This window comes from Sciurus vulgaris (assembly GCF_902686455.1).
Source record: "Sciurus vulgaris genome assembly, chromosome: 12".
In the NCBI taxonomy this organism is placed as follows: Eukaryota; Metazoa; Chordata; class Mammalia; order Rodentia; family Sciuridae; genus Sciurus; species Sciurus vulgaris.
This window is the reverse complement of record NC_136473.1, coordinates 79,897,964-79,969,229: the sequence shown is the minus strand read 5'-3', so window position 1 is coordinate 79,969,229 and position 71,266 is coordinate 79,897,964. Positions and strand designations below refer to the sequence as shown.

The window sequence follows — 71,266 nt, the reverse complement described above, 5'->3', positions numbered from 1 at the left end:
CCTCGCTAAGTTGCTGAGGCTGGCTTTGAACTTGCAATCCTCCTGCCTCAGCCTCTCAAGCTGCTGGGATTACAGGCATGGGACATCACACCCAGCTAGTGTCAATTTTTTGTCTCAAACCCCAGAAGACCTGAAGGAATAAAACTAGCTTTCTGACTCCTAAAGGCCCTAGTTTAGGCCTCTGCAGACATTGAGACTTGTAAAATGAAAGGGGACATACTCAGTCTTCATTCAACCCAGTCAGGCTGTCCCACAGCAAAGCCGTCTGGTCTCCATGTGGTACAGCACGTTCATTTCATACATATATACTCCACCTCCTCCTGCCTCCGTCTCATCTTCACCTTCATGACATACTATGCACTGTGAAAGGGCCTCCCCTTTACGCCTTTGGAGGAAGTATCATTCAGTGGTCCCAAAGCCATTTATTCTTATAGTTATGTTCCCCTTGGGAACCTGCTTGTCTTCCTGAAATCAAACTTTGGCTGGGTCTTCTCAATCCATCAAACATGGCTTGCTTTTTTTTCTCCTTTGCTTTCCCGTGGTACTGGAGTACTTGGAATTGCTCTACTACTGAGCTACTTCCCCAGCACTTTTCTAACATTTTGAGACAGGGTCTTTCTAAGTTACCCAGGCTGGCCTCGAACGGGAGATCCTTCTGCCTCAGCCACTGGAATAGCTAGGAGTATAGGCCTGTGCCACCATGCACAGCTCAGACACATTTTTTAAAATATGTATATACATTTATATATATATATATTTTTTTTAGTTGTTGATGGACCTTTATTTTATTAATTCATTTACATGCAGTGCTGAGAATCGAACCCAGTGTCTCACACACGCAAGGCAAGCACTCTACCACTGAGCCACAACTTCAGCCCCCAAACATATTTTTATAGTCTTAAATCTTAGTGGGTTTAGAGTTCCTGTGGGATGAGTCAGTTTCTGAATAAATCTGTGACTATAGAAAGATAGAGGGGATTCCACTAAAACCTACCAACTCCTGGACATGAAGGTGCACACCTGCAATCCCGGTGGCTCAGGAGGCTGAGGCAGGAGAATTGAAAGTTCAAAGCCAACCTCAGCAATTTAGTAAGGTCTTAAGCAACTTAGCAAGATCCTGTCTCAAAATAAAAAATAAAAAGGGCTGGGGATGTGGCTCAGTGGCTAAGCACCCCTGGGTTCAATTCTGGTACCTAAAATAAAATTTAAAATAAATAAATAAATTTAATCTAATTAAACCTACCAACTGGGCCCCGTGAGCAAATAGGTACTTTTCCACATGAGGTCAAGGTCCTATCCAGACAAAAACATCCTTCCAGGCCTGTAAAATACTTAGTAGGTGCTTTATACTTAGTGAGACCTTGTCTCAAAATAAAAAAATTAAAAGACTTGGATGTAGCTCAGTGGTGGAATACCGTGGGTTCAATCCCAGTTCCAAGAGGGGGTGTGACTAGCATGCCACCGTACAAATGACAGCCATCATTGACGGTTTCTGCCCTAGAAACTCATCCTTCACCCTAAACTCATTTCCCTTCAGGCTTTCCTACTCATTCCAGGGCCACAGCCCTACTCTTCACACCCAAATTTTTCCTAACTGCTGACTATTTGATATTAAGTAATACTTCTAGGAGGTCATTGTTTTGGTCTGAGCTCTGGCTCTGGTACTAGGCCCCAGTAGAAAAGAGTTGCTTGTACAGATGCCATGTCATCAGACTGAACTTAGAAACAGGCCAGGTTTCAAAATAACATCCCAACAGGGCCCAATCAACCTGAGAGGGCATGATGAGGAAGTCCCCTCTGTTTTAACCCTGTAAGAAAAGTAATTCCAAAATTGTTACTGGAATCCTCGGCCAGAGGCCTGACTCCAGGGATCCCAACAAATCAGGTCCAGCCACACCCTCAAAAAAAAAAAAAAAAAAAAAAAAAAAAGGAAAAGTAACCAAGAGCAAGAAAGGAGCTTTAAACAGTGTAGCCAGCCAGGACGACAAGGGGACCCACATCCTTAGCCCTGTCTTTGAGGGGCTGACAAGGACTTTGAGGTTTTATATAGAAAAGGGAATGAGGGCAAAGGTTGGGGGCTGTATAGCTGGAGGATATGACTGTGGCAAAACAGGTGATCTTGGTCAGGCATGGTCTGGTCCATCATTATCTCAGCATTGGTCACATGGGGACTTGACTGTGATAAGAAAGTTGATGTTTCCTGGGGGTAATTTTGGTGCATCAGAAGATTTTAGCTGATCAAAGCTGTTGTTCCTGGAATCCACGGTGACTCAGAGCAAAGGAGACAGACGCAAAATGGAGACAGACATGCAAGTTTTTTATCCTGTTTTTAGTTATTCACTGGACAATTGCAGGCCCAAGTGAAGAGTATAAGTTCTTGTTATAATGCTCCCCCAATCCCTGCCTTTGGTACATTCCTCAATCTTTCCTGCTCCTTAGCATTAAACTCAGAGCCTTGACCTTGCTAGGTACTGAGCTATATCCTTAGTCCATTTTTTAAAAATTATTTAATTAATTAATTTAGTTCTCCCAAAGTTGCCAAGCTGTCCTCGAACTTGTGATCCTCTGCCTCCTCCTCCAGAGTCTCTGGGATTACAGGTGTGCACCACAGTGCCCAGCTCATTCCTCAGTCTTAAGGGAATTAGGGTAACCACCAATCTGGTTTTGCAGGTTTCTTGACTCAGTGGTAAAATAGTCTTTAAATGATGGCTTAAGTATACAAGTGAAAAGAGTCAGATACTTAAGTCCAAAAGTGGAAGTATTAAAATTGTAAAGCGAAATTTAAAAGGGAGCCAAAGTCAGAAGATATCTAACCAAATAAATTGTGTAGGGGTACTCTCTCCTTTTGGGGGATGGAACCCAGAGGCATTTAACCACTGAGCCACATTCCCAGGCATTTCTTTTTCTTTTTCTTTCTTTTCTTTCTTTCTTTTTTTTTTTTTTTTTTGTATTTTATGTAGAGACAGGGTCTCACAAGATTGCTTAGGGCCTCACCAAGTTGCTGAGACTGGTTTTGAACTTGTGATCCTCCTGCCTCAGCCTCCTGAGCTGCTGGGATTACAGGTGTGCACCACCATACCTGGTGCCCTCCTTTTAAATAGCTCCATGAGTATGAACTTCTAAAACAAAAACAAAAAAAATGCTTTTATCTAAATAAATAATGAGTTCCACCTTCTATGCGGAGGCGCCTGGGAGAAGAGTTTTAGTCCCAAGCAATCACACACAAGAACCCTTTTTCCATAACTTTGGGTAGGGGTGACATAAGTGCACACTTCAAGTGCCATTTAAAAGGACTACTCACTGTCTTTCTCTGTAATTGTCTGTGCATGATTCGACTTTTCTTGAACCTTGTATTAGTACATTTGTCTTTATTCTTTTTTTTTTTTTTTTTTTTTTTTTTTTTTTGGTACTGGGGATCGAACCTAGGGCCTTGTGCTTGCAAGGCAAGCACTCTACCAACTGAGCTATCTCCCCAGCCCTAGTACATTTGTCTTTGTCTATACTTCCTTGCTCAGTGTTCAAAACCAAGTAGACAGTCCCGATGTTGTCCTACTGTTAAGGTCAATCAAGACTCCTCAGAGGTTACTTTTAGGATCTTGTGAGTACTCTCTTGGCTCATCCAGTCATTTCCTTCTACAAGTCATACCATCTGCTAGGATGGGACCAGGTCTCTCTGGCCACAAATGTTCCCTGGAAGCCTTGGGGACACTCTGTTTTCCAGGGACCCTCCTCTTTGCAGAGTGTATACTGATTGAGTTCTAGTTTCTAGGGTCCTCATGATCCCCTTGATCAGAAGATTGGGTGACTCACCAGAGTTACAGGACCCTTTTAGAGGGTCCTACCATCATCCCCTGAATCCTGGCTGACCTGAATGGGTAAGGGCCAAAGTAGTGACTGTCCTCTTATCCCTTTAATCCTCCTTTGGTTTTGGCATCTAAATCTTGATCACTGAACACCCAGAAGGCCAGTTCCTCCAGTCTTGAATTGGGAGTACTCAGTTTAATTTTCACTTTTGTAATTTTATAGTTATCCCTTCTATTGAATTAGGAGCAATATTAGTATTGAGGGTCAGTGTCATATCTTATCTGTCCTGCAAGTGATGGTTATCACCTCAAAATACCGCTCAAATCATTTGGTTAGAAGTTGTTCTTCTGCAAAATGCTAACAGGCAACAGCTATAAAGTTTTATGATACAAAACAATTTCTTGTGGTACTAGGAATTGAACCCAGAGGTGCTCTACCACTGAGCCCTTTTTATTTTTTATTTTGAAACATGGTCTCTTTAAGTTACCCAGGCTGTCTGCACACTTGTGATCCTCCTTCCTCAGCCTCCTGAGTCACTGGAATTACAAATGTGCACCACCGTATCCACTATAAAACATAATGAACAAGAGCAAAACAAATCCAGTATGTATAGTAGTTCTGGACCAAGAAACAACCTTTTTTAGAGAAGAATAGAAACTGTGGATGAGGGAAAAAAATGTTAAAAAAGTTATGGTTAGAATTTTGAGGAAAGTTTAGTAATTCACAAAACTAGTGACTTCCATTGTATGCAGCATTTTAGGATAACTATTATGATTGACTGCATTATAACAGGACCATCAGGCTCTCCTAATTATCTCTTTAAAAATTTAAATTCCATCACATTTTTAAAATAAACTTACTTTCCAATTAGAAAAAAATTTAAATTCCCATTGTAGTGCAAGGTATAACATAATTCTGTGTAACACACACACACACACACACACACACACACACACACACAACTAAAGAGTTATCAAACTGGTTCTTTTTATCCAATTATAAATTTTTTAAAAATTGTTTTGATACTGAGGATTGAACCAGGGCACTTAATCACTAAGCCACATCCCCTACCCTTTTTTATATTTTATTTAGAGACAGGTCTCACTGAGTTGCTCACGGCCTTGCTAAGTTGCAGAGACTGGCTTTGAACTTGCAAACCTTCTGCCTCAGCCTCCTGAGCTGTTGGGATTACAGGCATGCGTCACCATGCCCAGCCCACTTATGAAATATTAAGTGACATAGAGTCCCCATCTAGATTTGCTATTTTTATGTGTTTCTTTCTTGTCTCAAAAATAAATGAAATGTTTTTAAAATTAAAGTAGAGATAGTTTTCCAAGTAGAATGTACTTGTTTACAGATGTACACCCTAAGTGACCAATGCCCAATCCTTTTAATCATCAGAGTGGCACTGATTAAAATGCAAAGTGTTGAGAACATTTAATTACCTTTACTTAAAGACGAGACTCATGATGCAATTAGGAGTACACAAAGATAAGCTTTAAAAAGGTTGTCACTATTAACGATTTTAGTTTGGAGGACAGTAACTTGGTAAAGTGTTCTGCTAAGCTTTGCACTTTAGAAGGATTGCGCACGTGGGAAACACAGGTATGTTTAACGTGCAAAGAAGTCAGTAATAACTAGTATCACAGCTGCACAGAAGTCCTTTATTAACTTAGTTTTTACTTTTGAAGTGAAATTCAGAATCCAAGGCTCAGTGGATAAACATAATCATGCGACTGTGCCCTTAACGGGTCTACATAGGTTAACAGCATTTATGAAAATCAAAGGCTAGTTTTAGACCTCTTATAAATTTAGGAAATAGTGTTAATGACCACAGAGATACTAACTAGCCAGGCATGGTGGTGCATGCCTGTAATCTCAGTGACTGGGGAGGCTGAGGCAGGAAGATCTCAAGTTTTGAGGCCAGCCTAGGGTACTTAGACATCCAGTCCTATTCGCCTCAGTTGGCCATTGTTGACAGATTTTTCTAGGAAAAAAAAAATTGGGGGTCGGGTACTGGGGCTTGAATCCAGGAGCGCTGTAACACTGAACTACACAACCAGTCCTTTTAGTTTTTTTAATGTTTTAAACAGGGTCTTGCTAAGTTGCTGAGAATAGCCTCAAATGTGCCATCCTCCTGCCTCAGTCTCCCAAGTTGCTGGGATTACAAGTATGTATTACCATTGCCTGGCAATTTTTCTAGGAAATGTTTTATGTATACATAAACATGTATGGGGGGTTATTATATTTGCATTTTAGAAAGAGAAATTCTGTGGTAGATTAAAAGCGAAATTAAAGGACAATACGGACAGGCAGCAGAATCAATAATGTTAAAGGCCTAACCTAGGCAGAATCAATGGGAATAAAGAAGAAAAATGTAGATTTAAGAGATACTTAGGAGGTAAAGTGAGGGGCTGGGGATGTATCTCAGTGGCAGAATCCTTGCCTAGTACATGCAAGGCCTTAAGATTAAACCTCAGGACCAAAAGAAAAAAGAAACCAGGAGGTAATAAAGTCAAAGGTAATATAATGATTGGATAAAGTCTTGATTAATGACTCAGTAACTGGGTGGGTGGTGGGTGGTGCCATTTGCTAAGACAGAGACTTCAGGAAGTAATGTTGGAGACGAGGCGATCATTTGTTTTTCGTGTGCTGAACTTAATTAAAAGTGCCTCCGAAGCATCCAACTGGAGAATCCTGTAGGCAGCTGAACAGAGATCTGGTTCAGAGATAACATCTGAGTCACCACATATAATTAATTCATAGTTGAAACCATGGAAATGGATGAGCCAACTCAGGAAAGAATGTAGAGAGAAAAGATGTGAGCTGAGGAGGACTAAATCCCAGGCAGTGCCAACTATTAAGTGAGGGATAGAGAAAAAGGAACTTGCCAGGAAACTACGGAGCAGGCAGCCAAAGAGCTTGGAAGGAAACCAAGATAGAATGTTGTCTTTTGAACCAAGGGTGAGTTAAAAGAAAGAAATAACCAAAGAGGTCAAATGACTGTGACATTTTGGAGTCAAACGGATCTGGGTTTGAAACCTGACCTTGCCACTTACCAGTAATGACACCTGGGACAAATCACTGGAACTTTATAAGCATTTGTAAAAAGGGGTTATCAGTAACTCCTATCATATAGCATTATTATGAAGATGAAACTGAATAATGGGACTGGGGTCGTATCTCAGTGGTAGAGCGCTTGCCTAGCACATGTGAGTCTCTGGGTTCGATCCTCAGTACAATATAAAAATAAATTAAAAATATATATATATTGTGTCCATCTACAACAAATTTTTTTTTTTTAAAAATGAATAATGTTCACGAAGCTGTTAACAGTATCTGGCACATAATAAACTACCAATAAATTCCAGCTAATAATAATGAGAATAATAAATACTTAAATATTTATTAAACTTAAAACAATGGAGCCTACCAAAATAATTTCAGAAAAGTCATGAGGACATTAAATCCAGATGAAATAGATTCGGAAGTATGTAAGAGATGGAAAAATGGCCAAGGAATTTGGCCAGGAACACAAATTGAGAAATTAGGCAAGGAAGAGGGAATTGAGCATACTTTTAAATAGAGGGCAAAGTCATGTATTATTACCAGGTTTTCAGGAACAAATAGAGCAGGACAAATTAAGAATATAAAAGAAAGAGGGGCCGGGCTTGGTGGTACATGCCTAGAATTCCTACTCTGGAGTCTGAGTCAGGAAGATCACAAGTTCCAGCCAGCTTGGACGACTTTGGAAACCTCAAAATAAAAAATAGAAATAAAAAAAGGACTGGAGATGTAGCTCAGTATGCTCAAGGCCCTGGGCTTAATTTCCACTATTTAAAAAAAAGAGGAAAAGAAAATAGAGGGGGAGGTGGATAATAGACTTTGTTGACTCTATTGTGAGTCCTGCCCAACATCACCACTGATTCAGGCTTTTTATTTTACTGGGGATTGAACCCACAGCTAGGCAAATGTTCTACTACTGAGCTACATCCCGAGCTCTAAATATTCTCTTTATTTTTATTTACTTACTACTTTTTGGAACTGGGTATTTAACCCAAGGGTGCTTTGTCACTGGGCTACATCCACAGTTCTTTTTATTTGTTATTTTGAGATAGGGTCTCACTAAGTTGCTGAGGCTGATTTTGAACTTGAGATCCTCCTGTCTCATCCTCCTGCATTGCTGGGATTACAGGTGTGCACCACTGTGCCTGGCTTAAATGTTCTCTTTTGAACCTAATTTTATTTTAATTAATTTTGCATTATTTTCCTAGAAGACTATATAAAAACCTTCGCTCTCAAAGCGAAAACTTACTGAACATCCTTAATGGTTTTGTCAATTATTTATTAAAGAGATCTGGAGACTGAAATTCATTTCTAGTTTGAGGTGCTTTATAAGTATGGACAATCTGGCATCGTGTGCTTGGTCTAGATACTTTACCCACTTGTAACACCCAAAGAGCAAGCTCACACCCACCTCTGAGAATCTTGTGTGTACACACTGGGGGAGATGCCCATATGGATTCTCCCTCTGACACAGGGTTCCCCAACTAGTTCTTCCTCTTTTCAACAGTCTCAGATTTTTAATTTCTGCCCTTTTCAATGTCCCCATTATCTGATTATTTTTCTTCCCCCACTTGGAGAGACTAATGGAAACTGAAATATGAAATGTAGTTATTTCCACTAATAAGGGACTGATGGAACAAACTGCAAAAAGAGCGATATAGTGAGGGGATGGGAGTTGTTAAAAAAAAAGAAAAAGTGGTAATACCTGGTATGGCGGCACACGCCTGTAATCCCAGCAATTTGGGAGGCTGAGGCAGGAGGATGGCAAGTTCAAAGCCAGCCTTAGCAACTTAGCAAGGCCCTAGGTGACTTAGCGAGACCCTATCTCAAAAATTAAAAAAATAAAATAAAAAGGGCTGGGGATGTGGCTCAGTGGTTAAGCCCCCTGGGTTCAATCCCTAGTACCAAAAAAAAAAAAAAAAAAAAAAAAAAAATAGTGGTAAGCCTTTAAGTACTGATGACTGTTAAAAGATACTTGAGATACATTGTAAACTGAAAATAAGCAAATTGTAACATGATATGCATACTTTTATGCCTGTTTTATTTTTACAATACACATTTCTTTTCTTTTTGTGCGCTGGGGATTGAACCCAGGGCCTTAGGCATGCCAGGCAAGCACTCTGCCACTGAACTACGTTTCCCACCTCCACACTTAATTCATACTAAGATACACATCCTTTTCAATTTTCACATCTCTGATCAATGGCCTGTAAGAATTTAATGAGCAGATTTGTGTGTGTTCGTATTATTTTCTCTTGGAGGCTCACAAAAGAAGAATGCATCTCATAATAACTTGATGAAATATGATATAACTATAAACTATATATAGCATGCCAGTCAGGCCAGGACAGCAGCTCGGGATAGGCCTAGGCTATAAAACCTGCACTCTTTGGAAAGCCATCTGTTAAATCACAAAAAACCTTAGGTATTGTGGGACAGACAGAAATTGGTTACCAGGAACCTGCTTAGGTCAGGTTGACAATGGCAATCATAGTAAAACCAGTCTTGACCAGGTCTCAAGAGTATTCTATGTAAGGCAAGAATTGGAGATAGAATTCTAATGTTGTGGCTTCTCACTTTTGAAAGAAGGTAAAAGTCCAAGTGTGAGGAAACTCAGGACCCCTCTAATAGATCCCTTAGATAGCCAGGTGTGGCCTGCCTGGGACTCCCACACCAAGCTGGCAGAACAAGCACAAGAGAAAAAAAGGTGCCTGGACTGTCTGCTTTACCACCAAGTGTACCCTTTCACAGTAGCAGAACCATATCCTTTACCCAAGTAAAGGTTGGGTAAAATATTGCTTCCTAAGCAAGTTCTGCTGATCTACTAACCCAGAGGGATCTCTAGCTCCTATTACATCCATTTAATATATTTAAATATATTTGTATTTAAAAAGTTATGAAGGGTCTGGGGTTGTGGCTCAGTGGTAGAGGGCTTGCCTAGCACATATGAGGCACTAGGTTCAGTCCTCAGCACCACAGAAAAATAAACGAATAAATAAATAAAGGTACTGTGTCCATCTATGACTAAATATATATATATATATATATATATAATTATGTTTTACAAAAAAGTTAGGAAAGATATATGTTAAATCAGTGAGATTATTTCCCAGGAATGAGATTCAGATTTTTAACTTTGTTTTACATATTTCTGCGTTATTTAATTTTTTTAAAGGTCAAAACATTCAAATAGAAAATATAATAATGTTTATAATGAAAGAGCAGCAATTGCTCATGTTTTTCCTTTCCATCCCCCAACTCTTAAGAACTGAGTAATGAGCCTGATACACACCTTCAAGAAACACAAGAAGAACAACCTCCTCCAGAGCCCAATTTCACTTCTGCAAATTAAAAATAAAAGCACAAGTCAGGCACGGTTAGCACACGCCTGTAATGCCAGCGACCCGGGAGGCTGAGGCAGGAGGACTGCAAGTTCAAAGCCAGCCTTAGCAATTTAGTGAGGGCCCAAGCAACCTAGAGAGATCCTGTTTCAAAATTAAAAACAAAAGACAAACAAACAAAAAACCAGAACTCTTCGACATTACATGAGAAAAGTTTATTTCTAAATTAAATTTATACACGGTGTGAATGATTTATTCAGTAGGAAAATTTTGGTAAGAGGAAAATAAACGCTTATGATCTGGTGGACAGTTCTTTCAGCTTTCCCGATTATCTAATCTGAACTTAAAAACAAAAAACAAAAAACCTTCATCAAAAACGGCTTTAGGAGGCCCGAAACTTTCAGAAACAGCCCTTACCAAAGGTCCCCAAGGCCCAGCCCCTCCCCTCTCACGTGACCCTGTGACCAGGGGAAGCCATCTTAGGCATCGCCTCATAGAGCAAACTACAACTCCCAGAATCCCCGCGCTCTGCGTCGTGCTGGCACTTTTACTGGCCGGGCCTTAGAGCTGAGCCTGTAGCCGGGCGCCATCTTTGACGCTGGCAGTCTCGGGTTTCTGCTGGTTCTGCTGCTGTGAGGACGGCGGGCGGCTGCGGCTAAGAAAGAAGAAAGACGTGGCAGCAGGCGGGAGTCGGAGATAGTGTCATCGGTTCGGTAAAGTTTCTGTTCTCTGGTAACTAGACCCGTTTCTTGATTCCCGGGTGGCTTGGAGCCAGGGAGGTGGGGGAGAGGGCGAGGGGAGTGGCAGCGGCCTCCCCTCGCCCCCGGGTCGCGGCCTAGCCCGGGAAGTCAGAGCGGGGTTCTGCAGCGCCGCGATAACGACCACCCCCTCCCGGCCGCGGCCCTCGCCGGGGTGGGCTGGGAGCCAGGCTCCCGCTCACTTTTCCCATCCTCCCCACCCCCACCCCCGCGCCCCACCCCCACGGCGCCTGCTCCCTTCCCAACCACCCTTCCTCCCCTCCCCCACATCCGGTGCTCGCGAAACCGGGAGCGGGAGCTTCCCCGAGAGCCGACTGTTCCCGACCCTCGGAGGGCGAACTGACACTAGATTGCTTTCTTCGGGGCAACAGTTTCTCCAGTTTAGCGGACGCTCCCTGTCTAAAGCAGACCGAGTGCCGGGAGCTGGGCTGACCTACTCTCATTCCTCTCCAGGGTCCTACTACTTTGGAGATTTTTCTCAAACTCCACATACAAAGCCATTGACCTTATTCCGGGATCCTACACCCATTCCCACCCCACTTACACTCCCTCCCCCAGCCCTCAGCATCGGAGTCAAGAGCTACAGGGACACTTCCGTTCTCCTTGTAGGATTGGTGGAACCGTAATGAAGATCACCCCCTAAACTCCCATAATTGGTGCGGATTCCTATGGGGGAGGCCCATATTGTTGACATCTTCCAGGCTTTGATTCTGGACCTTGAGAAGGAGGCTGTGGAACTAGTGATAGCGATGCTTTTTAGGGTAAATGTGTGTAGGTATTGGGGAAAGGGGAGCGATCAATGGAAAAGGAATGAAAGTAGTTTAAAGCTCATGTTTCAGTTTTTACTGCTCAGATAGAGTACAACTTGTGAGTTCCTTATTTACAACCTGCAAAGCTTCTTCAGGCTTAAAACATTAACTTGGTAGAAACAGCAAATTGAAAATGCAACTTGTTTTCCTGTTTTAAAGTTTTATTCCCAAAGGGTTTTTTCCCAGCCACCCGCATTTTAAAGAGTTGTATTACTTAGAAGTGAAAGGGCCCAACTAGCATTTCCTGTTAATGACCAGTATGTGGAGTCTCATTTAGCTTTCCAGAATTGTCTTTTGGGGGTTACTTTGACAAATCACAGTCCTAAATGATGAATGTTGAATGATGCACTATGTTTTTGTTTAAATGAAATTTCCTGAAAATAATTTCAGAACTAAGGGAAAATCGTTGCTATCTTGAGACATCATAAAATACATATTTTAACAACTGAAGACATTTCAAGCAGGTATAGTTCTTGATGAATCAGAAAGAACATGAACCTGAAGTTCGAGAGATCTGGTTTTTAGCTGGTACAAACCAACTCAACGCTTTGACTGTGGGAAAGTGGGCCTCAGTTCTTTTTTCTATAATGTGAGGACACTGGACTATTTGAATTCAGAACTCAGAAAGTTGAAAGGGATCTTAAGGCCCTCTAAGAAAGAGTTTGGGAATGTTCTTCACTGCTGTAATTTTTCCTCCGAAAATAACCTGGCTTCAGATTCATTGGTCCAAAGGGAATTTGACTCCCTGTAGAAATTGGAGAAAAGGTAATGCAAGGAGAGAGGAACAGCTGTATTTCTGCTTGAGTAATAAACACACTAACCAATTCTGGTACGAATTTTGGAGACATAAAGAGAATGAGTGTATGTACTTTAAATGTACCAGTTTCCTCCCTCTCTCCTCGTAGAAGATGCAGCACTTTTAATGGTGCTGGGATTCTGGGATGTGTTTCCATTAATTCTAATGCTGCCGAAGAAGATGTGGTAGAGGGAAAGATGGTGGCAGAAGGAGTGGATAAAGAGGCAAAACTGCCTGCTAAAAAAAAAAGAAAGAAGGGTTTGCGAATTAAAGGGAAAAGGCGCCGAAAAAAATTGATCCTTGCCAAGAAATTTACTAAGGAATTGGGATCTGGGAGGCCTGTTGCAGATGCTCCAGCTTTGTTAGCTTCCAATGCCCATGAACAGGACGAAGAAAGTCTTTTTGAGAGCAATATAGAAAAACAGATCTATCTACCTAGTACCAGAGCCAAGACCTCCATTGTATGGCATTTCTTTCATGTTGATCCCCAGTACACCTGGCGGGCTATTTGTAACCTCTGTGAAAAAAGTGTCAGCAGGGGTAAGCCAGGCAGCCATCTTGGTACATCTACTCTTCAGCGACATTTGCAGGCAAGACATTCACCTCATTGGACCAGGGCCAACAAGTTTGGAGTCACTAGTGGGGAGGAGGACTTTAGCTTGGATGTATCTTTATCTCCCTCTTCTCCTGGAAGCAATGGAAGCTTTGACTATATTCCTACTGATGCATTAGATGATAATAGAATGGGTAAGAAACGTGATAAATCAGCATCTGATGCCCTAAGGGCAGAAAGAGGGAGATTTCTTATTAAAAGTAACATTGTCAAGCATGCCTTAATTCCTGGAACCAGAGCCAAGACATCTGCAGTTTGGAACTTTTTTTACACTGATCCTCAGCACATCTCAAGAGCTGTGTGTAATATATGTAAAAGAAGTGTGAGTCGGGGTAGGCCAGGTTCCCACTTAGGAACTTCAACACTTCAACGACACCTGCAGGCCACCCATCCCATCCATTGGGCCGTTGCCAACAAAGACAGTGGTGCTCTTGGAAATGGATTAGATGAGACTGAGACTGAAAGCAGTGATCTCTTGAATGATACTTTGCATGGAGAGAAGTCTACAGGCAGCCAAGATTTAACAGCTGAGGATCTTAGTGACTCTGATTCAGATGAACCTCCTGTGTTAGAGGTTGAAAATAGATCTGAGAGTCCTATTCCTGTTGTAGAGCAAGACAGTCTCTTGCATGAACAAGAGAGAGAAACAACATTTTGTGAAAATCCAGCCTCAAGTCAAATAAGTCAGGCAATTATTCAAATGATTGTGGAGGATATGCATCCTTACAACTACTTCTCAACTCCAGCTTTTCAGAGGTTCCTACAGATTGTGGCTCCTGACTACAGATTGCCATCAGAGACTTACTTTTTCACTAAGGCTGTACCTCAGTTATATGACTGTGTCAGAGAAAAGATTTTCTTAACTTTAGAGAATGTTCAAAGCCAAAAGATCCACCTGACCGTTGACATATGGACCCATGACCCATCTACTGACTATTTCATTGTGACTGTTCACTGGGTCTCTTTGGAAACTGTCTCTTCTCCCAATAATGGCAGGATCCCCAATTTCAGAAAGTGGGCAGTGCTTTGTGTTACGGGTTTGGCCAAAGACTGTTTGATAACAAACATTTTACAAGAATTAAATGACCAGATTGGTCTGTGGCTTTCTCCCAATTTCCTTATTCCTAGCTTCATTGTTTCTGACAATTCCTCTAATGTGGTACATGCAATCAAAGATGGTGGTTTTACCCACGTGCCCTGTTTCCTGCATTGTTTAAATATAGTTATTCAGGACTTTTTCTGTGAGCACAAAAGCATTGAGAATATGTTAGTGGCTGCTAGGAAAACCTGTCATCATTTTAGTCATTCAGTCAAGGCCCGTCAGATACTGCAAGAGTTCCAAAATGATCACCAGCTTCCATGGAAGAATTTGAAGCAGGATGAAACTGGCCATTGGATTTCCACCTTTTATATGTTAAAATGGCTTTTGGAGCATTGCTACTCAGTTCACCATAGCCTTGGTAGAGCCAGTGGAGTTGTGCTCACCTCCCTTCAGTGGACTCTAATGACATATGTTTGTGATATTCTTAAACCATTTGAGGAAGCCACTCAGAAAGTGAGTGTAAAGACCACAGGATTGAATCAGGTGCTACCCCTTATCCATCATCTATTCCTTTCCCTTCAGAAACTCAGAGAAGACTTTCAAGTCAGAGGTATTACTCAGGCCCTCAATCTGGTGGATAGTTTATCTCTGAAACTTGAAACTGATACCCTACTAAGTGCCATGCTCAAATCCAAACCCTGTATCTTGGCTACTTTGTTAGATCCTTGCTTTAAGAACAGTTTGGAAGACTTTTTTCCTCAAGGTGCTGATTTAGAAATTTATAAACAGATCCTTGCAGAAGAGGTTTGTAATTATATGGAATCTTCATCAGAAGCCTGTCAAATTGCAGCTTCAGAAGCATCTGGTCCCTTAGTTACAGTAGGAGTTGATTCATTTACCTCATCTATAAAAGAAGGCACCTCCAATTCAGGTTCCTTGGATAGCCCTGCCACAAACAGTGTTGCCATTGGAAGCAAAAGCTTCATGTTCCCTTCTGCAGTAGCAGTAGTGGATGAGTACTTCAAAGAGAAGTATTCAGAACTCTCAGGAGGTGATGATCCTTTGATTTATTGGCAAAGGAAACTGAGCATATGGCCAGCTTTGACCCAAGTTGCCATTCAATATCTAAGTTGCCCCATGTGTAGTTGGCAATCTGAATGTTTCTTTACTTCAAATAGCCACTTTCATCCAAAGCAGATCATGAGCCTGGACTTTGAAAATATAGAACAGCTGATGTTTCTGAAAATGAACTTGAAAAATGTTAACTATGATTATTCTACGTTGGTTCTAAGCCAGGATCCTGAGAATAAGGTTGTTCAAAGCAGTGAAAAAGAAATATTGTCTTAATTTCTTTTTCCTTTCTCCATTTAAAATGGGCAACTTTTTGCTATATTATTGTATCCTTACTGCTATAATTATTATATAGTCATACTAATTATTCTTTAAAAAACAGCTGAGCATGGTGGCTCACTCCTGTAATCCCAGCTACCTGAGATGCTGAGGCGGGAGAATTGCTTAAGCCCACAAGTTCGAGACCAGCCTGGGCAACATAGCCAGACCCCTATGTCTAAAAACAAGCAGCCACAAAACTAAACCTGGGGAAACCTGAAAACAAAAAGGTCTAGAAATTCCTCAGAGACAGTATGTTGATAAAATGAAGGTTAACTTGAAAGATTTCACTGTTGTAACTTAATGTTACACTTGGAAATTTTGAAAATGTTTATATCATTTGAGAAAAAAAAGAGATTTTTTTAACTGAAAAAAAAAAAATATAGTGCAGCATTGAAAGGCCTTAGGCTATTTCTGACTGGTAGATTGAACTAGTAATTATAATAAAATTTTTCCCCAGCATGGGAGGTTTGATTACTCTAAAACCAATGAATTGAGAAAACAACAATATCCTAAGTTGGTATTCCTTCCCTCTCCCCATTTTTCTATGTCTTTTAAAACCCTGATGCTTAGTTATAATTTGGCAAAAAAGAAAAAAAAATTGTTTTATGTTTGGGAATTTCTAATTGCCTCCTCATACTGGTCAGCTTGATAATTTCAAATTATTGGGCATGATAGAATTACCCTTTATGTTTAGGGAAAGATTAGGAAAATAATATTTTTAGTCTTTGAATTATCTTTTTTAACCTTTAAAATATTATTTAAAACTATAAAGATTATATAGGTGCTTTTGCATAGTTTATGGGTTAATAATAGTAAAAAGTTTGCAAAATGGAAGAAGATTGAACAGGATTAGATTTCAAGCCCTGTGAGCATATTTTGACAAACCCAGTTTGCCTTCTCCGAAGAATGTTTTTCTAATTTTTGGTGATCTTTTGAAAAACATAATGATCCATAATATTAACTGAAGTTGTTTTGGCCACTGTATCTTCTTAACTAAAAATAAGCAGTCAGTATTTTCATATGTTAGGAATCATTGGTGAAATAAGTGAATTAATCCCAGTGATCCTTTAAAGGTCCCTTTCCACTCAAAGTATGTTTCTATATTTGAGTGGGAGGCCAGAAAATGATGACTTTTAGTAAAAGTCTATTAAAAGTTTCAGACTGAATAACTAATGTAAGATCCCAATTTTTCCTTTTTTTCATTTTAGATTTGGGGATATTCCCTGCCCAAAAAAATCCTGGAAAATTGACTAGTATTAAGTGTGAGTAAAAGGTGTCCACTTTTTTTTTAAGTTTTGATTTTAGTTTTGTCTTGGATAGTATTTGGCAAGATTTAGCCTAGAAATTATGTAGTATTTATTATGTGAGAATCAAAATTGCTTTGTTACTGGGCTGGTTTCAAAAATTTAGAAAACTCATTTCTGTACATCAAAATATTTTTTTAAATTCTTAAATGGTAAACGTACCATTGTGAAATGAAATTTCAACTCCAAAAATTTACCCTTTTACTAACTGGAGTAAATGGATAATTACAATCTTTAAAAGCTATAGCCATCAGTAGTAAAGAATTTGGTTCTAGGCTGCATAAGCAAGCCTTTGCAAGGCCAGTGTTGAATATCATGCCAGTGATGCTGGTGTTGATATAAAAGGAAAAAAAAAAATCTTCCCTTGGATAAAAGCTTTCTGTGTTTTGACAGTTCCAGTTCAGAATGGCTATAATGCTGCTCTGCCTTCTACAGCTTGCTGCACCACTCTATAGTTACTCTATAACTATACGTTTCTATCTTTTTTGGTTAAACACTCCTTGATGATGATGATGATGATAGAGATACATCATATTATACACATTGATATGTGTATAAAGATTTCCTTTCATCTTTATTTTGTGGGCTGGGCAAAATTTAGTGTAACATTAGCTTCATGGTACTTTGGTATGTAAGTTCACTATTTTTATAATGTACTCAAATCTAAAGTCTTTTATAGTGTATTTTAAAAAGGGAAATTTACCCAGATGTTTTATTTCTACACATTTGTGTGTGTGTGTGTGTTTGTATGTATGTGTATAAGCCAGTTAGTATTTGTGTATATTATATACATAAAACACTTTATATTTTTACATACAAGTATGCTTTTATTATACAGATAATAAAGATGGGGGAAGGTTTCTGTTTTTTTCTTAATAGGTGAAGAAATCTTGAAGACCAGAAATTGGATCTTATTGAATTTTGGTGTTTTTTCTTTTCTTTTTCCTTTTTTCTTTTTCTTTTTTTTTTTTTTTTTCTTTTTTTTCTTTTTTTTTCCTTTTCTTTTTAAATTATATTGTTCGGCTATGGAAGATGGATTTTTTAAAAAATCTTTGAATTTCAAGTTCATCTTTTAAATGAACTTTTTTTGTTTTTGTTTTTTCTTTTTGAGGAGATAACTAATGCTAGCTGTCTCCAGGCTGGCAAAGGTTATTCGAATGGACTTAATCTTCCAGTAGTTGGGAGATGTTTTAAAAACACATCCTGTGTTTCAATTGTGGCTGAGAGGTTTCCTTGGCAATGTGAGGAGGAAAATTCTTTCTGCCTCATTATTATTAATTCATGGATTGAGTGTTGGTTCGACCTACAGGCGTAATAGATTGGAACTCAGTGAAGACACAGACGTTCCTGTTGAGAGCAACCAGCTAATGTAAGTGGGGAAATGGGTCTTTTCTCATTAAAGGAGTAAAAATTTTTGTAATTTAAGGCACAGTTTTCCTGGACTAGTAAGAAATTAAAAGGCCATTGTCCAGACATTTTTTTTCTTGTAATTATTCACAAGTTTTTTAGTTTTTGGATGGAAATATCTGTTTGTTCTTTCATCTTTTTTTTTTTTTTTTTTTTAATGGTGCGCATTGTAAAAAAGGTAAAATGTAGTACAGCTAAGGTGAAATCCTCTCCTAATTCCATTTCCTTGAAGGAAAACATTATCACAACGTGGTTCCTTGCCCGTACACATGACTCTGCCTCATCTTTTTAATGACATTGTAGTGTTCCATTGTATGGATGTGCCATAACTTAATGTATCCCTCATTGATAAACATTTGAGGTTTTGCCAATACAAACAAAAATAGCCCTGTATCTAATAATGTTCTTATGCACACACCTACATGAACTTGTTTTCCTAGAACAAGTTCTTGGATGCAAATTTATAGATGTGTTATATATTATTCTTACAAGAGGGTGTAGAAATTCACTGAACAATTATTGAGGTCTTAATTTGCAAAAGTTTCGATGTTTCCCTTTTTATAAAGATACTAATCTTTGGCCATATTGCCAATAGATCTTTTATTATATAAATGCTTTTCGCTTTTATTAATGTAATTGTTATGGTTTTTATTTTTGGTATCTTAGAAAAGGGTTTTTTTTTTTTCACTCTGAGCTTACAAAAACATTTTTTTTCCTAGTACTTAGGTGAATATGTATTTTATTTTAAAAATGGTATGAATTGTAGTTATGACATTGCCACTCTTCCTCCCACAATCAAGAGGGACATTATCAAATACAGCTTACTTTTTTTTACTAAGTTATGAATTCCAGAATCTTAGTATAAAGCTCTAATTGGTAAGCCAACACCTCTTTGCTATCCCTGATTGTATTCCCCTGGGACTTCTGCATTATGAAGTAGTTTTTTTTATTTTTGTTTTTGTTTTTTTTTTCAAATGGCGGCCATTTTTGTTGTTGATCTCAAATGCCACTTATTTTTATAAATCACATTCACTTATAACTTATGGGTGCTTTTGAATTCTATTGAACTGTACTTCCTCATTCAACATTACATTTAAATATTGTTGTATTTGCCATTTGTAATATCAGGTAGAGCAAGGCTCTTCCATTCCTTTTTAAAGTATCTTTTTTTTCCCTCACTTATTCTTCTAGATGATGTTACATTCTCAATACCAGTAATAAACTCTTCCTGGGATTTGGCATGAATTGCATTCAATGTGTGCATTATTAAGTTACTTCTTAAATTTATCCATTGTCCAGATCATCTGTGCCTTAGTCATTTCATATTTTGGGGGTTTGTTTTTGATTTAATGTGACTCTTGCATACTCTTCTACATATTTTATGGTTTTATTGTGAATGACGCAGCTGAATGATTGTTGGCATCGAGTAGGTTTACTTTTTGTATGTTTATCTTATTATTTTTAAAATTGTTGAATTTACTAGTTTGTAAGCATGTAATTTGCAGATTTTTTTATTAGTAGTATTTTTGGTCTCATCCTTCCTTGTTTTTTTTTTCCTTGCTGTACACATTAGAACCTCTGGAACAGGTTTTTTTGCGGGGAGAAGGAGGTACTGGGGACTGAACCCCAGGGTTGCTACATCCCCAGCCCTTTTATTTTTATTTCGAGACAGGGTCTCACTAAGTTGCCCAGGCTGGCTTCAGACTTGTGATCCTTCTGCCTCAGCCTCCTGAGTTGCTGGGATTATAGGAATGTGCCCTACTCTGGAAGAGTTTTGAATGATATTGGCAACAGTTGAATATCTATCTCTGCATCTGTCTTCAGTGAGTTCACCCCAGTGCTTTACCATCTGTGCATGCTGCCAGTTTGATGAATGAGTGCATTTATTCTTAGGCAGTTCCTTTTTTGTTTTTGTTTTTTGTTTTAAACCAGGAGTAGATGTTGCAGGGGCCCTTGACTACTGAGTTATATCCCCAGTCCTTTTTATCTTCTGCTTTAAGATAGGGTCTTGCTAAGTTGCCCAGGCTGACTTAAACTTGAGATCCTCCTCCCTTAGCCTCTCTCATCTCCAAGATTACAGGCATGCACCATTGTGCCCAGCTTAGCTTGCCTTTTTTTTTTTTTTTAACCCATTATTGTCTTTTTTTTTTTTTTTTTTTTCTGGTGGTGCTGGGGATTAAACCCAGGGCCTTGTGCACACGAGGCGTGCACTCTACCAACTGAGCTATATCCTCAGCCCGTCTTTTTATTAATATCATTTTAAGCCCTTTTTTTCCCCCTCTTTAACCATTTTTAGATGGACGCAATACCTTCGTTTATTTATTTTTATGTGGTGCTAAGGATCAAGTCCATTGCCTCTCATGTGCTAGGCAACTGCTCTACCACTGAGCTACAACTTTCTTTTTTTTTTGGTTCTGGGGATTGAACCCAGAGGTGCTTTACCACAGAGTCAATCCCCAGCCCGCCTGCCCACCCTCCCTTCCTTCCTTCCTTTTTTTCTTGCAGCACTAGGGATTGAACCTAGGGCCTTGCACATGCAAGCATACTACCACTAAACTACAGCCCCAGCCCCCCTTTTTAATTTTTTATATTGAGACAGGATATCACTGAGTTGCCTAGGGTGACCTCAAACTTTCAATCCTCTTGCTTCAGCCTCCTGAGTAACTGGGATCACAGGTGTGTACCTCACAAGTCACATTTTTTGCCTTTTTTGAAATCTTCCTTAGATTACCACAGAGGATGGTTTTTTTGTTGTTGTTGTTTTTTATACCCTTTATGAATTTTGTAATATTAGACCATTTTTAGTCTTGGAATCAGCCTATTAGAAGAGTAATGTTAGTCTTAATATGCTGTTGTTAATTAGCTCATGCTTTTTTGGAATTTTTCTTTTGTATCATATATCAGATGTTTGAAGCAATAGTTATAAAACTTTTTAAAGAGTGAAATAGTGCTTGTAATATGGTTTGTTTTGTTCCTTTGCACTTTTACTGAGCTCTTTTTTCTAAGTAATTCTTAAGTAATAGTACTTGCTTGAATAATTTTTTTCAAAACTGGGTAGAGTACATAGAGGATGTACTTAGTTTTTTGGTTTTGTTTGTTTTTGTTACTGGAGATTGAACTCTGTGTGGTGCTTTACCACTGAGCAACATTCACAGTCCATTTTATTTTTATTTTTATTTTTTTGAGACGGAGTCTTGCTAAGTTGATGAAAGCCCTTCTAATGTGCTCAGGCTGTCTTCAGACTTGTGATCCTTCTGCCTTGGCCTCCTTAATTGAATGAGTTATGGGCACGCGTCACCATGGCTGGGAAGGATATACTTTTTGAGACTTTGCATGTGTTAAAACTTCTTCCAAGTCTTGAGCTGTTCATGAAGTGTAGTTTGAAACGCTAAATCTAAGGTCATAATATCCTTTAGATCTTGGTTGCATAGTATTTTTGTCTTTTGGAGTTTAGAATTTCAGATGAGAAGTCTAATAATGTCAAGCCTGTTGTTCTTTCCTTTGTTAATCTGCTTTTTCCTGGAAGTTTATGTGACTTTGTCTTTCTGTTGGAATTAAAAAAAACTTAACCATATCTATGTAGAGAAAAATATCTTAAAAGTTTATTACTATGGCATTTGATAAGCCTCTTTAAGGGTTCAGGTCCATCTGGTTTAGAGAAATTTTCTGGTACTTTTTTTTTTCTTATTATCCCTACCAATTCCATTTCTTTTTTTTTTTTTTTTTAGAATTTGTTGTCTAGAAATTGAATTTCTTAAAATTCCACATCATATACCTTTTCTCTCATATTGACATACATCTTTTCCATTTTTGCTTTGGATTCTGGGAGATATTCTGCCAGTGTTCTCTTATAATTCAGTTATGTTTTTCTTTGATGTTCATTCTGCTGTCTGTACCCTCTATTAAAATATCTTTGAGGGGAAGAAGATAGAAATGTGAGTTTTCTAAGGTTTCTCTTTCCACCCTTTCCCACCCACCTCTGGTACTGATTGAACCCAAGGGTGCTTTACCATCAAGCTATACCCCAGTCCCATTTTGAGACAGGATCTCGCTAAGTTGCTGAGGCTTGCCTCAATCTTGAGATCCTCCTGCCTTGGCCTCTCCCAGTCATGGGATTACAGGCATGCATCACCATTCCTGGCTAAATTGCCATTTTTTTTATGCAATTACATATATATTTTTTCCTAATGAAAGTTATAGAAACCCAGTGTGTAAAACAGATACATGGAGGCTCTTTCCTGTTGAAACATTAGTAAGGGTGTCTACTCAAGATTCAATCTCCCCACATTCTGCTTAACTTGGAGGGAGTTTTGCAGACCTAAATTTGCAATTCATGCTATTTTGTTGCCATTTCACAGCTGCCTTTTTATTTGATTAGTTTGTAGATGGTCTTCCTGAAACTATTAACAGTTTCATAAACATGTATGTATCCTTTGGGATCCTGGTTTCAGGAGTGAAATTGGCCTGTAAGCCCTTTTTCCCTTTATAAAAAAATTATATAAAATACGTTATTATAATATATATTTTTATATATGGATTTAAATTTTTAAAATTTATTTTTTATTGTATTGTTTTTGTTTTTTTGTTTTTTGTTACAGGGGTGATCTGTCACTGAGCTACCTCCCCAGCCCTTTTTAAAATTTTGAGATAGATCTCACTAAGTTGTGTCTTACAAAGATTTTCTCCCAACCTGTGGTGTATTTTTTCATCCTCTTAACTGTTCTTTCACAGAACAGATGTTTATATTTTGATACAGGATCTTGCTAAATTGCTAAGGCTGACTTTGAACTTTTTTTTTTCCCCCTCAGTACTAGGGATTGAACTCAGGGCATTTGACCACTGATCCACATCCCCAGCCCTATTTTGTATTTTATTTAGAGACGGGGTTTCACTAGTTGCTTAGTGACTCACTATTGCCGAGGCTGGCTTTGAACTCGTGATGCTTCTGTCTCAGCCTCCCAGTCCGCGGGGATTACAGGCATGAGCCCCTGTACCCAGCCTGGCTTTGAACTTCTGGTCCTCCTGCCACAGCCTTTGAGGCACTGGGATTACTGGTGTGCATCACTGTGCCTGGCTCTTTTTTTTTTTTTTTTTTTTTTTTAATCCACCATCCCCGTATGGAAATTTTCTAAATCTTCAAGTTCTGCTTCCATTTTGTATAATAGTTCTTTCCTTAATATCTCTCTTTCCTCTTGCATGTTCTTTTCAACAGCAAGGCGAAAACATGCTGTTCCTCCACAGATTGCTTAGGCATCTCCTAGGGTAAATACCCACATTCTTTGCTTACAAGTTCTACCTTCCACCCAACAGAACACAGTTCCACCAAGTTCTTTACCATTATGTAACAAGAATCGTCTTTTCTCAAGTTTCTGATAACTTACTCCTTATTTCCAACTGAAGCCTCTTCAGAAGCACCGTTAACATAATTATTTTTACCTGTAATTTCTTCTAGGCTTCTTCTGTGAATCACCTCAGAACTCTTCCAGCCTCTACTTATGCCTGTATTCCAAAGCTGCATCCACTTTTCTAGGAATATTTTTATATCAGCATTCTCTTTTTGGTACCAAATTCTGTTAAGCTGTGTACTGTTGAACTGTGGATGTACCATAATTATTTTAAACAGACTCTAGTGTTTCAACATTAGAAATAAGATGGTGATGCACTTTCTGGGGCATTTTTACTTTGAATATTTGTCAAATAGTCTTATGTTAGGATAAATTTTAGGAATTGAATAATTGGGTCAAAGGTTTATACAGCTTAAAGCTTTTGGTACATGGTTAGTTACCTCCTAACCTACGTGTGGACTTGAAGGTTGGTTTTCATCATGATGTAGTATTCTTGGATTAGGAATTATTAGCAGGAGATAAGATTCAATTTGTTTGGATTTCAAGTGGTAGATCCATGTTTCTGAAGCTTGATCTTCTGGTATATGGATATATAGAAAACCCTTCCATATTCTCATATATGCTTTTATATATTTTGGCTTTATATAAAATCTTTCTTGGACACTTTAGTGTAAGGACCAGGGCATGGCAGGGGCTTGTGGTTAGAATGTTTGTGTTTTGTTGAATTACTGTTTTGTTGTTGTTTGGGGGAGGGAACCAGGAATTGAACTTAGTGGCACTCAATTACTGAGCCACATCCCCAGCCCCACTTTTTTGGTGTTTTATTTAGAGACAGGGTTTCACTGAATTGCTTAGCTCCCCATTGTTGCTGAGGCTGACTTTGAACATGCTTGGGATTACAAGCATGTGTCACTGCACCCGACCTGAATTATTGTTTTATGGGAATAGTCTTTAAGACTTCTTTTGCTCCTTATTTAAAATTGGTGTGCAACTCTTTAACCATCTTCGGTATATAAGCTAACTCAGATGTTTTCAAAGTTAATTGTTTCACCAATTATTCCAGCTAAATATTTTCCCACCTAGTTATAATGGTGTACTTTTGAATATAAAACAAATGCTTATGAAGCTATCTGAACTTTTTTCATTTAGATTTTTCTAAACCTAGTTTAGAAATGTGAACTTAGCAAATATCTTGTGTAAAATAACCAAGCCCCATGAATCTATGTAGATCATATATTTAGTTAGCTAAGCTTATATAATTTTTATTCTGATGTTTAAAAAAAGTTTATTCTGAAGCAGTAATAAACAGGCACCATAGATAATACAAAAGAATAAAAGGACATGGCTATCCTTAATAAAATTTTTACATTGTAGATGGGAGTGTACAATATTCACAGTCATTATGTTTGCACGCTCTGTTTAGGCATGTGTATGGTAATATAATTAGTTAAAATTTTATTTTAACAAAGTGATCTCAGAGTGATTTGGTAGAGGAATTTGGAAGAATTTACCTGAAATGCTTTAATTTATTGTCTCCTCATTTTAGGATTGTGTTTTAAAGCCGATTTCTGTGATTGAGTTGTCATTTGGAAGATTAAACCCATTTCAAAAGGACTTGGCGCTGGTCCTTGCCTTGAGGAAGCAGTGGCTTACTTCAAGAAGCCACTTCTGGGCTAAGAATTTACCCAGCATGTCTAATCAAGGAGAAGACTGCTATTTTTTTTTCTATTCTACATGTACCAAAGTAAGAATTGACATTACTATATCAGTTTTATTTACTTTCTTTAATAAAATAAGGTTTTCCATGCTTTCTAAATTGCTTTTATATTTTGTTTGCTCAACTGTTCATCTGCTATCAGTTTAGTAAAGAATTCATTTTCTTTTTTTCTTCTTTATTTTGTATATATAACTATAATTTTCCCATATTCTGTAGAAAATGAAGTGACCAGTGGCAATCATCAGTGTTCTCTTATCTATGATTAATCTATTCAGAATGCCTTTGGATTTGTGGGCACTTTAATCCAGGGCTTATTCTCTTTGATTTTATGTACTTTATATTAAATGAATGGGTGGTTATATTATACCTTTAGAAACTGTTATGGGTTGAATTTGTCCTCTTCGCCCAGATTTCTTGTTGCTAAGAATATAAAACTAACTTTCTAAACATGCTTTTGTAGCATTTTGCTTTGTCTTTGTCCAAATTTACTGTTTTTCTGCTTGATTTGTCTATAACTCTATTTAGGTAGGATCACTACTTTCAATTACTTCTTTATGACATTCTGTACCTTTGTATGGGGTTTTATTGTTCTTGTTGTTTGGTTTTTGGTACCAGGAATTGAAACTAGGGTTGCTTAACTACTGAGCCCACACCCCCAACCTTTTACAATTTTTTTTTTTTTTTTTAAGTTGTACACAGTGCCTTTATTTTTATGAGGATCAAACCTAGTGCCTCACATGTGCTAGGCAAGTGCTCCACCACTGAGCCATAACTCCAGCCCTCCCAGCCCTTTTTTAATGTTTTATTTTGAATTAGGGCCTCACCAAGTCCTCAGGGCCTTGCTAAATTACTGAGGTTGATCTTGAACTTGCAGTCCTCTTGCCTTAGCCTCCCGAATCACTGGGATTACAGGAGTGTACTACCATGCCCAGCACATTGGTGTGTTACAGTAACTTTTTCTTAAATCACCTCTGTTGTATTTAAAATGGTAAGTTTTAGGGTTGGAAGTGAAGAACAGTGGCAGAGTTTTTATCTCCTATGCATCAGGCCCTGGGTTCAGTCTGTAGCTCTAGAGGAGAAAAAAACCCACAAAGTAATAAGTTTTAAGCAAAGCTCTGATGATGTAATCTGTTTTACACATAGCAGTTTGCACAATTGCATTTTGTTTCAGCAGAGGTATGAAGAGGAGCTTAATTATATTGGTTATAGATTGATTATATTTAAATCGTTATCTGTTAACTTTGTGATTTGCTATCAAAGGCTAGAATTACACAAGTTAGGATGCATGGAATGCTTTTGAAGATGAACTGTAAGATATTTTTAGAGAGTACCTAACTCTTGTCGGTTTTTTAAAAATATTTTTTAGATGTTGATAAGCCTTTATTTATATGTGGTGCTGAGAATCGAACCCAGTGCTTCACACATGCTAGGCAAGTGCTGTACCTCTGAGCCACAACCCCAGCCCCAGTTGTCATTTTCAACCTTGTCTTCCACCTTGTCTCTCAGGTTGTCAGGTTATATGAAGGATAATGTTAAGAAATAGATTATAGGGAATTTTAAATTTGTTGCCCTTAGATTATTCTTGTCCTCCCATCTCAGTTATTTTCTGCCCTACCTATCTTTCCATACTAATTTATGTTTGTCTAGATTCTAGGAAACTTTCCTCCTGGACTCTTTACCTAGGATGTATTTCAGTTCCACATGTTTTTTTATGTTCTCTTTTTGTTAACAGGGTGACAGCTGCCCATTCCGTCACTGTGAAGCCGCACTAGGAAATGAAACTGTTTGCACATTATGGCAAGAAGGGCGCTGTTTTCGACAGGTGTGCAGGTTTCGACACATGGAAATTGATGTAAGTGTTTGATTTGCATTACCATAATATAACAAATAGTCTAGGGTCATTAGGTAGGTCAATTAAAAAAAATAAAAACAGGACTAGGGTTGTGGCTCAGTGGTAGAGCACTTGACTAGCATGTGTGGGCACTGTGTTCAATTTCAGCACCACGTAGAAATAAGTAAAATAAAGGTTCATCAAATATATAAAAAAAAAAACATGAATTCACATTGATGCTTCCAAGTTCCTCAGTATCATAGGGTTTAGTTCAGGCTTCTCCTGTTAACTCTTTTATTCGGAAGTGAGAAATGTGGTTCCCCTTATTCCTAATGCTTTTTTGATTTACTTGTTCAGTCCCTTACTGTGTAAATCAATATTTTGTCACAACCTCTTCATCCTTTCAGGCTCTGACATCACACATGAGGCTACCTCTCTACAGGGACACTTTTCTCATCTCATTTTGACTGCAGCACACAATGTTTGGCCACCTCTGTTGCGCTACTATGGGGAACCCTTCCTTACCCAGTTCAGATCCTAGTATTCTACTCTAGACTTCCAATCTCTCCAGGAGATGGTCTTTTCACACCTTTGAGCTCCAATACTTTGTGCTAGGCCACCCTCTCATGTGAGATTCTCCTTTTCCTACTTTGCACCAAGTTCTCTCGGGAAGACCCAACCTTTCTCACTCAACTGGATCTTCGATGCCCATTGCATGCTGCATGCCTGGCTATAGCCTCCTTGCCCTACGTAGGGATCATCTTTGCACAGAGTTCTTGCTCACCACTCAGATTCCAAAATTGGTCAGGCCATCCTTCCATGTGTTATCCTTCTAACCCTTTGTAGGTTCCAATTTCTTTCTCCTAGTCAGGCTTCAACATCATGCTCTGGGCCACCATCCCCTTTCCTACTCCAGATGAATGCCAGGTTCCCTCAGGCCCATGTAGTGACTTTGGACCAAATTATTAAGGTGAAATGAGAAAAGAAAAAGAGACTAAATATGTAGATTGTATACCTGTGGTCATAACAGCTACTTCATTTTGCTTCCGAACTACATTATAAACTCCCTGCCTTGCAAATAGCCAGCCAGAGGATTCACTCAGTAAGTTGAGGAAAAAGTCCTACTCTACGACTTTTGAAAAATCATGTTGTAACTTTGCTACTGCAGTATAAAGAGGCACAACTACTGTGGAAAGTTTTATCAGGGTCTCCCTGAATAATTTTCTACAATATACCCCAGCTGATTTATTACAGCAATAGAGTGAGGATACTGTGTGGGATCATAAAAGAAAGAGAGTCTGGGTGAAGCAAAGTGCAAGTTTATTTTATTTTGCTTTGTTTTTTTTGTGATGGTATGGGAATTGAACCTATTGCCTCTCACATTTTAGGCAAGCACTTTACCATTGAGCCTATATGTGGAGTCCTTTTTATTTTATTTTATTTTTTGGAGGCATGCTAAGTTGCCTAGGTTGACCTTGAACTTGTGATCCTCCTTGTCTCATCCTCCTGTGTAGCTCGGATCCAAGGCATGTGCTGCCTTGCCCAGCTAGCATGCATGTTTCTTTCTTTCTGCTTACTTCCTCCGATGTCAGTCACACAGAACATATTCCCCTGCAATAAAATGTAGCAGTGTTTTTGCTGGTTTTGCCCAGGGAGGTCCATTAGAGACTCGCTGTCCCAGGTTTTTCTTGGGGCTGGCCATTAGGGTATTAGGCCCTGTTTGTCTAACATGTACCCAAATTTCAGACTCTCAAAAGGAGAGAAGATGTTTACCATAAACCATATTATTTGCACAGACAGTCTAAGCACAGTGGTGAGCCTCACCTCTCCCCCATTATCAGTTAACTGGGGGCATTCCAAGGGCCACATTTTAGATGCCAAAGACCAACCGTGTCAACAGGCCTTTCTAGGGAAACCAGTCTCAGACCTGTTAAATTTCTGCATAGACTTAGTTGGCTGCAACTCTGAGAACTAAAATATTTTGTCTCATATGTACTCACAGAAACACAGAAAATGTGTATTGAATGGTTGATGAATGTGACTAAAATGTGACCAAAGAGTCTTAGGAACCCAACCCTGTGTTCCCTTAGGAGCATTGGTTTAGGATTCACTAATTCAGTGTCCTGTGACTTTATAGAACATAACTACTTAAATAATTCATAAGAATCAACTGTTTATACTTGGACCCTGTGAAATTAAACTATTACAAATGGTGTTGCTTTGAATATCCCCCACACTGGTGCTAGGGATGGTGCTTGCTGTAGTCAAGCAGTCTGTCACTGAGCTACACCCCAACCCTGCAGATGTTCCTTTTTCCCCCAGGTCTCCTTTATAACAGTGAGGTGACTTGGAAGGATACATACTATCCTTAGTATGTTACATGTGCCTGCCTTTGAGAAATCAGGAATGAAAAATTTTCTAAGAACCTTGAACTTAACATCATCTTCAAATAATAACTGCAGTTCATTGACTCCATTCTGTGTACTAGGTGCTTCTTTTTTTTTTTTTTTTTTTTTTTTTGTGGTGCTGGGCATTGAACTTAGGGCTATGTGCCTGCAAGGCAAGCACTCTACCGACTGAGCTATCTCCCCAGCTCTAGGTGCTTCTTATACATTATTTCATTTAATCTTTTTAAAAAACAAATACTACTATTTTGCTACTATCATTCCCATTTTATAGCTAAGGAAAGTCTCACTTTCTTTATTTAAACAACGTGTCTTTGTCTCTTACAGAAAAAACGCAGTGAAATTCCTTGTTATTGGGAAAATCAACCAATGGGATGTCAAAAATTGAACTGCGCTTTCCATCACAACAGAGGACGTTATGTTGATGGCCTGTTTCTACCTCCAAGCAAAAGTGAGATGAGTTTTTAGTTTTAAAAGAATATTTATTATTAAATGAAAGCTTACTATGCACATTACACAAAGTACTTTATATACATTTGCTTCTTTCAGTCCAGTGAGAAAGCAGTATTATTTCCACTTTGCAGATGAGAAAACTGAACCTTATTAAGGTTAAATTATTATTATTATTTTTTTTTTTTTTTTAAGGTTAAATTATTTATACATATTCGTAGAACCAAATGTTTTGTGGCATGGCAGATTAAGTTCCTATAGCTTGCTTTAGTTCTCATTCTTTTACCAGATTCATAGAAGGGTCGTATAGATTCTCAAAAGACACTTCATTCCATAGGGGATGACAAGTCTGGTCCTCTGCCTGTTTTGTAAAAACATTTAGTGGAATGCAACCTTGTCCATTCAGTTACATATTTTGTATAGCCAGTTTTATGCTGCTGCTGCAGAGTTGAATAGTTGAGACAGTGACCATATGGCCCACAAGGCCTAAAAGAGTGACTCTGGGGCTCTTTACAGAAAGTTTGCCAACCCTGCCCTAGGCTATGATCTATACTAAAATATATATTCTCCAGATATCTGGCATTTATTTCCAAAGTCTCTCTTTTTTTTTTTTTTTTTTTTTTTTTGCGGTGCTGGGGATCAAACCTAGGGCCTTGTGCTTGCAAGGCAAGCACTCAACTGACTGAGCTATCTCCCCAGCCTTCCAGAGTCTCTTAAGGAATTTCCTTCTTGAATTATTGACCATTAAAAAGCCACATCTAGGACTTTGGGTGTAGCCCAGTGGTTGAGCACTTCCCTGGCGTACACTAGGCCCTAGAGTTCAGTGCTCAGTACTGCAAAAGTGAGTGAGTAAATAAATAGCCACATCTACTGTGTGATTAAAATTTGATGACTATGTCTTTTCACCTCTAATCGGTACAAAAAATAGGCTCAGTCTTTTCTACACCTCTCTCTCTCTCTCTCGTGTGTGTGTGTGTGTGTGTGTTGTATGTATTAGGGATTGAACCCAGGAGAACTACTACTGAGCCTACGTCCCAACCCTTATTAATTTTGAGACAGAATCTCTCCAACTTGCCTAGGCAGCCTCAAACTTGCCAGCTCTTGCCTCAGCCTCACACATAACTGGGATTATAGGCATATACTATTATACCCGGCTAAAACCTTAATTTAAAAATTAAATGTTTAGAATTTGCAAACAGCTACTATACATCTAGCCTTTTGTTTTCTGAGTTCCCACTGTGTTTCAATATAGTGAAGAGTTATTGGCTGAAACTACATTTTTTTCCTCCCTTGGAATTCAAAACCCTATGTGGGAATATTAGGTAAAAAGATTAAAGGCTTATTAAGGGAAATGTATCAAACGTACCATAAAAAGCCAGAAATTGGGGCTGGGGCAATAGCTCAGCTGGTAGAGTGCTTGCCTCACAAGCACAAGGCCCTGAGTTCTATCCCCAGTACCACAAAAACAAAAACAAAAGCAAAAAAAAGGCAGAAATTTTTGTTGAATTGGAATTATGTCTTCTATTTGTAATTTGACTGTTTTTGTATATTTAGCTATATTGCCCACTATGTCTGAATCACCAGAAGAAGAAGTGAAGACTAGCCAACTCACAGTTCAGCAGAACAAATTGTCTGTCCAGTCTAATCCGTCCCCTCAGCTGAGGAGTGTTATGAAAGTAGAAAGTTCTGAAAACGTCCCCAGCCCCACACATCCACCAGTTGTGATCAATGCTGCAGATGATGATGAAGATGATGATGGTAAGTTTTAGGTTTTTCTCCAGTAAAGGCAAATAAGCAGTCAGGGTCATGTATTATTGAATTGTGTAGAATTAGGGTTAATGCTCTAGGCCTGACTTGTAAATTTGTCCCAAATGTTGACATATAGACCAGTTTTCTGAGGAGGGTGATGAAACTAAAACACCTACCCTGCAACCAACTCCTGAAGTTCATAACGGATTACGAGTAACTTCTGCTCGGAAACCTGGGGTCAATTTAAAGCAAGGTAAGAAGAGGCTATGTTGTTGATAAATCTTACAGCACTGTTTAAATGTGTCCAGACTGTTGTGATTACTTTTTCTTTCTTCCTTCCTTCCTTCCTTCCTTCCTCCTTTCCTTTCCCTTTCCCTTTCCCTTTCCTTTCCCTTTCCCTTTCTTTTTCCTTTGAATCCAGGGGCTCTTAACTACTGAGCCACATGCCAAGCCCAAGCCCTTTGTTATATTTTATTTAGAGACAGGGTCTTACTGAGTTGCTTAGGCTAAGTTGCTGGGGCTGGCTTTGAACTCGCAATCCTTCTGCCTCACCTGAGCCACTGGGATTATAGGTGTGTGACACCGTGCCCAGCTATTGTGATTACTTTTGAAATTTAGTTCAGTCACAGATCTCTCTGTTCTCTCCCCCATACTACATACACATATTTTCTCCTAATGATTCATTTAAGAAATACTTGAATGCCTGCCATGAAAAGATAAAAATTTAAAGGTAAAACAGCTCTAGTTCCTCATGTGATTTACATTTTGGTTTTTCAGGAGAATGTTTGAATTTTGGAATAAAAACTCTTGAGGAAATTAAATCAAAGAAAATGAAGGAAAAATCAAAGAAGCAAGGTGGTAAGTCACAAAAGTTTTGGCACAGTTTGGTTTTACAAGTTTTGGTTGTATGTTACTGCAGAACAAGGACTCTTTGAATCAACAGCCAATATAAGCAAATAAATTTTGAGTCTTGCAGCTTGTTTTAAGTATAACAGACTTATTTGCAACTGTTTCAGTTCCTAACTGTTCAGAGCTACACCTATATAGTTACCTTAAAGAACCTGTGCATCTTGGAAAGCGTAGCTCTAAAGAACACCATGTAAAACCCATATTAAGTGGAAAGAGGGATAAAAAGAATCATATTAAGAGAGCAAAAACATGCTGAGTGTGGTGGCACAGTCCTGTATTCTCAGCTGTTTGGGCGCTTGAGGCAGGAAGATCACAAATTTGAGGCCAGTCTTAGCAACCCAGCAAGACCCTATATGAAAATGAAAAATTAAAAGAACTGGTGCAATCCTGTAATCCCAGTTACAGGAGGAGGTCAGCCTCTACAATTTAGTGAGGACTTAAGCAACGTAGTGAGACCCTGTTTCAAAATGAAAAATAAAAAGGCTGGAGATGCGGCTCAGTGGTAGGGTACCCCTGGGTCCAATCCCCATATCATCCAAAAAAAGAAGGCAAAAAATTCATTTTGTGGTAGAAGAGTTTTTCCTTAAGAGTTGCTGGATTTTCTTCTGGAGCTTCTCAATCCAGTTGATAATGTATTTCCAACCTTAAAAGTTTTAGATAAGATGTGAAATGTAGTATATGGAGAGAGAGATGGTTGGTTCTAAGAACTGTCTTGTTAAAGCTGGTTCTATAGGAACCTTGAGTTATGTTCAATGATTTTAGATGGAAAAGGTCAAATAGATACACCTCGTGGTTAGATACTTCCGAAATTAACTTTAGAATACTGATAGCCTTACTAGTAAATGAAAATAAGTTGGGTGCTTAAATAACGCACAACTATTTTATATTTTATTTTCACATTGCACCCAAGTCTTCCCTAACCATTATTCCATTTCATTGTAACTAAACAAGTACAGCAAGGCCGATTGACGTGTATCACATGGCAGTCAGTATTGAACTTAACTAGTCATACAAACAAATTCTTTTGACTTATGATAGCTTTATTTTCCATAAATTATTTGCCATTCTTTGGCTTTCCTTATTCAGAAGGTTCTGCAGGAGTTTCCAGTCTTTTACTCCAACCTCAGCCCATTCCAGGTCCTGAAAAAGAGAATGTTCGGACTGTGGTGAGGACAGTAACTCTGTCAAGCAAACAAGGTAAGGTATAGGTAGGTCTGAGAGTTATTGGCCTTTTACTTTAATGTAGTCATTGGGATTAAAGAATCCTCAGGAGATTTTTTTTTTTTTTTAACTTTTTTAGTTGTCAATGGACCTTTATTTTATTCATTTATATGCAGTGCTGAGAATTGAACCCACTACCTCACACATGGTAGGCAAGTGCTCTACCACTGAGCCACAACCCCAGCCCTCCTTAGGAGATTCTTAACCTTTGATGGATTTGCATGAAGACTTTAGTGTATTAATCAGATATGAAGATTAAAAGAAAAATACAAAGGGAAAAAATAACAGAATGAATCAAACAACATTACTCTATGTAAATTTATGATTACACAAATGGTATGCCTTTACGCCATGTACAAACAGAGAAACAACATGTATCCCATTTGTTGACAATAAAAAAAAAAAAAGAAAAAAAAAAAAGAAAAATACATTGGACTCTACTATTTAAAAGGTTAAAAATTTTTAATTAAGCAGCCCTCACAATTATTTATATTTAATTTATACATTTTCTGTTTACCTACATTCATTCAACTAGTTTATCAGCTTCTTATCATGGGTAAAGAATTATAATAAATGCTTTGAGTTAGAGAAAAATGTAAAAAGTCTTTTCACTCAACAGTTTAAAATCTAGTGAGGATGAAATTGCAGTGTTCAGGTACATTTAAATTTATGCCAGACAACCAAAAATTAGAAGAAAGAAACCTTACATGCAGGGGTGATAAAGTTACATAGTTTATCAAAGTGCCTAAGCAAAAGTAAAGCTTGACCTTGGTCATGGTGGTGCAGTCCCAGCAACAGAAGGCTGAGGCAGAGGATCACTTATGATCCACCCTCAACAACTCAGTGATATCCTGTGTCAAAATCAATTTTTTTATAAAAAAGGGGTTGGGGGCGGGTCTGCGAATGTGGCTCAGAGGTTAAGCACCCCTGGGTTCAGTCCTTGATACCAAAAAAAAAAAGGTAAAAAGCTTGGGGCTCTGTAACCAATTGGAACATGATTTGTATTGTACTTGGTTGCTGTTATTAAAATTGTGCTCTTGGCTTTTGTTTGGACTGTGCATTTGACTGCGATAGATTTCCTTAAGTACTATTGGCTAGTACTAGAGAGATTTTATTTTTGCCATTTCAGGAGAAGAACCCTTGGTTAGATTGAGTCTTACTGAGAGACTGGGAAAACGAAAATTTTCAGTAGGTAAGATAAGTTTTGTGCAAATCTTTTGTTTTCTATTTGCTCTGTCTTTAACATGGTAACTGTCTTGAAACTCAAATCCCATTGATAACTGATTTGCTGGGCCCCTGTGTTTTTGGCTGAGAGCACTTACAAAATGACCTCATGTTTTTTATGTGTGTATTGTACCTTTTATTGAACTTAAGAGAAATTTAAAGTGTTAAAAAATTTAGATTATGGCCATGACCAACTTTGTAGAAAGTATTAGGTTTAAAAAACAGTGAAGAATACTTCTATTTCTTTGGATAAATTTAAATGAGTGATTTTTTTGTTTTGTTTTTTTGAGGAGGGTCTGGTTAATAATTTGGGTCCTTTAATTTATTGGTACTATTTTAATATTAGGGAAGTACTTTACCACATTTACTGAATCACTTTACATCTACTGTGATGCACCATCAAAAAAATTATTTTGAAAATTTTTTTAATTTCAGAAATTTCTTATTACTGTCTTATGTACTTAAAATGAATCCTTGTCTCCATTCTGTTTTCTTCCATATTTGTCTCTCTGCTGCTGTCTTCAAAACTGTTCTGAATTTAGTAGTATTTCAAGTTTTTAGACATAAAGTGTGACTTTGTCATTGATCAGTTATGCAGTTATCACCCTAGTAAATTAAAAAAAAAAAAAAACTTCCAATGATTATATCAAGCCTTATGAATGAAATAAATCTCATATTTGATGTGGATTTGTTAGGTATTAAAGTACTTTGTATACACTTTAATCTATTCCTCAGCAACCATGAGGACACTAGGCAGTATACTGACACTTAATAAATGCCAGCAAACGTTTTCTGCACTGGGCACAAACTTAGAAAGGTTTAAATAACTTGCCCAAGTTATATTCAAATGAATATATTATGGATTCAGCAGTTGGCCAGCTAAAATTTTTTTGTAATGTTTTTTTCACATTCCTGGTTCTAAACTTCAGTCTCAACAAAGGCTGTGTTCCTCCATAAGATCATTATGTTTGTGTGATCAGGTGTGTTACTTATATGGTAAATATTCATTTAGACATTTCAGTTTTTTATCCCTTCCTTATCTCTTTTTCTGGGACATTTATTCCTTCTCAAACATTGAGTTCTAAGGAAGCTAGTGAAAAAACATACCATGTCACTGCAGAAAACTTAATAGAAGTATTCATCATTGTTTCTCCTTTTTAAAAATTATTTATATATATATATGTATATATATATTTTAGTTGTTGATGAACCTTTGTTTTATTCATTTATTTATATGCAGTGCTAAGAACGAACCCAGTGCTTCCCACACACAGTGGTAGAGGCAAGCGCTCTACCACTGAGCCACAACCCCAGCCCTCATCATTATCTCTTTTTGCTTGTATTTTTTGACCTCTTAATCAAAGTTGCCCCTATTTGTAGGTGGTGAGAGTGATCCCCCGTTAAAGCGGAGCCTTGCACAGAGGCTAGGAAAGAAAGTTGAAGCTCCAGAAACTAACCTGGATAAAATACCAAAAAAAGGTAGGTACCTCTGTTATAATGCATTGTGTGTGTGTGTACTTGTGTTTGTGCACACTTGTATATGTGTGTAATTACCCTTGTTATAATGTTAACAGCTGCAGTTCATCATTCTTTTGTTCAGATAAATTATTATTTTTTGGTGTCTATTTTATTACTCATTGCTTATTCTGCTATATCATTAAGATAAAATTGAACAAAATATATACATACGCTGTAATATTTATATACGCTGTAACACCCCTCAGAAGCTTATAGTATAATGGCAGGTAGGAATACTTATATATATTGTGATAAACTGACAGAAAAGTACATGTTGCTGTGAGAACACATAGAAAGGGCACTTAATATTATCATCTGTTAGGGTAAGATTTATAGAGGAAGTGGTGTTAAAACTTAGACCAGAAACATGAGTTAGGAATTAGCCAGGTGAAGTTGAAGGGGCTGTGCTCTAGGATGAGTGAATAATCCTTGCGGAGTTGCAGAGCTAAGAATGCATGATGCGTTTAAAAAAAAAAAAAGCATGATGTGTTGAGGGAACCGAGTATATCTAAAATATGGAATTGGAGTGCTGAGGGGCATCGTGCTTAGAAAAGAAAGGGGGACCACATAGAATAGGGGTTTTGTTTTGGTTTTGTTTTTTGTGGTACTAGGGTTTAAACCTAGGGGCACTCTACCACTGAGCTCTATCCCTGACCCTTTGAGTCAGGGTCTCACTTAATTGCTGATACTGGCCTTTAACTTGGGATCCGCCTGCCTCAGCCTCCAGAATCACTGAGATTATAATTACTAGTCATCATACCTGATGATATAAAGCCTTTCGGGCTATGTTAAGAGAGTTTGGGCTTACTCTAAAATAGTAAAAATCCATCAAAAGGTCATAGACAGGGATCAAAGGGTCCAATTTTGATTTTAGAACTCTTATCCTGCCTGCAGTATGGAGAAAAAAGGGGTCAAAGTGCTGGTATGGATATGAGTTATCAAGCTGTTAACCCAGATAAAAGGAGATAGTGGCATAGATTTAGTATTCTAGAAGTTGATCTGAAGAAATATGGACGAAATTGGGAGATATTTGGGAGTTAGAATCATTTGATAGGAAGGAAAGAAGGAGTCAAAGTTTGGATTTTTTAACCCTCTTTTTAATGTACAGTGAACATGGGATTTATACTAAAGATGGGTAGACTTTTTTCCTTCTCGTTGTGTTTAAATTTTTCTTAAAGAAACTGAGCTAGGAATGTGGCTTGCCTGGGAGGCACAAGGCTCAGGGTTCAATCCCCAGCACCACAAAAAACAAAGAAAAGAAATTTCTTTGCATTTGCTTGTAACCTGTTTGGGGGGACTTTCTTATGAACTCAAAAAAATGGAAGTTACTCTTTATTTGTCATAACTAAAGGGCATGTTTCAAATTGATTTAGGGGGAAAAACTTCTGATTCCAAAAAACTTTTATGTATTATTTTGGTACTGGGTATTAAACACAGGACGTTCTACCACTGAGCTGCGTCCCCCACCCTTTTTATTTTTTATTTTATTTTTTTATTTTTTTGCGGTGCTGGGGATTGAACCCAGGGACCTATGCTTGTAAGACAAGCACTTTACCAACTGAGCTATCTCCCCAGCCCCTTATTTTTTATTTTTTGCTATTAGGTCTTGCTAACTTCCTTAGGACCTCACTAAGTTGCTGAGGGTAGCCTCAAACTTGGGATCCTTCTGCTTCAGCCTCCTGAGTTGCTGGGATCACAGGCATGGACCACCACACTTGGTGCCAAAATGAAAGTTGTACAGTAACAATCATTTCCTTGAATTCAGTAGTTTTTGCTTTTCAGGTCTAAAGAAAGTGTTTTGAAATTTTACAGAAATCTCTAGGGAATTCAGGATTTGCATAAGTATGTTCTATGGAGAAGAAAAATTTTAAGATCTTGAGGCTTTTTTTTTAATTGCATTAGAAGTGTATAGTCTAATTCATGAACTTCGAAAAAAATATTTGAACAATATAAAAAGAGTCTGTCCAACTTTTGAGTTTTGAAATTTTGTCTCTTTATAGTGCAAGTTTCCAAGTCTTTGAAGGAGCGACTAGGAATGTCAGCTGGTTCAAATAATGAGGAAGCCACAGGTACGTAAATAGCATCATAAGATGATTATGATTATACACGATTGTATGGCGTGGTGAGTACGTGCCATATAAAATAACTGGAGAAAAGGGCTACGAATGTGGCTTAGAGATACAGTGTTTGCCTAGCATGTGTGAGGCCCTGGGTTTGATTGATACCTAGCACACTGGGAGGTGGGGAGGGTCACTGCTAAAAATTCAACACCAAAATATTAATACTGGTTTTATCTGGATCTTGAGGTTGTAGGTAATTTTAATTTTTTCCCTTGTATTCTTCCTGTACAATAATTTAAAATTTTTTTTAATTGTGTGATGTAACTACATAAGATATATGTATACATGTACAATTTAAAAATAGTAAAGTGAACATTCATGTACTCAACCATTCAGCTTTGTATGTGGTATTGGAAATCAGACTCAGGGCCTCACAAATGCTGGGGCAAGTGCTGTACCACTGAGTTACACCTCCGCTTCCCCACCCTCCAGCATTGGTGGGTTTTTTTGTTTGTTTGTTTTTAACAAATTGCAAGATTTAGTGTGATGCTTTTCGTGTAAGATTTTAAACTTAACATGTGTATTTATGAATGATGTTAGCCTGTACTTTTCCCTCCCGTTACCAGATTTGAGTATTAATGTTAAGCTAGCATCATAAAAAGGGAGTCTGACATTGGACATTCTTAATTCTTTTGTGGGTAACCTACATTTATTCTCCAGAAATTTTTAGGATTTTCTTTTTTCTTTTTTTTTCTCTTCCTGCCTGATACACTGCAACTTCACTGAAGTGGACCTACACACATCTTTTTTGTTCATTCTTCACAGTATTCACTGGACTTATTGAATCTAAGAACTTGTCTTTTTAATTCTAGAAAACATTGTTCTGATTTCTTTGAGTATGGCCTCTTCATATTTCTTTTTGGTTTTCTTCTAATGGAAGCTGGGTACCATGGCACATACCTATAATCCCAGTGCCTCAAGAAGCTGAGGTAGGAGGGTCGCAAGTTCAAAGCTAGCCTCAGCAATTTAGCAAGTCCTGAGCAACTTAGTGAGACCCTGTCTCTAAAGAAAAAAAAAAAGGGACTGGGGATGTGGCTTAGTGGTTCAGCACCCCTGGGTTCAATCCCTGGTACCAAAAAATAAAAAAAGATGTTATACCTATATTCATATGCTTCCTCTGTCTCTTGTCCTTGCCTTTATACTTTACATCCCTTTTTTCCCCCTTAACTTCTATGAGCTTTGTTTGGTTCTATTTATTTATTTATTTATTTTCTTAGATGAAGAATTAACAAATTATTTTTTCTGTAAAGTGTCAAGTAGTAAATATTTTAGGCTTTGTATTGGGTTAGTTCAGTGGTAAATCATTTCTTAGCATGTGTGAGGCCCTGGGTTTAATCCCCAGCATTGCAAAAAATAAAGCAAAAATAATTTTGAGCTTTGTGGTCCACAGTTTCACAACTTTCAGCTCTGCCATTGTAGTATGAAAAAACCATATGTAAATAAATGAGACTTTGTTCTTACAAACTTAATTCACCAGCATATAGTTTGCCTGCCTTGTTTTAAATGGCTAATTTTGTGTCAGCCTCATCTAATTTTCATTATTTAGTCTTATGTTCTCTCATTTTTCCTTTTTTTCACAGCCTAATTTCAGGCTGCTCTAGGGTTTCTGATTTGAATCTAGGATTTTGTTTTTTGAGGTACTCGGGATGGAACCCAGGACTTCATGCATACTGAGCAAGTATTTCTACCACTGAGTGACATCCCCAGCCCCAAATCTATTGTTAAAAAGTTTGTATGTTATTTTGCCTTTTTGCTTATTTTATTTTATTTTTGATGATTTTATTCTGTAGTTAAAAGACTAGCTAAGTTTCTTCTGTGTTCTAAAGGTGGTTTGCCCAAGTAATCCTCTCTTCTGACTGGAAGACTTGGTTTATGTCTGGCCAAGTAGAAAAGGTATACAAAGACCCACCTGCGTGGATTGCAGGCAGGAAGGCTGGGGACCGTGCAAATTTCCACAATAAGACTTTATTTTGAGTACTAGAAAATTGAACCCAGGTGTGCTCTGACACTGAGCTACATCCCCTGGCCCTTTTTTATATTTTTTATTTTGAGACAGGGTCTCTCTTAAGTTATTAAGGCTGTCCTGGGCTTGTGATCCTCCTGCTTTAGCCTCCTGAGTTGCTGGAATTACAGACATGCAAAGATTTTCTTTACTTTCAGAGGGAAACCTTTTTCCTTTTCTTACTTTTCTTGACTCTTCTGTCTCATGCTTGTAAAAGTCTCGAATTTTCATGCCTTACTTCTCTCTAGCCCTGATGTCTTCAAAATGTGGTCTTCTTGGAGAGATTCCTTTTTTCTTTTTCTTTTCTTTTCCACTGGTGCTAGGGATTGAATCCAAGGCAAGCACTCTTCCACTGAGCTATATCCCTGACTCAGACTTCCTTTTTTAAAAAGGGTAGTTCTCAGGAAGAGGTCATGACTGACCCAGTTATCCTATTGACTTTTCTTAAATCAAATAATTTCTCTCTCCCTTTTTCCTTTTCTCTGTGTTTGTTTCTTCTGGTGGTAGAACTCAGGGCCTTAGTCAGGCTAGGCAAGTGCTCTATCACTGAACTGCATCCCAGTCCTTAAATTTCTACTTTAATGACTATCCCTGAGCCCACTGTTGCTACCCCCCTGCACCCCTCGCTGGTGCTGGGAATTAAACCCATGGCATTTGCATGCTAGGCAGGTACTTTGCCATTGAGCTACATCCCAGCACCCAACTATTGATTTTCATACTAGTTAACCCAAATTTTGCAATTTGCTTTGGTTCTGTTGGGAAGAACAGGTCTCACCTCTGCATTAACTGTTCTTTTTCCTTTTTTCTATGAATCCAGATAACTGCTTCTCTGTCTCAAATTCTTCAAGATTTATACTCTTCCAGTGGCATCCTTTTCATTTTTAGTAGGGATTTATTCTAATTTTAACATCTGTCATTTCAGCAAAATTTTGGTAGGGAAGGGAAACAGGGTCTCTGTGTCATATTCATGTTGTTACTTTAAGTGGTAATTCCAAGATAGATCTGCCATCTTGAAATGGAAAAATTTACAGCTGTTATTTAAAAAGTTAAAGAGAATTGGGCTCATGGTGGCATATGCTTCTAATCCCAGCTACTTGAGAAGCTGAGGCAGGAGAATTGCATGTTCAAAAAAGCCCCAAACTTATAATTCAGAAGTACTTTCGTGAAATTTTAGTTAAAACAGATGTCTAATGATTGCTCTGTTGTTAAAACTAGCTCTTTAGGGCTGTTTCTCCCTCTGGAGATCACCCACATTTTCCCTTGAATATGTATTCCTTCCTTTATCCCAAAAGCTTCTCACTCTCATGTTAGCCCACATTCTTCCTTGAATGTGCTTCTGTTTACTTAAATTTAACCTTCTGTGTGCCTTTGGTGAGAGGTGTAGGGAGAAGCTCTTAAGTAGCATGCCAGTTTATAGTCATTTCCCATTATTCTATCTTGTCACCTATTTGACCTTTTTATCCTTTAAATCTCACTAAAATATCACTTCTTCTGAAGTTTCCCTTGACCAGTTCCTGGGCAACAGTTGACATTCTTGTATGCAGTTATTATTACCATACTTTGTTAGTGCTGGTTTAATAATTGGTCTGTCAATCTCACTCTAAACTACATGTGGGCAGAGGTTATATTTTACTTACTATTATTTTTCTACCACAGTGTTCATTTTTGAATGAAAGAATCATTGCTATTTTTATTGATAAGATTTATAATAACAAATTTCTTCAACTAGTAAATAGTTTTCAGGTTCTTTGGGAATTAGCTTCTGAGTAGAAATACAAATCAGCAATTTTTAGCCTCCTTAGTTTTCCTTGAGGGCTACTGCCTGAAATATACATTAATAAGAATTTGTGTGTGTGTGTGTGTGTGTGTGTGTGTGTGTGGTACTGGGGATTAAACCCACAGGCACTCCACCACTGAGCCAAATCCCCAACCCCTTTTAAATATTTTAAGAGAGGGTCTAAGTTGGTGAGGCTGGCTTTGAACTTGTGATCCCCCCTACTTCAGCCTTCTGAGTTTCTGAGATGACAGGCACGCACCACTGCTGGGCTGTAATTTAAATTTGAGAGTGAAACTAATGTTACACTTTTGATCCTTTTAATTGCCTACCTAAATGATAACTTTCTGTTGAACTGTCATAATCCTAGAGTGGAGAGGTCTTAGGTCATTAAGAGATACACTCCAAGTATAATGACATGATTTTCCCTAAAACAGAGAGAGTTAATAAAGCTGGTGAGATCCACGTGAAGACATTAGAAGAAATTCTCCTTGAAAGAGCGAGTCAAAAACGTGGAGAATTGCAAACTAAACTCAAGACAGAAGGACCTTCAAAAGCTGATGATTCTATTTCAGGAACAAGAAGCTCCTCCACTATTCGAATCAAGACCTTCTCTGAGGTCCTGGCTGAAAAAAAACATCGGCAGCAGGAAACAGAGAGACAAAAAAGCAAAAAGGATGCCACTTGCATCAAGCTAAAGACTGATAGTGAAGTTAAAAAAACAGCGACTTTGCCACCTGTAGTTGTCAGCAAAGGACAATCCGAGGAACCTGTCGGTAGAACAAAGTCTGTGCACGAGGTGCACATTAAGACGCTGGAGGAAATTAAACTGGAGAAGGCGCTAAGGGTGCAGCAGAACACTGAGAGCAGCACCAGCTCCCAGCCTCACCCTGAGCCTGCCCCAGGGACAAGGCGGCTGCTTCGAATCACCAAAAGAACAGGTGTGTAGTACCACTTCCTCAAATACTGTTCCAGAAAAAACAGTGTGCCACTGGGATTGTCATAGAAGTTCTTGGAGAACTTTATTCAGATAACTTTGAAAACCACTGGATTCCATGAATTGAAGCTGTTCGTTTATAGCTGCACTGTGTAGACCTTTGATACTTTAACGTGCATTTTAAGAATTTATAAGACCAGTGGTCTTTTTACCTAGTTTTCTTATATCTTATCATTAGTCTCATTAAGAAAAGTTTAACTCTCACAGAGTTGCAGCCTAAATGGTAGAACTAATGATGTCTTTAATATGAATGTAGGTATGAAAGAAGAGAAGAAACTTCAGGAAGGAGGTGACATTGCTTCTCAGGCCAGTGCTACTAAAACTGAGGCTAATGAGGTGAGTATATTTAAGATCATTTTGCAGTTTTGTTTATAGCAAAGACTAGATGAATGGTAAAATGTTTTAGTTTCAGCTTATAATTAACATTTCACTGATACTTCAGGTGTGCTTATAATTTTCCATGAACGTTTCCTATAGTTTTCTGTATGATGGTGTTCTTTGCCCTTATAAAGTTTTTTTTAATTGGCCATTAATATTTTTTAAACTGAGGTTTTTCCGTGCTTTTGAGAATAATGCTATACATCATACAGATCTTGAGGAATTTTTCCTTTTTTTTTTGGTACTAGGTATTGAACCCAGGGGCATTTGACACTGAGCCACATCCCCAGCCCTTTTATCAGAGGTACTAAGTTTTAATTCTGTCATTTAAATTTATTTATAGGCTCCAGATGAAACTACAGGAATTGATATTACTAAAATTCCAGTTAAGAAATGTGAGACCATGAGAGAGAAGCACATGCAGAAACAGCAGGAGAGGGGAGGCTCACAAAAGGAAAAATCAGTTTTGACACCCCTCCGGGGAGATTCAACCTCTTGCAATACCCCAGTGGTGGAGAAACCAGTGCTCACTACCATGTCAGGCATCACACGGCACCTGACCAAGCGGCTTCCCACAAAGTCATCCCAGAAGGTGGAGGTAGAAACCTCAGGGATTGGGGACTCCATATTGAATGTGAAATGTGCAGCACAGACTTTGGAAAAAAGGGGTAAAGGTGAGTATGTTCTATAGTGTCTTGCTTTAGGACATCAAAATTACCAAGTCTGAGTAATTCCCTGATGACAACTGGGTTAAATTTTGTCTGTCACACAGACAAATTTCTATAATGGTCACACAGATAGATAGTAGTAATTCTGATAATACCATATAAAGACAAAGCTAGATGAATTTCATTCTTAGAATTTAAAATTGCTTTTAAAGTTTTAGCTTTGTCCAGAACTTTATGGTACATCTTTCCTCTGGTTTTGAAGACTAGACTAGTAACACATTCAAAAACCAGTGAAAGGGGTTGAATTTTCAGTGTGGGTTTATATATTTTCTTGTTATTACTAAATGAATTTTGTTATGAGTTATTTTTATGTAAAAAGATTTTTCTGTTAATATTTTCTGTCTCTTGTAGCTAAACCCAAAGTAAATGTGAAGCCATCTGTGGTTAAAGTTGTTTCATCTCCCAAATTGGCCTCAAAACGCAAGGCAGTGGAGGTGCACCCTTCTGTCATTGCAGCTGTGAAGCCACTCAGCTCCAGCAGTGTCCTGCAGGAAAGCCCAGCCAAAAAAGCAGCTGTGGTAAGTAGAAGATCCACCTTGGTGGTACTGTGTTCTGTGTGGTAGAGAAAACAAACTCCCTGTTGATGTTCTGCCTATATCTGTGTTTAACACTCCCATTTCCTGAGCATTTAGGTTGTTTAGGATGTTATTCTATTTTATATTTACAGTTTGATATTTGTGAAGTGTGAGAGGACAGAATTTTTTAAAGCCAATTTCAGGTGGCAAGATATTTTGCTTCCTTGTGCTATCAACCTTTGGATTACTGACTCTTGAATTCCCAAGTTTACAGAATGATAACCATTAGGCTGGGGCTGTACCTCATTGCTAGAGCACTGATCTAGCATATGCAATTCTCTGGGTTCCATCCCCAGCACCATGAAAAAAAGGATGGCCACGTGAGGTGGCACCTGTAATCCTAGCTCCTGCGAGACTGAAGCAGAAGGACAACAAGTTTGAGGGCTTGGGCAACTTAGCGAGACCTTATTTCAAAATAAAAAGCAATGGGTAGAGCACTTGACTAGCATGTGTGAGGCCTTGTGTTTAATCCCCAGTACTGCAAATAAATAAGTAAAGAAGAATAATAGTTAGGAATACACTCAAGTGTAAAAGCCTTGACTCTTCCACTGAATTATTACCTTACTCTTTTGTAGGCTGTTGTCCCACTCCTTTCTGAGGACAAACCAGTCACCATGCCTGAGACAGAAAAACCTAGAGACAGGTAATTCTTCTTAACCAAATTCTAGGCCACTGTTGTTTCTACTCTGTCAAGAATGACACTAATAAATAACTTGTTTTTGTAGTTTAGCCACATCTAAATAAATCTGAACTTCAAATTAATTGCAGGAAAGCATGAAATTCAGGATTGCTGTTCTCTTTTAGTGCCATTGTTTACATCTTGTTTACATTATCTAAAAGATGTTTTTCATACCTGGCTAAATTATAATCTAAATTATGAAAATGCTTGGTCCCAAATCAGTGAAATCATTCATTCTTTGTGTCCTCAGAAATAATTGTTTGCTAACTCTCTGTGTTCCTGAGACTTGGTGGGTCAGCTAACCAATGAAAACTGGCACAATTAGTTCTGATAATTCTGTTTTTCTTACAGTTTTGTGCTGCCTCCAACCCAGTCCTCTTCAGATCCCTCACCCCCAGAAGTATCTGGCCCTTCCTCATCCCAAATGGTCACGAAAACTCGCCGACTCAGCTCTGCCTCAACAGGAAAGCCCCCACTCTCTATGGAGGATGATTTTGAGAAACTAATATGGGAAATTTCAGGAGGCAAATTAGAAGCTGAAATTGACTTGGATCCTGGGAAGGATGAAGATGACCTTCTGCTTGAGCTCTCAGAAATGATTGACAGCTGAAGGTGATAGTGAGAACACTTAAAAAAAAAAAAAAAAAAAAAAAAAAAAAAAACTCACCAAAAAACTGGACTTAGTTTCATCTATTGTATCTATTTTAACATTTACCTGAGGTGATCATTTCTTTAGTCTCAAATTTGCCCCAAATCAGAAGTATACCTCTGAATTATCTGTAATGTGTCCTGGATTCTTTGGGGTCAGATTCCAGTCCCTTGATAACCATTTTTTTCACATCGTTTAGCATCCTTGAGAAAAAAGTTATTTAATACTCTTTTCTCCACAAAAAAGAGACTGAGGGAGATTCAAGTGAAAAGGGTGCAAGAGAACCTAGTGATTCCTTGAGGTGTTTGTCAGTTTTGGCTGTTTTCTCTTTTGTTGTATTCTTTCTTTTATGTATTGTCTTAATGTACTTAATATTATTTGAGTTTGGATGAAGACAGCTGCTACCATTGTGGACCAAATTTCATGCTACCACTAAACAGAAAACCCCACTCAGTCTGTGTTATATTGTATGTCTTTTTAAAGGTATTTGGAGATTCATCTAAGCTTTAAAGAGGGCTGAGCAGCTCAAGAAACCCAAAATACGGACATAACTCTTTGGACCTGATTTTGATGCTTCAGCTGCTCTGTAAGCCTCTGAAGAGCAATAGCTAATTTATTATTACTGTAATTTTTTAAAGGCTTTAAAGTGCCTCAGGGGTCCCCTGAAACTAATTTTCTACTTGGGATTCCCTGGATTCTTTATAAGAGATGGTAACATGATTAGAGAAATTCTTTTTTTGTATGAAAGTTGTCCCTTCTTCAGTACTTGCCTACTGTTGGCATTGAATTATCACAGGGACAAAAAATTGGTTAATTTTTTATTTCTAACTCTCCTAGCAAGCTCCTCTTGCCCAGTATTTATTTGGTGCCCTTTAAGCACCATAGGATTAAAAAAATGAACTCATTCAAGCTGCCAATATTTGTCTACGGACCGTAGCAGTACACTGAATTGTACTGTAGCAGGGATATTGAGATGTTCTGGGGGTGTATTGTATACCTTCCAGTTTTCTTCATTTCTGAACTGAATTTTCTTTTCTTGATGTTGGTCTCCTTCATATCACCTCAAGGTTTAGACTTGTGAAGGAACAAGAATGATGAGGATGAGAGTCTTGAAAGGAGACATATTGTACATAATCTGAAGGAGGAGAAAAGAAGGACTTGTCCATTTTGATACTTTGCTGTAGGTGGCCAGTTTTGTTTCTCAAAGGGAAATCTGAACCACCTGTCACGTTGGCTCCTAAGGAACTGCTGTTGTAAGCGGCTCATCAAGAGTTGAACTTCTTATAGCCTTGTTTGGGAATATGGAAAAGGAAGAAAGCCACAGGACTGCCCATTCAGTCTTGGGAAGATCTGGATGATTCTGCACAAGCAAAAATGACTTGAAATTTATGTATAGACACACCTCTACCAATCCATCTTCAGCTGACTGAATGTTGTATGATAGCCCTTCTCCAAAGCAAGGGTGGAATGTTCCGGTTTCACCAGGTTTTATAAACTCATTTCATTTTTGGAATCGGCTTACAGATTCCAGATCCTTTTTGTATATATGACCTTTATTCTTTTTCTTTTTTTAAAAAATAATTTTGTTTCATATTTAAAGCCCTTGTATTAGTCAATGATTCATGTTCAGCATTATTTGAACCATTTGCCATTACAGAAAGAGAAATACTTATTTGTGTTTTAAATAAAACTGGTGTAGGAAAGTCTTGATGTGAGTTAAGTAGTCTTACATCACTTCAGCCTAGCTCCGCCTTGACGAGAGGTCCCCAATGAGAAGGTTATTGACCCTTTGTAAGTGCTCCAGTTTCTGTTTGGCTTTAGAAATCTTTCACAAGAATAGATTGCCAGGCTTGCCCTTAAATGTACTATTTTAGTTGCATGTTTTTAGGTAAGAATGCATATTATTTTTATATGTGAGAATTCTTTCTGACACTGATGCTTGGTCCTTATTCAAGTAATGCCATCATTTTTATAAAAGAAGGGAGGGTTTAAAAACTATCTGGGATTCAGTGATTTAGAATTTTTAAGCATTAAGGTGAAACATTAAAAATTTAATTTAGTAAAGTCTAGGTTTTTTCAACACATGTACTAAGTTTTTAATCATAAGAATACATATAAATGTGTTGAGCAGAAAACAGATTTTTCCTAGTAGTAGTCTAAATTTATAGTCCTGGGCTGGGGATGTGGCTCAATGACTAGAGTGCCTGCCTTGTAAATGTGAGACCCTGAGTCCAATCTCCAACATTGAAAGAAAAAAAAAAAATTATCCCAACAAGTTGAATAAACTTAACAAAAAAAGCACAACAGATTGTATATATAATTTTAAGTGATGTCAGTTTTCAGTTTTAACAGAAGTGGGCCCAAATGTTGCAGTTTGGCCTTATCCAGAAATACAGTTTTATAATTCATGTATTTATCTGACCTTAATCCTAACTCCCAGTGAATGAATGGTCAGAACAGTACCCAACCAACCTTTGGAGCAACCACAGAGATAGGACTGATGTTACATAATTAAAATTTCACACAGGTTGTTTTGTATTGATCCAAGTTTGATTCTTTTCTAAAATTATGGCTGCATTTTGCCCAATTACTCTGTACTTTAAAATGTTTGAATTTGGGAGTTTAGCAACAGGACATGCATGGGCTCCATTTGTAACTGTTTAATAGGTGACACTTTTTTAAACATTATTTATTCACTTTGAATTCACATACCCATTTTGATGCAAAATCCTACATGTACTATGTGAAAAGATCACTGCTTTATTCCCCTACTGTCGTTTCAGGGTCAGTGTGTTCAGTTAATGTAAGAAAGTACAATCCTTAGGTTCCACTAGGTTTATTTTAATCTGATTTTAAGAAGCTACTTAATAAATCTTTGAAAGTTCCTACAACCCCAGTCATCTTGCTACAATCATAATTAATTTAACTCTTAAAACTGCAATTTCGGGATTTTTTTTTTTTTATTGTTTTTATTTTTTAGTACCAGGGATTGAACCCAATGGTGCTTATTAGCCACTGAGCCACGTCCCCAGCCCTGTTTTATATTTTATTTAGAGACAGGGTCTCCCGAATTGCTAAGTGCTTCACTAATCTGCTGAGGCTAGCTTTGAACTCATGATCCTCCGGTCTCAAACTCTGAAGCCACTGGAATTACAAGTATGCACCACTGAGCCCAGCTGTCATTCAGTTTTAATGTGCAAAATGATGTTAAGCAGCGTGAGCACAAAAAAAGTTGATCTTTATCATTTTCTTAACATTGCTACAACAAAATGGGCAAAAGCTAAGCAATGACTAACAGCAATCTAGGATTTAATTTTTATATTTAAAAACAATTTAGGATTCAGATTTATGGAGTGGGCCTGTTATTAAACTATTTAAATTTGGTTGGATTTAACTGCTAAAATGTTGAAGAGTCAGCCTGACAATAAGCAAAGAGCAGTGCATTAAAATGGTATTGCCCTTGTCCCTGATTTTTTCATCTTCGACTGACTGATTTGTCCTCCATGAAACAGCAGCTTATAGAGGTGGTGAGTACAGTCAAGCACCCCAAGATAGGAATTCTAGAAAAGGAATGTTGAAAAAACTCCAGTTGAGTGAATATGTAAGATAGGGAAAGCAGGTGGATTAAGAACATTCAAACGGCATGGTGATGAATACCTGTATTCCCAGCAATTTGGGAGACTGAGGCAGGAAGGTGGCAAGTTCAAGGCTGGCCTTGGCAATCTAATGGGATTGTCTCAAAAGGACTGGCAGTATAGGTCAGTGGTATAACGCCCAAGTTCAATCCCCAATACCACAACAAAAGAACACTAACAAAGGAGGAGGAAGTTTCAAAGGAAAAGAAGCAAAATGGAAAACTTACTTGATTGCTATATATGGTTTATGGGACGTCACTTGTTTTGATTTGGGAGCTCAAGGAAGGATTTAGTTTAGAAAAGCTACTAAGAATTGTTAAATATTCTGGCATTAATTGCCACAAAGTAAGTAGGACTCTCACCCTTTAACAGGCTCAAATTAGGAAGTTCTGAACTCACACCATCATTAAGCACTAGTGGTCTTTAGGGATAGATGGGTATAAGCTCCAATTCCCTGCTGTTCAAGTAGAAGTACTTAGGAAATAATTTTAAAAGTAACAGGAGTAGGCAGCAAGGTAGTGCACTCCTGTGATCCCAGCAGGGGGCTGAATCAGGAGGATTGCAAATTCAAGGCCAGCAATTAGGGAGGCCTGTCTCAAAAAGGGTTGATGGTGTAACTCAGTTGTGGAGCACTCCTGGCTCAATCCTCAGTACTACAAAAGAAAGAAACAGGGGCGAAGTAGGTGTTAACATTAAATGGATAATGCTATAGAAAAAAGTAAATTCCAGATTGGTCAGGATAGAGCTGAAGTTTGGTTAACTTAAGGGATGATTGAGCAGTATCCAACTGAGCAGGTACGATTTTTAAAGTAACCTCTGACCATTCCTTGGTGCGCTCAGAGGCCCTGCTGTGTCTCATTGTTGCTCAGTTGGTTTCCAGCTATTCCTGGCTAAGTTATAAGCTTATTTAAAAAAAAAAAAAAAAAAAAAAAAAAAAAAATATATATATATATATATATATATATATATATTTAAACTACAGAGTGAAGTCACTCTCCTTCATAAAATTCACTACCTTCCCTTTCCCTGCAAAATAAAATCAAGTTCCTCAACATATCATGTAAGGTCTTTGCCTATAGCCTCTTCTGCCATTCACAAAGCTCTACCTCGACCAGGCTTCAATTTACACACACACTGCACTTCCCTCTCTTAGTCCTCTGTCTTTGGGTTAATGCTGGCACTCTTTTCTCTAAAGCCTCTTCCTCCTTTGGTTAACTTCTACACACCCTATGTGCCCCAGGCTCTCTCCCAATACCCTTCTCTATCCAAACTGGTTTGTTGTCGATCCACAAGGCATATGCTCATTGTTTATCCCCTTGTTTTAAAATTGTTTAACTGTACATCTTGTCTTTATAGTCTCAGTACCTAATTAAGACCTGGCACATAGAAGGTGTCTTAGTCTTCTCTGACTACCATAGCAAAATGCCACAGACAGTGGCCAATCCTGTTTTGATTATACCCTTACCAACTATTTACCCTTATTCTGATCACTGAGGCTAGGGCTAGGCTGAGGCAAGCAAAAAGCTCAGGCACCATTTAAGGAGGTGTACATGTAAGTGTAACCTCTTAAACTCTGCTAAACTTTAGGCTTTCCTTAGTAAGATCTAGCCAGTTGGCTCCATTGGGTTATTTTCACATAAATCTCTAGTATATCATAAATTGCTTTTTTTTTTTTATTATGTGTTCTGATTAGTTATACATGACAGCAGAATGCATTTTGATTCCTTGTACACAAATGGAGAAGTTTTCATTTCTCTGGTTGTACACAAATAGCTTTTTTTTTTTTTGGCTGGTGCTGGGGCTTTGAACTCAGGGCCTTGTGCATGCAAGGCAAGCACTCTACCAACTGAGCTATATCCCCAGCCCCAGCTTGCTTTTTTTTTTTTTTTTTTTCCTCAATGTATATTAGATATTCATATCAGGACACAAAAGATACACAAAAAAGCTTCTTTAATCTTGATTATAGGTGCATAGTACTATACTATGATATGCAATAATTTTGTTAATCTCTATTGATAGACATTTAGGTTGTTTCCTGTCTTGGTATTTTAAACAAATGCTGTAATAATTACATTATCAACACATAAGTTTATCTGGAAGATAGAGTTTAATAATTTACATTAGCAACACTTTTTTATTTTTGTCTTATTGGAAAGAAATGGTATCTCAGTGTAGTTTAGTTTGAATTTCTCTTATGAGTGAAATTGGATATCTTTCATGTTTAAAAATCATTTGTATTTCCCTTGATATGAACAGATTGTTCATATCCATGGACAATTTCAATTTTGTAACTTTGTGTCAGATTAAAAATGGCTTCAAATTCTTTAACATAACTCCTAACAAGGGGTGGGCTATATTTTTCCAGCTCTTGAATCTGCCCTGGTGTGTTTCAGGCCTGGCCTTTAACAAGTAGCCAAGTGTGATAGTGCATGCCTGTAACTTCAATGACTCAGGAGGCTGAGGCACAAGGATCCCAAGTTCAAGGCCAACCTTAGCAATTTAGTAAGACCCTCAGCAGCTAATGAGACCTTCTCAAAAACTAATTTTTTAAAAAATGGACTGGGGATGTGGCTCAGTGGTAAAGCACCCTGGGTTCAGTTCCCAGCACCAAAAAAAAAAAAAAAAAAAAAAAAAGAGTACTGGTAGCTTCAGTCTTGATTTCTTAAGCTCTGAGTTCCCACTTGTAAGAAACCATACTACCCTGCTAAACAGACCACAGAGAAAGGGACTCAGCTAAGACCAGTCTTCCAAAGATGTGCCAAGGCTTAAGATACGTTTCAGGAGCAGAAGAATCACCGTTCTGGGAATGTGCTCAAATTCCTGGTCCACAAAATCATGAATTTATGGCAAAATGGTAGTTGCTTTAAGTTTCTAAGCTTGGGGACATTTCTTAACACAGCAACAAAGAACCAGAGCTGCATTATATTAAAGGAACTCTATATATTAGTAAAATTAGCCATGTGTATAATGTTGTTAAAACATTTTCTCAGATCTTTTAATTTTTTAAATTATGGTCACTTTTTAGCCATCTTTATCATTTTTATATAGTAATTTATCCTTCCTTCTAAAAACAGCTAGAACATAAAATTGAGAAAAAGATGTAATTTTTCAAGAACAACAGGGATGAAATATCTAGGTTTAAATTTAAATTCACAAGGTCTATAAAAGCAAATTTAAAATTTCTTAAGATTGATGGACTGGGGTTGTGGCTCAGCGGTAGAGCACTTGCCTAGCATGTGACCACATATAAATAAATAAATGTCCATCGACAACTTAAAAAATATTTAAAAAAATAAAATTTCTGAAGATTGAAAAAAACATTTATTTTTTCAGTATGGCAGTTCAAATCCAGGGCCTCTGGCATGTTAAGCAAATGTTAGGCATGTTAAGCCCTAAAATCAAACTTTACCTCAAGTCCTTAAAAACACTTCGAACAGAGCCAGATGTGGTAGCACACACCTATAATACCAGCTACTCAGGAGGCTGAGGCAGAAGTATGGAGTGTTCACTGTTAGGCTGAGCAACATAAACATGACCCTGACTCAAACAAAACAAAACTTTTTCTTTTGAACAGACATCATGTACTTTGATTAAAAAATTAATTTTCAAGTTATATTGAATAATCATAAAAATTTCAAAAGGATTTTTTAAAATTGGATAATCTGATTCTAAAGTTTATATAAAAAACAAGTAGGAAAATCCCACCTACTTTTAGTCCTAATGAGTAAGAAAACATAAAGCTAGAATATTTATAACAGTAATACTGGTCCATACACAAAAGTTAATTGGACAAAATATAAACCACATGTGCATGCACACATACACACATATACACAGACACTTGGTATATTATAAATGTTGCATTTTAGACTGGGTGAAGAACAATAGAGGTTATTTTATTTTGGAATGGTAAACAAAAACTGGGTAGCCATCTAGAAATTATAAAGATGCATCAGTCCCAGGATACACCAGGATAAATTCCAGTTTGATCAATGTTCTAAATGTAAAAACACAAAATCATTTTTTAAAAATAAGGAAATCACATAGCGCTTGCGGTGAGTTATATAATCCATTGAAGGTTTGGTTATTAAATTTCAATACACAAAAGTTTAGAAATCATAACCACACAGAAAGGAAAATGCAAGAACAAGTAGCTAAGCTTCTCTGAGATGGGACAGGGACCTCAGCGTGTTCTGCAGCATGCTATCTCTGAAGTCAGCAAATCCATCTGTGTACATGAGACTCTATTGTGTTTGCAAATGGAAAAATTTTTCAAAAATTAATAGCTATTCCATGCATTTTTTTAAAAAAAGCTTTTTGTAGTTTAAAAAATCGCTCTCATCTCAATTCCCTTATAGGGTCAGCATTAATGATATTCTCATTAAAAAGACCTCAGTTACGCAAATTTTGATTCTGCTATTTGACTGAAGTAGTTTTTCTGTAAAGTCCCTTCAATATCGGGCTTCGTTTCCCGATCTATAAAACGAGAATTTCATTAAATGAAATTTCAGGCAGGCCACAAGCCTGGGCTCGCCTACCAATCCCAGCTTCTCTATTTACTAGCTGTGATATCCAGGGAAGGACAGGTGTTAACAGTGAATAGGTCTCAACACCTATACAAGCTAGATGCATGGATGTATAGATGTACAGATGGCTTCCAACTTACAAGCTGGACTTAAAGATCATATGAAAGCCATATTCCTTCAGTAGAAACTTCGCTTTTTGAACTTTGACCTTTTCCCAGGTGAGCTATATGCTATAGATACTCTCGCTGTGTCCCAGGTCAACCACGCGATGGGACAGAACCTCATGCGGACGGAGGAGCGCCGGTGCACTATATAACCCCCCCCCCCCCCCAGGAAGGTGCATTTTAATCTCCATTTCAGAAGCTACTAAGCCGAAACGTGGTGAGGCTTGCTAACTTATCCTCAGTCACACAACTTTTTTTTTTTTTTTGGTACTAGGGATGGAACCCAGGGGCGCTTCACCACTGAACCACATCCCCAGCTTGGTCACACAACTCGAGCTGGAGTTGAGCCCAGCAAGCGGATTCCAGCGCCTTCACGGTCCATCGCCGTCCTTGGTCGCCACCTGAACACTAACTCCGCACAAAAGCGATGAGAGTCCATCGGTGATCGCGAGCAAACCACCGCATCAAGCACTGGAACGCAGGCCGCCTGGGGTTTGTTTTGGCTTCTTGCCGCCCTGTCCTTTCCACCACATCGCCGCCATCGAGCCTACATTCTGTTGAAACAGGCTCAGAAATAGCGGTAAATTAGCACATTTTAAGATGCGAAATTGGACGATTCGCCTCCGAAAGCACACTCAGAACATTGAGAACCGAGGGCGCAGGCAGGTTCTCCTCCCGGCGGCCGCCAAACCACCGAAGTCCCGTCGGTACCTTTTCCCTCCAGGTGGCGCTGTAAGATCGACCCAGGTTCCAAGGGAACTTGCCTTGGTCTGACCTCCCCCGGAAGCTGTGAAGCACATAGAAAAGCGACTTCGCAGCTAGAGAGACATTTCCCAGGAGCTGCCCGCGCACGTCACCAGAAGATCATCACACACTTCCGCTTCCGGTTCTCAATTCCGGAAGTTGCTGTCTGAGGTAACGTGCTGGTTGGTGTGGTCTTTGTGAGATTCCACCATGGCGTACCGCGGCCAAGGCCAGAAGGTCCAGAAGGTGATGGTGCAGCCCATCGTATCCTACGCTGTATGTCAGGATTAGGAGTTTGGGGCTGCAAAACGGGCGCGAAGACGCAGGCGGGGAGCAGGCCTAAGGGAGCGGAGTGCGGGCCCACATCCCATGAGCCCTCGGGGCGACGGAGCCCGGGAAAGCGCGGGTAGTTGAACCGGTGGGAGGTGGGCTTGGGCCTCCCCTTGGGGGAAGTGCAGGAATGGCAGGGTGAAAGGAGGGGAGACAACCTTGGGTAGATACGGAGTGAAGGGGAGTTCATGGTCTAGGGCAGGAGGAAGGTGTCAGCAACAAGGAGATTCCGGGAGAGAGAACGGGAGTTCCTTCGGTGTCCGGAGGGCGCCCCACCTCCTGCCATGAATGCCCAGGTTGACACTTCTTGGAGTAGGCATCAGACCCGCCTTAGAGGACAAAGTGGGGGTGAGGGTTGGGGCCATCGTCAGTTTCAGGGAGCAGAGTCTGGGCTGTTGAAGCATTTCTTCCTTAGCCACTGTGGCGCAGAACCTCATCTTCAGATACCTGCAGAATGTAAGTTGTTCATTGTCTGCTAACTACTGTTTAAATAAAAGTTGGTTTTCTTTAGCTATTCGTGACAACTTCCCTGATCATTGTGCCCTAGAGTTTAAAAATAGATGAAACACATGAAATGGAAAGAGTAATTGAGGGGAGAGGCTGGAGGAAAAGCGCTAATGTAATAAGGTGGTGAGCATGTGTTCCAGTACCAAGCATGCAAAGAATGGTGTCATTACTTTGCAGGATCAAAATTACTAACTTTACAGTATTTGGAGACATGACCTTGGTATTCGGACGTTGGTACTCTTGTTGATAGTGATTGAACCTTGGAAGCTTTTTCACTTCCTTCCCCAGGATGAAACATTGAAAGACATACCAAGTCACCTTTAACCGGGTCATAAGGTGCTATGTTTAGTATTTATGAAGAAACTTAAGAAAAACACTAAAAAGAAAAAAAAAAAGGAAAGGGGTTGGAGCAGATGCAGAACAGTTAATGTCAGCTGCTTTTCTTTGGGGGAATTTTTAGCAACCCAAAGACTTAGAATGATACAACACAATTGAACAATAGATTAATTTTAAGCCTTTACAATTTTTTAATTGCCAGACTTGAGAGTTCCTCCCCTGGTTGTTATGTGTGTACTATAGAAAAAACTCTACTTTTTAACTTGGATTTTGCTACAGCAAATAAGGAAAAAAACCCTTAGTCAATAGAAATTACTGCTTTGGGCTATACTGTCTCCAGTTTTTGCTCTTTTGAGACAAAGCAGTTAGAAATTTTATTAAGCCCCGGATGACAGGAAGTTACTAGCTTGAGCAGTCCCTGTGTAGCATTCATTAAATGAAAATGTTTCTTAGCAAGTGACCAGTCTTGGTCACCAGATCCTAGATGTGGCCTAATTAAAATCTATTAAAAAATGTTTAGGAGTCATTTCTTTACTGTTTGACCAAAGTAACTTGGGTTTGTTTCCTGTTTTAAAACTCCTGTTTTTATGATTATTTCAGAGATCCCGGATTCAGGTGTGGCTCTATGAGCAAGTGAATATGCGGATAGAGGGCTGTATTATTGTGAGTACCTGGGCTGTTCTTCTCAGAGCAGTTTATTGATAGAAAAAGATTTCACAGAAAATGGCCACCAGAGCAGTATACAAAAAGTTAAAGACCCAACCCAAGGAAAGTGTTTCAGGGCTCACTAATTATGTTTTTCTCCTTGTTCTAGTTGATAGGGGTTGAGTAGTTAAGAAAGAGGGGAATTTTGATTTTAAAAAATAATTTAAGCCAAGTATTAGTATTTAAAAAGAAACAATGTGTGGAGGTGGTTAATGGAGTACTTTCATTTCACGGTAGGTGATACATGAATAGAACTGGTGGTGTTAAGTAAGACTTCAGGTTAGCAGTGTTTTTGTTTGTTTTGTTTCTCTGGTGGTGCTGGCCATCAAACCCCAGGGCCTTGTGCATGGTAAGCACTTGGCTATACCACTGCGCTACATTCCCAGTCCCAGTAATGTTTTAAAGAAAAATAAAATGTGACTGGAAATATTATGTTTAAATATCAGAGATTCTATCAGTAATCTCCCCTTCCTTTACCAGTTGGAAAACAAGCACCATAGTTTGTGGTAATAGTTTTTGAGTGAGAAAACAATGAAAATAAAAGGTAATTCATATACATACTAACATACTCTATGCTGGTGTGGTATAAAAGATAAGGATAATGACTTTCTGGCATATCTAATGAAATTCTAAGTCCAAAAGATTGAAGGCATAATTTGGATCACAGTCTGACTTTGTTATTTAATAAGAGGCTTAGGATGTTTCAGCTAAAAGATCAGTGGAGGGAAGAATATCTAAAGTTAATTGGCATTTCTTTATCTGGGTAGATAATGTTCTTTTTGAATGATTTGGGTATGATTTTACTTAAAAATGACTGTTAGTTGACTTATTTTCACAGGGTTTTGATGAATACATGAACCTTGTATTAGATGATGCAGAAGAGATTCATTCTAAAACAAAGTCAAGAAAACAACTGGGTAAGAATATAGTTGTTCTTACAGAATTCTAGAGGTATTTATTTCACTCATAGAATTGAATGACCTGCAGCTCAACCCATTTTTTAAATTTGGTTTGCATTTGAGAAGTTATTTTGGGAGAGAAGCACATTTTTGAAGTTATCCTCTTCCAATTACTTCTTGTCCTATTCTATTTCTGTTTCTCTTTCTCCACCCATACAGTTCTTGCAAAGGTCAATAAAGATAAATGTTATTAAGTCTAATAATTATTGTTAGTAGTATTCGTGTTGTTTAACTGTATACAAAATTTGGCACTGTTGGCCATTCCCTTCTTACCACACTTTGTTCCCTTGGCTCTGGGATACCATACTCTGGTTTTCATTTTTCATCTCTGTTATTCCTTTTCAGACTTTTGTATATCCACTCTGCAAACACCTCCTCCCCCTCCAGGTTGCTGTCCAGTTTGCATTTCTCTTTTAAAAACATTTGTCAGAGCCAGGCATGCCTGTAATCCCAGCAACCTGGGAGGCTGAGTCAGCAGCAAGATTGCAATTTTAAGACCAGACTGAGCAACTTAGCAAGGCCCTGTCTCAAAAATAAAAAGCGGGGCTGGGGATATAGCTCAGTTGGTAGACTACTTGCCTCAAAAGCACAAGGCCCTGGGTTCAATCCCCAGCACCACAATAAATGAATGAATGAATGAATGAATAAATGAATAATAAATAATAAATAAATAAATAAATATAAAAAGGGCTGGGAATGTGGCTTCCAGGTTACGTGCCCCTGTGTTCAAATCCCAATATCAAAAACAGAAGCCTGTCCAACATTTCCTCATTGACTTTTTGTTGCTATTATGATAAAATAAGAAAATCTTTTCACAGATTCTGCATGGTCCTTTGTAATTTGACGTAAACTTCCTCTGTGTATCTCATAATACACTCTGCCTCTTCCCCCCCCTACACACACACTTTTTTTCCATGTGCTGGGGATTAAACCCTTGGCCTCGTATGTGCTGGGCAAGTGCTCTACCACTAAACTACATCCAAACCACCATACTCCTATAAATATTTACTTGTGCTCCTTGGATCTCTTCCCCCAAGTACTGAGGATGAAACCTATAGGTGTTCTACCACTGACTTGCAATCCTAGCCCTTTTAATTTTTTTTTCTTTTTGAGGGGGTGGTACCAGGGATTGAACTCAGGGATACTCGACCACAGAGTCACATCCCCAGCCCTATTTTGTACTTTATTTAGAGACAGGGTGTCACTGAGTTCCCTAGCGCCTCACTTTTGTTGAGGCTAGCTTTGAACTTACTTTCTCCTTCCTCAGCCTCCCAAGCTGCTAGGATTATAGCACCTATTATTACGGCACCTGGCGCCCTTTTAAATTTTTTATTTTGAGACAGGGTCTCACAGTCTCACTAAGTTGCCAGGGCTGACCTTGAACTAGCAATCCTGCCTTTTGAGTCACTGGTATTATAAGAAAACACCACCACGTCCAGCTTCCTGTGACTTTAGAACTCCAATCAAAGAGTGTTTTCTCTAAGAAGCCCAGGGTTTGATTGTGTTTTGCTTGGGATGGGAAAGATGGGGTGTGATGTGCTTTCTGAATTTGTTGTGAAACATTAGTGGGATTATTTTATTATTGCCTTTGCCATTAGACCATGTACTCCATAAGTGCATTAGTCATGTCTTTTTTTTTCCCTAAAAAGTTCACTAAATAACTCGAATGAGTGGCACGTAGTAGAAATGAAAAAATATTTGAACAGTTTCTTACCCAGTGAATAGTAGGTCTTAGGATTCATGGTTTCATCAAGAGACACTGAATCACTTCTGTTAACCTTCTGTTAACTTGATCTTTATTTAGGCAATTTTTTTCTTAAATGATTTCTATTTTTCCTAGACATGGAGAATTCTCTTAACCGTACTAGATATGTGGGAAGTAGATTCTTAGAAGTGATAGAATAGTTTGCTGTGCTTCTTTCTGCTTAGGTTATTTTTATGAAAGACAAATTAAAAATGTCTTGCCAGGAAGAACAAACTAGTCAAATTATTTGCCAGGTGTTGAATTCCCATGATAGTATCCATCCTATATAATAGATTAATTACCTATAGATGCCTGGAAGATGAAAATAGTTTAATCACTATTGGTGTTGATTAGCTTTTCTCAGACTGTTATACCAGTGAACATGTTGTTTATAGATATTTCTCAGGAAAAAAAAAGTGTTCTCGTCTCAAATTTTAAGGAATGTTGGGTAAAACCTAAACAAATTTGTTTAGTACAAGATGAAGTCATTAATATACTAAGTTCTTTTTTCAAAGCTGCTTTTTTAGGTGGGAAGTGTGCACCTAGGCAAGCATTCTTTTTACTATTGAACTGCATCCCCAGTTCTAAGAATGAGATTATAATATGCTGCATTTTCCAAACTTGGCTTAAAATTCATTTCCAAATTTTCTCAAACAGTATTGGGAAATGTTTGCTTAGGTGTATACAATTGACTTAGTATCTGTATAAACAGTACTTTTTGTAAACTAACACCTACCTTCATTAGATAATTGATGAAAAGGTACATACACCCTAATGGGACTGGAAAGCCTTTCACTATGTGAAGACTTAAAAATGTTTACATATTTTTGTAAGGGAAGGTATTTGAAAAATATTGTTTAAAAACTGGATACAAAATTCTGAGGCTAAAAGATAATTATATGTCTTCGTGTTAACTATTAATAGCTCTTTCTTTCATTGCAGGTCGGATCATGCTAAAAGGAGATAATATTACTCTGCTACAAAGTGTCTCCAATTAGAAATGATGAATGAAGTGAGAAGTTACAGAGAAGGCTACAATTTTTTTTTTTTTTTTAGGTGTCCTTTGCTGGGAATATAGTTCTAAAACATTTGTTCATATTGTTTTGATTACCCTTATGTTATTACCAGATGAAAATAAATGCTGTGGGACTCTTTTTATTAAAAAATTTACATTGTTTCTTCCTTCCTTTCAGTGGTAAAGACCTTTTACACCTGGCATTATTAGCTGTTGGTGTTTATCTTAAAGTTTCTAAAGGGTTAGCAGTTGCTCTTGTTTGCTTTTCTCAAAGCAAGAACCTACATATTCTTGAATAGGAATTCTATATGACAGGCAAGATTCCAATACTGGGTGGCAGAGAAAGGAAGGGTTCATAAAAATAAAGAAGGGTGTTGCACTAACATATGTCTTCATCAGTTCCAATTCTTGGAACTAGTAGCATAACTTGGTAGTAGAGTGCTTGCCTAATATACAAGACTTAGGGCCTCATAATAATGGTTAGGTTGACCAACTATGATCCTCCTGCCTTAGCTTCCTAAGTCACCGGGATTAAAGGTGTGTACCACCATGCTCACCTAATAATAAAGTGTCTTTAAGGTACATTGAAAATAAACCCTGTTAAACTGAGAGTGGTAGTACATGCCTGTAATCCTAGCAATCCCAGAGGCTGAGGCAGGTAGATTACAAATTTGATGCATGACAACTTGGAGAGACCCTGACTCAAAAATTAAATAGTATATTGGAGAAACACCTTTCTATTATCATTAAGGATTTTGGTTTCTCCCCCAGTGGTTATGTATTATCTAATTCTTATGTGAACAAATTCTCTCCCCCAGTAGCTTATTCTGTAGATGGTTGTTGAACTTCTGCTATTGTCTAGGCACAAACTCAGGTGACTGCATGAAATAAATGTGAGCAAGTAGTTTTAATGCCATGTTCTAAGTGCTTTTTAAATTGGATCATCTTGGGTCTTTGTTTTGTTTTTGAGATGGGTTCTTGCTATGTTGCTCAGGCTGGCCTTAAAAGCAAAATCTGCCTGCCTCAGCCTCCTACATGAGTGGGATTACAGGTATGTGCTATTACCCTCAACTTTAAATTGGATCTAATTTGAATAAGGCCAAATCATTTTTATTATTTAGCAGTGCTGGGGTTTCACACATTAGGCAAGCACTCTTAATCACTGAGCTACAGTTCCAATCCCAAGGCCTATCTTAAGTTCTGCTAAAGGTAGTGTTACTACAGGTTGGGAAAGAACCAACTGCTTTTCTACATGCCTGTAAGCTAGATAGAGACTTCATTAAACTGCATAGAAATCCTTTGAGGTTGAGGAGATTTGTAGGTGAATGTAGAAGTCGTTCTAGCTGCAGTCGTTTCTGACATTTTTGGTTGTATTTTGAATAAAGGGCTGCTGTAGCTCTTACATATTTTGAGTTTGAAATCCATTAGTAAGCCAGTGTAGCATGCAAAGAAACTACTGGGCAGTAGAGGGAGTTGCAGTCTTAAGACTGCTTCAGCTCTGCTGGTGAAAAGATGGAAGCTCTTTCAGAGCAAAGACCTCCCAGTAGCTTTCTTGGCACCAGAATAGCTGGGAAGAAGGATGAAAGCTGGAACAGTATAATCCCTAAGGAAACCTGCTGGCTGCTTTTTCCATTTCCCTGGGCGGCCTTTCTGACCTGGCTGCCCTGTGTAAGCAGAGCTGTGCCTGCTGTGGCTTAGTCTGAATGGATCAAGACATGGAAGGTTCTATTTTTGACAGTAAAAATGATAGTGAGGAATAAGGTACAGGGAACTCTTACAATTGAGCTCTGTATTTAGAAATCTCTGCTTGCTTTCCTGCTCTACTGGAGCCTGTGGTGTTTGCTTTTTAAGTTGTACTTTTCCATAATCTGTAGATCCTTTCTTCCAACCAGAATTTGTATTGCAGGGGGCGTTGCTCTCTGCTTCATTAAGGTTACTAAAATGTGCTATTGGGAAACTGTTCTTGTCGGCAGCCCTTAGTATGTGAGCAATTATTTTTCTGGAATGGCTGTTGGTTTCTGAGGGGGTCTGTCTAACCACCCACTAACTCTCTTGTAATGTTCTTGAAAAGGGGGTGGGAGGAGTGAGATTCGGGCTCTAAAAGGAAAGTAAGTACTGATGTGGGCCTGATGTGCTGCTAGTAGCAGGTAGGGAGAAGGAAAAGTTTGAAAATGTACACTTGTCAGCAGTTTCAGGATTAGGAAGAGGAACTATCTGATTTAGAGTAAAGTATTTTGGGCAGGAAGTGTCATGAGCAGTTCCTGGGGCAAGCATCTCACATTACCTGGATGACATAGGAGTTTTTCCTTCTAAAACCATAACCACCTATTTGTGGGGTTTTATGAGATGCCTGGTGAAACCTTTTTTTAAGGCAGTATGAGAATTTAAGTCTATTAATACCTAGGGTTTAATTTTAACTGAAAAGTAATAGCCAATGGAATTTTAGAAAATTAAAATTCAAAATATTATGGTCAAAATGCTAATGATATAAAAGGATATAATGATATAAAAGGACAAGTAGAAAACAAAAGCCCCTCCTTTTTCTACTTGTATTCTCCATATATAACCACTCTTAAGAATTAAATGCTTATCTCTGTGTGTGTGTGTGTGTGTGTGTGTGTATTACTGAGGATTAAAGTTAGGTCCTTGCACATGCTAGACAAGTACTTTACATATATAGCGTGGCTTTGTTTTTTATGTTTTGGTATTTTAGTTTTTTTTTAAAAATTAGCTTTAATTGTAAAATATGTAATATATTTACCATGGTAATCCTTTTTAAGCATACAGTTCTTTTTCATCTTGCAGAGACTAAAACTGCATACCTGTTAAACAGCAACCCTCCATCCACCCTTTCTCCTAACCTCTGGCAACCAGCATTCTACTTCCACTTCATGATTCTAACTACTCAAGTGCTTTTGTGTGTGTGTGTGTGTGTGTGTGTGGTATTGGGGATTAAACCCACGAACACACTATCTCTGAGGTTCATTGCCAGTCATTTTCATTACTTTGAGACAGGATCTCACTAAGTCGCCCAGGCTGGCCTTGGATTTCCAATTCTGCCTCAGCCTCCCCAGTCGTTGGGATTACAGGGGTATACTACCGCATCTAGACTCTTAAGTATCTCTTATGAATGGATTCATATGATATTTGGGGTGACTGGGTTATTTCATTTAGCAGTGTTCTCAAGGATTGTTCATGTTGTAGAAGGGTACAGAATTAACTTTCTTATTTTAAGGTTGCACAGTATTGTATGTATATTCTACATTTTATCTGTTTATTCTGGGTTGTCTACCTTTGGACTGTTGTTAATAGTGCTGTGAATGTGGGTATGCAAATGTCTCCTAGACCCTTCTTTTGTTTCTTCTGTGTATATGCTGAAATGTGGGATTGCTGGTCATTTATTTTTTAATTTTTATGGCATCACCAGACAATTTTTCATAGCCGCTACATCATTTACTTCTACCAGCAGTGCACAAAGGTCCTGCTTTCTTCATATTCTTGCCAACACTTCTCAGATCCCCCATCCAGTCTGAGGGATCCACATCCCCAGCCTTTTTATTTTTTGAGACAGAAATTGCATTCTGTCTGCAATCTAACTGGCGATCATCCTGCCTCAGCCTCACAAGTAGCTAGAATTATAAGCATGTACCACTGTACCCAGCTTTTCTAGGATTTTATTCTTTTTTTTTTGGAGAAAAGTTATTTTTTGTTGTTGAGTTGTAGTTCTTTCTGTATTATATTAACCTCTTATGGGATGATTTGCAAATATTTTCTGCATTTTGTAGGTTTCGTGTGTGTGTGTGTGTTTGTATTTCTGGGAATTGAACCTAGGACTTTGCACATCCTAGACACATGCTCTGCCACTGAGCTATATCTCTTGCCTTATAGGTAGCCTTTATGCTCTTGATTGTTTCTTTTGATGCACCATTTTATTTTTACTTATTTATTTTGTGGTGCTGGGGATTGAACCCAGAGTCTCACACATGCTAGGCAAACCCTCCACTACTGAGCTACAGCCCCAGCCCCAGAAGCAGTTTTAAATTTTGATATTCATTTTTATCTGTTTACTTTTGTTGCCTACGCTTCTGGTAAAATGAGTTCTTTACCCTTTTTGTTTGCTTATTTTATTGTAAGTTGACTCTTTACAATTATATGTATTTATGGTGTAGAAAGTGATGTTATCACTTATGAATACAATGTGGGATAATCTAAATCAAGCCAATTAACATCTATCATCTCAAATATTTATTTATTTTGGTACTGGGAATTGAACTCAGGGATGGTTTACCACTGAGCTACATCCACAGTCCTTTTTACTTTTAATGTCTTATTTAGCAAGACAAGATCTTGCTAAGTTGCTAAAAGGTCTTGCTTAGTTACCGAGACTGGCCTTTGAACCTGTGATCCTCCTACCTCCACCTCCCAAGTTGCTGGAATTGTAGGCGTGTGCTACCAGGCCTGGCTTCAAATATTTATTTTTGTGATGAAAACATTCAAAATTTTCCCCTTAGCAAATTTGAAATGTGCAATAGACTTGTTAACTATATTCATAATGCTTTATGATAGATCTAAAGAAACTTTATTTTTCCTGAGATTATCCTTTGATCATCACCTTCCCATTCTTTTTACCCTCTACTCTCTGCTTTTCTAAGTTTGTTGTTTTTTGTAGTGCTGGGGATTGAACCCAGGGCCTTATGTAGGGGAGGCAAGCACTCTATCAACTGAGCTATATCCCCAGCCCAAGTTTGTTGTTTTAGTTTCCACATGTAAGTTGGAATACTTGCAGTATTTCTTTCTGTACCTGGCTTATTTAACTTAGCATAATCTTCTCCAGTTCTGTACATGTTCTTGAAAATTGTACAGTTCCTTCTTCCCTCCCTCTCTCCCTTTCTTCCTTAGAACCCAGTGGCACTCTGCCACTGAACTACACACCTAGGCCTATTTTGAGAAAGGGTTTCGTTCGGTTGCTGATCTTGTACACTTGTAATCCCAATGACTGGAGGCTGTTGCAGGAGGATTGCAAGATTGAGGCCAGCCTCAGTAATTTAGCAAGACCCTCAGCAACCTAGTGAGACCCTGTCTTTAAAAAAAAAAAAAAAGGACTGACTGGGTATGTAACTAAGCAAGGTGCCCTAAGATTTAGTCCCCAGTATCGGGGGTGGGAAGAATTGCTAGGCTGGCCTCAAATTTGTAGCACTCCTGACTGTGCCTCTGGAGTTGCTGGGATTACAGGCATACACCACCATGCCTGGCTTGTCTGGTTGTTTTGTTTCTTCCTCTCATTGTCTTCCTTTGTGTTTTGATGGTTTTGTATAGTTTTTACTTTCACCCCCAGCCCTTCTTTTTATTTTTGTTTTGTGCTTCTTCTAAAGATTTTTTTCTTTGTGGTTACAGTGTAGCTTGTATAGAAGATCTTATAATAGCCTATTTCAGGCTGATAACAATTTAACTTTGATTACCTATAACGCTACACTTTTGTCTCCCCCACTTTTTATTTTTTAATTTTAGAATTTATATCATTTTATAATATATATCCCTTGATCGTTTGTTTTATAGTTTTGTTTGTTTGTTTTGTTTTTTAATACCAGGGATTGGTGATAGAGTCTCACTGAGTTGCTGAGGTTGACTTCAAAGTCATAATCCTCCTACCTCAGCCTCCCAAGCCACTAGGATTACAGGTGTGTGCCACTGTGCCCAGCTATAGTTGTTTTTAATAGTTTTACCTTCTAAAACAGGAATAAAATTGCCTTACATACTGTCTTTGTTTCTCTTATAGTATTCCAAACGTGCTTCTGTTTTACTTACACCAATGAATTTTGTGCTTTCATATTTCATGTTTGTGTTAGTCATCTTTTTGTCACTGTGACAAATGCCTGAGAAAAACAGAAGAGGAAAGCTTTGTTTTGGCTCATGATTTCAGAGGTTTCAATCCGTTGTCAGCGAGCTCCATTGCTCTGGACCTGAAGTGAGGCAAAGCATCTTGGCATAAGGGCATGACTGAGGAAGGCTGCTAAGCTCATGGCAACAGGAAATAGACAGGAAGGGCCAGGGACACGAAATACCCTTCCAGGGTATGCCTTGGTGACCTGTTTCCTCTAACCATGCCAGTAGTGCCAGGAGTTCTGCTGCCTCCCAGTAGTTGAGCTATCAGGACTAATTCCCTGCTGAAGTCAGAACCCTCATGATCCAGTCGCTTCCCGGGAACCCACCTCAGAACAGAGTTGAGGACCAAGCCTTCAACATACCAGCCTTTGGGAGGCATTCCAGGTCCAAACTATAACAATGTTCTTATTGATTTTTTTGTTTCAACTTTAAAAAATACAACAAAAACAACTCCCTTCAGCCATTCCTATGAGCTAGGTCTGGTAGTGATGAACTTCCTTAACTTATTTGGAAGTTTTACTTCTCCCTCATATTTAAAATATTCTTAGTTGGCTGTTCTTTAACACTTTGAACGTGTCCTCCCACACTTTTCCCTGGCTTGCAGGGTTTCTGTCCAGAAATTTGCTGTTAATTGTATTGACACTATAATGTTTCTTTTCTCTTGCTGCTCTCAGAATTTGTGTGTGTGTGTGTACATATACTGTGGATTGAACCCGGGGCTTTGCACATGCCAGACGTCCTGTACCACTGAGCTATTCTCCTAGCCCTTGTGATTTGTGTTTGGAAGTTTGATTATTAGGTGTCATGGTGAACTTCTCACTGGGTTGAAATTGGAGGACTCAATGCTTCCCATATCTGGATGTTGGTATCTGGCCTCAGATTAGGGGAGTTTTCAGCCATTATTTCTTTAAATAAGATCTAGTCTTTTTTGTTTTCTTCTTTCTGAAACACCTATTATTCAAGTGTGATCTCTTGATGGTGTCCCCAAATTCCCATAAATCCTTTGGTCTTTATCATTTTTTTATATTTTTCCTTCTCTGACCGGATAATTTCAAATTTCTCTCTTTCAGTTCACTGATTCTTCTGCTTGATCAAATCGCCTACTGATGCTTTCTACTTAACACAAAGCTCTCAAGTTCCATCTATTTCCTGAAAATGACATAATTTCATTATTCTTTATGCCTGAATAAACTCCATTGTGTATACATGTCACATTTTCTTTGTTCATTTATCTGTCAGTGGACACCTAGGCTGATTCCATAATTTGACTGTTGTGAATTGTGCTGCTATAAACATAGGTATGCATGTATCATTATAGTATGCTGACATTAATTCTTTAAATACCAAGAAGTGGTAAGGCTAGGTCATATGGCATTTCTTTTCCAGTCTTTTGAAGAACCTCTATACTGATTTCCATAGTGGTATTACTAATTTAAAGTTCCACCAATGGTGTAAAAATGTTCCCTTCTCACCATATATCTTCTCCAGCATTTATTATTATTTGGTTTGGGGATTTTTGTTTTTGGTGCTGGGAATTGAACCCAGGGGTACTCAGCCACTGAGCCACATTCCCAACCCTTTTATTTTTTATTTTGAGACAGGATCTTACTAAGTTGCTTAGGGCCTCACTAAGTTGCTGAAGCTGGCCTTGAACTTGGTATCCTCCAACCTCAGCCTCTCAAGTCGCTGGAATTACAAGCATGCACCTCCACACCTAGAGAGAGAGAATGCTCTAGTTTCATTCTACATATGGATATCTAGCTTTTCAGCACTATTTGTTAAAAAAGCTCTTTTCTCCTGTGTATGTTTCTGGCACCTTTACCAAGGATCAGATGACTATAAGTACGTCGGTTTGTTTCTGTGTCTTCTATTCTGTTCCATTGGTCTGTGTGTCTCTTTTTATGATAATACCAAGCAGTTTGCATTACTATAGCTTAGTAGTATAATTTGAAGTTGGGTATTGTGATGCCTCCAATATTGCTTTTATTTTTTAGAATTACTTTGGCTATTCTGAGTCTTTTATTCTTCCAAATGAATTTTAGGGTGTTTTCCCAATTCTTTGAAAAATGGCATTGGTATTTTGATGGGAATTGCATTGAATCTGTAGATTGCTTTGGATAATAGAACAATATTAGTTCTGCCTATTCATGACTAATGAACATGGGAGTTCTCACCATCTTCTAGTATCTTCAGTTTCACATAGTTTTCATTGTAGAAGTCTTTCACTTCCTTGATTAGATTTATTCCTAGGTTTTATGTTTTGTTTTTGAGGCTATTGTAAAGGCAATTGCTTTTCTGATTTCTTTTTCAGTGAATTAATTATTGGTGTATAGGAAAGCTATTGATTTTCTTATGTTGATTTTGTATCCCACTGGTGTGCTGAATTTGTTTATTAGCTCTAGAAGTCTTGTGGAGCTCTTTGGATCTTGTACGTATAGGATCGTATATCTGCAAACTTTTGACTTCTTCCTTTCCTGTTTGTCTCCCTGTTATTTTCTTCTCTTGCCTAATTGCTCTGGCTAGAATTTTAAGTGCTATATTGAAAAGGAGTAGTGAGAGTGAACATTCTTGCCTTGTTCCTGATTCACTGAACTTCTTTAGGAGAATTATTCTGAATTCTTTGTTAGTCATTTCATAGGTCTCCATTTCTTTCGGGTCTATTATTGGCGCTTCATTAATTACTAGTTTCTTCTGGAGATGTCATGATTTTCTGAATCTTTTGTAATTCTTATGTCCTTGCACTGTTGTCAGCATACTTGAGAAGGCAGCCCACCTCTTCAGTCCTGGACAGGTGTTTTTTGGCAGGGATAGACCGTCACTGTTTAGTCTAGCCTGTGATTCTGGAAGAGCCTGTTAGTGATGATCCTGGGCAGGCAGAACATATTGTGGGTTCTCTAGTTGGCTGGGCTGCTGCCTTTGTATTAATGTCAGTTGGGGTTGCTGGCTGGGCTGCAATTGCCCTGTCTGACCACTAGCTGGGCTCTGCTCTCAGGGTACTGACTGGATACCGCAACGACTTTTAGGTTGGTCACAGATTGTATTCCCTGACTGGACAATTCCAGTATTTGGAATTTGCAGTTTGACAGGGCTACAAGGCTAGCTGTTGAGGTTAAGCAGCACTGGTAGGGAATTGGAGGGGAGGTGGATCCAGAGGCTATGTTTTTAGAAATACACAATTGAGAATTGCCCCTGTGTCTGGGTGGAGCCATGGGGTGATATTTTGACCGAGTTGAGTGAGTCATCCTTTATGCTTCTCTGAAATGAACAAAGGTGGGAGTCTCCCTGACCCTTCTGGGTGTGATCATGGGTGAGCTTTCTCACTGAATGGAGCTTGACTTCTAAATCAAGCAGGTCTATCCCCTACAGTGGTGCCTGCCTCAGTGGGCCCCCTGGTATGGACTCTGAAACTAAGTCTGGAGAGTAGCTGTCTAGGGACTCAGCCTAAGTTGAATTTTCCACCATGTTTCTGAAAGCAACCGCTCAGCTTTGCAATTGGGACTGTGAAGTCAGCTGCTATCTGATTGGGTACCAGAGCTATCAGTTACATGGGCACCTCCAAGATCCATTTACTGGTCACTATGACCTTTGCCTCCTTTCTTTGTTTATGTCTCAGTCTAGCTGTGCCATTATCTACAGTGTTTCCCATGAGACAAGACTGGAGTGGGCTTCCTAGTAAGCATCTCAAAAAGCTTGGGAAACTATAACTGCCACCAGTTCTCTCCCCCCACTGTAAAAGCCAGAGACCCTGGGAAAAGCCCTCTGTGATGTCCAGATTTGCAAAGGGAAAAGACTGTGCAACTGAAGTGATTTTGAGGATCACATGGGTATTTCAGATTGTTTCCAAGTGGTATTGCTTTCTAAAAGACGTTCTGATCAGGGCTGGAGATACAGCGCAGTGGTACAGCTCTTACCTAGCATGTGCAAGGCCCTGCCTTCAATGCCCAGTCCTTGGGGGCGTGGGGAGGAGATGTTCTGATCTGTGGTAGTGGTTAGTTGAACTTTCTTTGGGGAAGGGATCTTGAAGTTTATATTCTTTGTGTGTGGTGGTCAGTCAGGCAGGAATAGGTACTTAGGATCAAACTCGGATGGTCTCCACCACTGAGTCACACCCCCAG

The 71,266-nt window shown here is 38.4% G+C and overlaps 4 protein-coding genes across 9 annotated transcripts; all 4 read left to right on the top strand.

Moving 5' to 3' along the window:
* The first annotated feature begins 10,804 nt into the window (after nt 1-10,804).
* Nucleotides 10,805-48,311, top strand: ZC3H11A (zinc finger CCCH-type containing 11A). 6 transcript variants are annotated; one of them, XM_079107393.1, is made up of 20 exons: nt 10,805-10,924; nt 16,830-16,883; nt 18,235-18,294; nt 20,005-20,155; nt 25,224-25,421; nt 27,127-27,246; nt 29,958-30,081; nt 31,635-31,838; nt 31,966-32,082; nt 32,607-32,687; nt 33,825-33,935; nt 35,089-35,151; nt 36,564-36,662; nt 38,702-38,770; nt 43,035-43,538; nt 43,851-43,930; nt 44,316-44,646; nt 45,052-45,218; nt 45,851-45,918; nt 46,306-48,311. In XM_079107393.1, exons 4-20 carry the CDS (start codon nt 20,111-20,113, stop codon nt 46,562-46,564), a joined length of 2,640 nt encoding a protein of 879 aa, XP_078963519.1. In that variant the 5' UTR covers nt 10,805-10,924; nt 16,830-16,883; nt 18,235-18,294; nt 20,005-20,110; the 3' UTR covers nt 46,565-48,311. The 6 variants fall into 6 exon arrangements, with proteins under 6 accessions (XP_078963519.1, XP_078963517.1, XP_078963518.1 ...); XM_079107391.1 differs by having other exon boundaries at nt 10,810-10,943; XM_079107392.1 differs by lacking the exons at nt 10,805-10,924; nt 16,830-16,883 and having other exon boundaries at nt 18,161-18,294; nt 46,306-46,566; nt 47,671-48,311.
* Nucleotides 12,772-15,576, top strand: ZBED6 (zinc finger BED-type containing 6; the record flags this gene model as incomplete). The annotated part of the gene is made up of 1 exon (XM_079107295.1): nt 12,772-15,576. One exon carries the CDS (start codon nt 12,772-12,774, stop codon nt 15,574-15,576), a length of 2,805 nt encoding a protein of 934 aa, XP_078963421.1.
* Nucleotides 17,331-27,246, top strand: LOC306642028 (uncharacterized protein; the record flags this gene model as incomplete). The annotated part of the gene is made up of 3 exons (XM_079107421.1): nt 17,331-18,294; nt 25,224-25,421; nt 27,127-27,246. One exon carries the CDS (start codon nt 17,331-17,333, stop codon nt 17,427-17,429), a length of 99 nt encoding a protein of 32 aa, XP_078963547.1. The 3' UTR covers nt 17,430-18,294; nt 25,224-25,421; nt 27,127-27,246.
* Nucleotides 48,312-55,797: 7,486 nt separating the features above from the next.
* SNRPE (small nuclear ribonucleoprotein polypeptide E) lies at nt 55,798-61,419 on the top strand. The gene is made up of 5 exons (XM_079107229.1): nt 55,798-55,936; nt 56,432-56,458; nt 57,446-57,508; nt 58,389-58,467; nt 61,196-61,419. Exons 1-5 carry the CDS (start codon nt 55,883-55,885, stop codon nt 61,249-61,251), a joined length of 279 nt encoding a protein of 92 aa, XP_078963355.1. The 5' UTR covers nt 55,798-55,882; the 3' UTR covers nt 61,252-61,419.
* The last annotated feature ends 9,847 nt before the right edge of the window (nt 61,420-71,266 follow it).

Bases quoted from the DNA above. Each gene is read 5' to 3' on its own strand.
- ZC3H11A (XM_079107393.1), top strand. From the start codon at position 20,111: ATGATATTGGCAACAGTTGAATATCTATCTCTGCATCTGTCTTCA. The intron at 35,152-36,563 runs GTAAGATAAGTT...CCCTATTTGTAG, and splicing joins AAAACGAAAATTTTCAGTAG to GTGGTGAGAGTGATCCCCCG. The intron at 43,931-44,315 runs GTGAGTATATTT...ATTTATTTATAG, and splicing joins CTAAAACTGAGGCTAATGAG to GCTCCAGATGAAACTACAGG.
- SNRPE (XM_079107229.1), top strand. From the start codon at position 55,883: ATGGCGTACCGCGGCCAAGGCCAGAAGGTCCAGAAGGTGATGGTGCAG. The intron at 57,509-58,388 runs GTGAGTACCTGG...TTATTTTCACAG, and splicing joins GGATAGAGGGCTGTATTATT to GGTTTTGATGAATACATGAA. The intron at 58,468-61,195 runs GTAAGAATATAG...CTTTCATTGCAG, and splicing joins AAAGTCAAGAAAACAACTGG to GTCGGATCATGCTAAAAGGA.